Source organism: Leuresthes tenuis, unplaced genomic scaffold, assembly GCF_036924035.1.
Source record: "Leuresthes tenuis unplaced genomic scaffold, fLeuTen1.0.hap1 SCAF_21, whole genome shotgun sequence".
Taxonomy (NCBI): Eukaryota; Metazoa; Chordata; class Actinopteri; order Atheriniformes; family Atherinopsidae; genus Leuresthes; species Leuresthes tenuis.
The window spans coordinates 2,761,489-2,832,535 of record NW_027325375.1 but is presented as its reverse complement, the minus strand read 5'-3'; the positions used below and the strand labels follow the sequence as shown (position 1 = coordinate 2,832,535).

General features: G+C 42.6%; 3 protein-coding genes across 3 annotated transcripts; 1 reads left to right on the top strand and 2 right to left on the bottom strand.

The window, feature by feature from the left end:
- Positions 1-24,907: 24,907 nt before the first annotated feature.
- On the bottom strand, positions 24,908-28,144 carry plac8l1 (PLAC8 like 1). Its single transcript, XM_072375605.1, has 5 exons — positions 28,130-28,144; positions 27,209-27,441; positions 26,606-26,838; positions 25,504-25,640; positions 24,908-25,165 (listed from the first exon to the last, which is right to left on the bottom strand). Exons 1-5 carry the CDS (start codon positions 28,142-28,144, stop codon positions 25,034-25,036), a joined length of 750 nt encoding a protein of 249 aa, XP_072231706.1. The 3' UTR covers positions 24,908-25,033.
- An 889-nt stretch (positions 28,145-29,033) lies between these two features.
- LOC140280054 (leucine--tRNA ligase, cytoplasmic-like) lies at positions 29,034-47,807 on the bottom strand. Its single transcript, XM_072375310.1, has 32 exons — positions 47,661-47,807; positions 47,281-47,402; positions 46,886-46,973; positions 46,207-46,287; positions 45,851-45,988; positions 45,406-45,567; positions 45,174-45,286; positions 44,840-44,903; positions 44,515-44,603; positions 44,090-44,315; positions 43,803-43,890; positions 43,143-43,219; positions 42,952-43,005; positions 42,730-42,870; positions 41,224-41,301; positions 41,037-41,122; positions 40,751-40,816; positions 40,334-40,416; positions 39,109-39,247; positions 38,505-38,717; positions 38,087-38,144; positions 37,793-37,856; positions 37,061-37,244; positions 36,602-36,692; positions 35,523-35,663; positions 34,746-34,886; positions 33,548-33,658; positions 33,259-33,369; positions 32,553-32,657; positions 31,634-31,729; positions 31,409-31,541; positions 29,034-29,987 (listed from the first exon to the last, which is right to left on the bottom strand). The coding sequence occupies exons 1-32, from the start codon at positions 47,664-47,666 to the stop codon at positions 29,782-29,784; spliced, it is 3,555 nt and encodes a 1,184-aa protein (XP_072231411.1). The 5' UTR covers positions 47,667-47,807; the 3' UTR covers positions 29,034-29,781.
- Positions 47,808-48,074: 267 nt separating this feature from the next.
- rbm27 (RNA binding motif protein 27) lies at positions 48,075-65,265 on the top strand. The gene is made up of 22 exons (XM_072375311.1): positions 48,075-48,227; positions 50,415-50,533; positions 51,118-51,245; positions 51,413-51,492; positions 52,028-52,233; positions 52,642-52,950; positions 53,512-53,736; positions 55,422-55,607; positions 56,202-56,348; positions 56,457-56,610; positions 57,037-57,190; positions 57,331-57,540; positions 57,646-57,669; positions 57,796-57,927; positions 58,293-58,418; positions 58,579-58,653; positions 58,737-58,913; positions 59,033-59,137; positions 61,468-61,686; positions 61,772-61,859; positions 61,949-62,064; positions 63,016-65,265. Exons 1-22 carry the CDS (start codon positions 48,169-48,171, stop codon positions 63,121-63,123), a joined length of 3,147 nt encoding a protein of 1,048 aa, XP_072231412.1. The 5' UTR covers positions 48,075-48,168; the 3' UTR covers positions 63,124-65,265.
- Positions 65,266-71,047: the final 5,782 nt, after the last annotated feature.

Here is a 71,047-nt window from a genome sequence, read left to right as displayed (position 1 = left end):
GACCAATCATGGAAAATCAAGGCAAGTGGGACGACTGACAGAGATTTAGAAACGGCACAGAAACAGTGAGAATGAATGAATGTTAAAAAGGCCAGTCCTGGCAGCGGTACTCTAAAGCCAACAACAGAAACACTTAAAATGATGTGAGCTCTTAATCTCATGTTTGCATTTAATGCATATAAATAACCTAGCAGGACCTCAGAAAAATGCCAATGCAAAGTGAAATACACCAACTTTGCTGTGCCAGACTCATGAATACCCTGGTTGAGGTGAGACTGTATGGAATATACCACAAACACTTTTTTAAAAAATTAATAAATTTGCCTATTTGCCCAAATAGTATTGTTCATTTGAGCTGATCTGAGATCTGTCTGACTCACACCTGCAGCATCTCAGAGCAAAAAGCCCGTCTAAATTTTCTAATGACACTGACGCCCATTTTTATTTTCTTGTTTTTTTATAATTCATATGTGGCTGAATGGTTAATGGTTAATTTGTCTGTGATGTAACTACTTAGAATATAGATTTCTGCTTGACTCAAACTTTAACCACATCTTCCACATGTCTTTGCAAATCATTTTAAAAAACAATTGCCTTTTTTTCATCTGAAGCAAAAAATTGTTTTGCAAATTAGCAAATTGTATGCAAAGTTATGTTCCCAAGACAACTTTTCTGCGGCTAACTTTATTGTTGAAAAATGCTTTACATTCTAATCTTGTATATATATATATATATATATATATATATATGTGTGTGTGTTAAAAAGAAATAGTGACACAGAAAGTGAGAGTGAAGCTGATGGTTTATGGCATTACACTGACACTAACTGTACCATCACCTTGTTTTTTCCTTGTCTTGTCCAGCATCATGGCAGCAGAATTGTAATCTGAATCTGAATACCGTGTTATGAGAAGCACATTTGCTTTGCCAAGGGAAGCTTTATGGATCTAAAGCTTCCATTAATTCCCAAGATTTGCTTATTTTTGTTACAATACTTTATTTAAAATAGTGCTGAACCTGACAGAGGGACGGGGAAGGAGGGAGAGCAAAGAAAAAGAAAGAGAAATGAGACAGAGATAGAAAGAAATCACCGGAGAAGACACAAAAAAACAGACGACTAGCTGCCACATCTGTAGAAACCAAAAAGAAAACATCCTACAGCCTCTGTGGGGAGGCCAGGCACCCCAGACAGCCAAACAAAGTGGCCAGCGTGTGCCCCAGTGCCCCCGGCCAAGTGCAGCAGCGAGCAGCGGGGAGGGGCAAGGTGGAAGAAGACCTTGTTATGCCATTAAAAGTTAAACATTTTCTGCTCTCTTCTGTGATACAGACAAAGAAAATAAATATGAGCAATAAATCCTGTAGTGTAAGATGTGAACGTCAGTTGAATCAAACATTGTCAGCACTGGATGCAGACAAGTCCTCAGAAGCCTGATAGGATGAAGACAAAGGAATTCTTACTGAACAGAAGAAAACATTTGCAGCAATCACTCCTCTGAGCTATTTTGGGGCTTGGGGTAGATTTACTAAGCTGGGAAATTAGCTTGTAGTTGCATACTAGAAACCGCAATGAAGGAGTTGTCTGTTGCTGTTGGAGACTTGTGCTGATTTATCAGGATCTTTGCATCATCATGCTCTCTGAGCTACAAGTCCGTTGACTGTGATCAAAGTGTCTGGTACCAACAATGAGTAGAAGTAAAAGTTCCCTAATGCGCCAGTCAGGTGAGTTTTATGATTTAAAGTCTCAAGTGGTTTAATTAGCAGCTATTTAGCTACTTTACTAATCCAAATGTCTGAAACGAGAAAACTAATATCCACGATCTACAATTAACTTTCTCAGCTGTGACTATCCTGCTAATACATTTCTACCATTACATCGTGCACGTCATGATGTAACTGTATCAGGAAATGATTTCACTGCTGTGACTGATGGAGGTGGAGCTCAGCATGTCAGGCTGAAACTTTTGATTATTGTAAAATAATTGACCTATTACTGATCGATTCAGCTTCTCAAACAATAATCTCTCACCCCAAAGACACCCCTTTAGATGGTCTGCTTTGTCCAAACCTGTATATGTAAATAGGTAAAGACAGAAATGGCAGCAAATTCAATCACTGGAAAAGGTGGAACTGTCCATAAAAGATGATTATCGAACGATTGTCAAAGACAGTTTCTGATTAGGTTTCATAAAACTAACCATTTAAACAATCATTTAAAAAAAGTTTCAAAATCATTCATATATTTTGTAGGTGAAAATCTTGTTGAGAAACGAAGGTGTCAAATAAATCAAGAAACAATCTGAAAAACTGGAGGTGGGAAGCTAGTAAATCATTTTAGCATGGTGCCTATGGAAAATAATTTCCCTCCATTCTGCTGCTGAAACTGTTTGTTTCCCCATATTTCACCAGTGGAGGCATCATTCCTGACACCGTTATCAGTATCACTGAGTTTGGTGTGAAATGACTCGAGTGTGCATAAATACGCAGATACTACATAGTCCACATACACCTTGCTTTTTATCTCTTCTTCATTCAGTTCCTTGACCTCTGACAGCCTCCATTTATTCCTCTTTACCTATCTTCTGTGGATATCTCTGTCTGCGAGTTGTTACTGTGGCATATTAAGGGGGAAAGGTGCTTATGCTGTAATAAATGACACCATGATAAAAGCAGAAGTTAATGGAAACATTAGTCTGAACTGCCTTGCTGTCGCAGGATAAAAATCCATATTTCTGACATGTCTGTCTCCAGTGGAACATAGACCTGAAGCTCCATGGTGCCACACTCACCGTTCAGCCACATATGTCAGGGAGAGACGTTTACATTTGTTTCAGCACTCAGTCACAATGTTAAAGCCATTAATAGACTAGGTGTAGAATGCTGATCAGGATATTATAATGCTGGGTAATCACTTGATCCCAATCCAGTCCAAAATATGTTTGATGTGTCGGGACAAGCCTGATCCATAGAGACCCTAACTCGCACCTACCAGGACCCAAAGGATTCGCTGACAGTCTCTTTGAGCCAGGCACTGCAGGACATCCCCATGGGCACCGTTTCCATGCCCCAACAGGTCAGAGCTGTTTTGGTCTTGACATTGATGCTTATTGGAGGACAAACTTGTTGTTTATCTCCATTTATTTGAAGGCATTAGATGCATCTACCACTTACTGCTGTGTTAACACGTAAAATGTGCGTCATTTATTTCTGTGACACCAGCCTGCCGGAGGCTTCAGTATGGTGTCTGACTGATGTACATCTTAACTGTTTTTTTACTAAATATGGCTTGAAATAAATGTACTAATGAATAAACATCAGACCCATACAACAGTTGACCCCAATTTCAAAATATTTGCAACACTGTGTGAAATGTAAATGGAAACAGAATCTTATTATCTTATTAACAGGCATTTTTATTCACAATGGGACATAGAAGAGATCAAATGTGGTACTATTTCATGAAAAATGCTTGCTCATCTTGAATTTCACAGCAGCAACACATCTCAGGACCATGTTTCTTTCTGTGTAGCATTCCCCCTTCTTCTAAAAACATCTGTAAACACCTAGAAGCTGAGGAGACAAATCACTGGAAAATTTCCCCCATTCTTGTAGGCGAAAGGTCCAGATTGGAGACAGGTCAGTCTGTATAGGCGCATATGGTGCTCTAAAACCTCTGTATACCTTTCAACACTGCTTGTGCCTTTCCAGATGTGTACGCTGCCAGTTGCATAGACACTGATTCCAGTGCAATCAGAGATATGGGCTTTTGAACTGAGCCAGATGGAGAATTTCAATGTTCAATGAGCACAGAGCAGTTTTCCACTTTGCCTCAGTCTATTTCAAATTAGCTTTGGTCCGGAGAAGATGGCAGCGTGTTTGGATCATGTTCTCGTGCGGCGTCTTCTTCGTATGGTAGAGCTTTAACCTGCATTTATGGATGACACGGTGGCAATTATTTCTGGAAGTGTTTCTGAGCCCATGCAGTGATTTCCATGACAAAATAATTCTTGTTTTTGATGTAGAGCTGCTTGAGGTCCCTAAAAACTGTTTTCACACAAATTGCTGTCATTAAAGCCAATAAAAGTAAATATTTTTCATGAAATATTAAAAAGTCTAATTTTTAACACTGAACACTGTGAATTAAAAGAAATACTGGGAGGAGAAAAGATGCCCAGCTGAGGAAACCAACAGACTGCTTTGAAACGTCTGTTTTGTGACACTTTCTTCTTTTTTCTTTGTTTTATTGCATCTTTTTTAATCTTTGTGCCTGGTGGAATATACCAGATATTTTCCAGTGAAGAAGTTAAAGTCTGCGATAGGTCTTGAGTCACTGATATTAAAGTTGAAGTTGAGTTAGTCTTACAATTTTGTTGAGTCACAAGTCTTAAGGGAACATCAGCATTCAAAACACAGTCTATCCACTTGACCTCTCATTTTGATTAGAAATAACTCCCAGTTGAGATGTAACTGTGAGTTGGAAGAGCCTTATGTAATGAGCCTTATCATTGTGTGGAATTTTAAATGCAGGAAAGAGAGCATAGTCTCGCTACCGGGTGCACTTAGTGCAGTTATGTGTTTACTGGGAGCCAAACGCGTTGAGCACAAGATGAACGTGTTGCATTGCAATATGTTGTGTGTGATTGAGGAGCTCCTTCCACTTTGTTAGTCATTTGCTTTTCGAGCATTTGATTTCACGCTGTCTGCTCACTCGTTTTGGAACTTTGAAACATTTCACCTGTTTTTATTTTTCTCAGTCAATTAAAAAACGAGAGTTTGGCGCTTCAGCATTATGGAGACATCATTCTTCTCCCACCTCTAGTCTCTGTTTGACACAAATAATTGCCTCTGTCTTCGTTTTTCTATTCTTTTTCCTGTATCTATTTCTGTGGTCTCTCCTGTCAGTTCTCTGTCTTTCACATATTCCTCTCTCAATATTTGCACATCTCTCTGTTGTACAAATGAAAGCATGACTGGTGTAGCTGGGTTTTTTGGGTGCCTGCGGGGCTTGCCTGAGGCCAGGCTCACCTCGACCATAAAGTTACCACGAGAGATTTTACTCCACACTGTGACAGCACACACACCTACAGCACTCCCTCCATACATATGCACCAAATTGCCAACGCACATACACTCATCCCACCCTGCTGTTGCCACTGACAGACTGATGTTTGACGAAATCCTGCGATGTAGAAGTCAGAACAATAGCCTGTAATTGAGTCCCTGTTGTTACTGTGCATCATACTCCCTCATTTTCACTGTGGCAACAATCTTTTACCGTTTCCTTCTTTGCTGTTTGCAAGCGTTTGGCTTTGATCATCTGTCCAAATCTCTATAACTTGCTCAGTGCCTTTCGTACCTATACCGTCATGCACCCTCTGTCGATCTAGGTTTTTTACTTATCATGGTATCAGGATAATTATAATGTCCTGACTAGGTCTCTACATCAGGTAAATTCAACCAACACATGACTTATTACTCTGTCCTCGTTCATGAAACAAAACCAAGTCAAAATGGGGTAAATTTTTGATTCAGTACTTTGTAGAACCACCTTTTACCTCAAGGTAATCATTTTCTGCATGATGTTATCACAATTTTGGCCCATTATTCTTTACAATGTTGCTTTAGCTTATTGAGGTTTGTGGGCATTTACTTTTGCACAGCTCTCTGACATTTCCAACACAACATTTCAGATTTTCAGGTTTAGATCTGGACGTTCACAGTCTGCCACGACTGCCATGACAAACCAACACAAAAAGTTAAAGCTGTGAGGAATAGATTTATCTAGAAATGAAATCAACCAGCTGAACTTTTGAAGAGGGGCAAACATGAGATGTGCCACTCAGGTAATCAGTGGTGCCTGCATCTATGCATGAATGACACATGGTGAATGAGATGTCGTGTCAAGCAGAAAACCAAAATGATTTTGAAGTGCTCGGAGTAAAGGGGAACAGAGTCGGGTCAACACCGGGTCCAGCTGTTCTCAACATACAACGATGCGACCACGCCTACTGGGACCCGCAACACAAAACATAAAAGACGAGGACAAAGAGCAACCAATACAGACAGTCGCCACAAGTCACTCTGTGGAAGTTTTGCTGATGATCATTGTCCTGTTGCATGACCAAATTTCAGCCTAGCTTTAGCTGTCAGACAGATGATCTCACATTTGACTCTAACAAAGCGTAGTTGCAGTTCATGGTTGACTCGATGGCTACAAAGTGCCCAGGTGTTGTGGCTGCAAAACAAGCCCAAATCATCACCCTTCCACCATCATGCTTGACAACTGCTATGATGTGCGCCTCATCATTCAATCCAAACATCTGTACTTTGGTTCCATTTGTGTAAAAAAAATCATTGTTCCAGAAATCTAGTGGTGTGTTCAGAAGCAACATTGCAAACCTAAACTGTGCTGCCATGTTCTTCTTTTAAATATAGAAATAGGCTTTCTCCTGACAACCCGTCCAAATAGGCCATACCAGTCTATTTCTAACTGTACTGAACATTAATATTTAGGACGCTAATGGAGACTGAGATGTCTGAGATGCAGTTCTTGTGTTTTAAGTTTCTCTGAACAATGGACAGTCTGATCTTGGGAGGAGCTCACTTGTGAATAATCGTTCTCACTGTAGAATGATGGACTCCAATTTGTATGGAAATGACCGTATAACCCTTTGCAGACTGATGGGCAGCAACAACTTCTTCTCTGAAAAAAATCAATGATTTCTTTCCTCCTCTGCATTGTGCAAACAGACACCTGAATCTTCAAGACCAGGAAACCAATGAAACAGTTTATAACGGTTGCTCATACTTCCAGATGATCAACTAATTGAGTGCATTTGATTAGCAGCACATGGCTGAGACTTACTTTCACAGTTCCTTTGAAATTCTGAAGGTGTCCTTACTTTATCCCATAATCTAAATCATTTTGACAATGCTCAGTTCTGCTGTGTGCTGTAAGTGTATTTATATGTACAAATTTACACATTACAACATTACAACGTGACCGCTCAGCTCCACTTGTGCTGTGTTTGAAGAAAGACAGGCGGTTTTATTCTGGTTTATTTATAAAACCCTTTATTTGTTCATGATCTGCAGACTATGTCGTGATTAGACATCTCACAAAGAGAGGTCAGGGACCTCAGAAGCCTAACATTATCTTTTAATTTTGTTTATGTGTCTGGAGACCTTTTCATCAAATCAGGACAATTCAGAGCAGGTCTTTGAAGTGTGTTACTGTCCATAAAACATTCATAATACACACGTGCACAGTGCACCACGTTGCAAGAGAATAGAACATAAAGAATGACATCTGTCTTTTGCAATTGAGCAATTTCCAACAAAAGCAAAGACAGTCTGGCTAGAATCCCACTTTATTTCAACATTTAACATTCAATTTGATAACTACTATTTCTTCATGATTTTATCATAGATCTAGAATGTCTAATTTAAGTAAAGCCCCAGGAAATGTCACCATTTCACCTCTCAGGTCCAGGCTCCTGCAAAATTATTGGTAAGCACTCTGTGGGCTGTTTTTTCTCCATTACCAAAAAGTGCAAATAATGCCAAAAGCTGTAGTCTAAGCTCATACACTTTCTGAACCAAATATTTCCTTCTGCCTCTTTTTTTCCTCTGAACTTCATCCCAATAAGAAGCTCATACTCTGCAGCATCTGCAACAGTAACAATGCTTCTTATATACTAATGATTCAGAATAGATTATAGAATTGTGTTATACATAATAATATATGAGTCAGAGGCCACAGTTGTAATATTTTTTTCTCCTAAGGCTAAAATGCATGTATTTCAAATCAATTCTGTTTATTCATACAGTGCCAATTTACAATAAAACTATCCTTTGCTCAGAGCAATTTACAGAGAAAGTAAGCATGTTGAATTTTTAAACAGGACTTAAAGCTGCAGTGCAGTACTTTAGCATATCGTTAGCACTTTGAAATGAATATTTAGCTGAAAGCACTGCTCATACATTTTTTAAAAGTAACCATATTACTTTAAATTGCATGGTTTGATCAACCTCAGCACGTCACACATTCGACCAGTAAACAATGAATGCCACAAAACAACCGCACACACACCTCAGTGAAGAGGTATAACATCATGGAACAAAGCATTATAGATCATGATGCACGAAAGCAGCCACCCTAATAAAATCTGCATGAATAGTTAACTGTGCAGTTTACTCAAAGACTTAATCATTTTCATAATACGGTGATTCCAGGCTAAAATCATAAGTTTTACATAATATTATCAATTTGATTGTAAATTGGAGCTGCACAGTGGTGTTATGGTTAGCATTGTTACCTCACATCAAGAGGGTTCCTGTCTCAGATCTCAACTGGAGCCTTTCTGTGAGGAGTTTCTGTGTCACGTGTTCTTCCTGGGAATTCATGGCTTCTGCCTGGGTACTCCGGCTTCCTCCCACCATCCATAAGCGTGCATGTTAGTTTAAATGTGGATTTTAGACTGACTCTTGTGAATATGAACGAATATGAGCGTGCATGGCTGTATGTCTCGTTTGTCTCTGTGTGGCCCTGAGATGAACTGGCGACCCGTCCAGGATGTGAGGATTTCCAAATTTAATCTCCGGTTATGCCAGTTTTTTTTTAAGTAAATGTACAAATCAACCCTTTTACATTTTTTCCCTCCATCATATCACACGTTTAAAACCATGTAGATCATTTTGTGACTTTGTCATGACTACAGCTTTCGATTTATTGTGCAAAGCTTTCCGATATTCATATGACATTTCTGTCTCTGCACTGATGGAAAAAAGGTGGAATGGGAATTTATTTTTGGCCTTCAAAGTATTCAAAAATTCTTCTTCTAACAGCTACATCTATCCAGAGTCTGTCTATGATCCATAGGCCTCACTGTGAAGCTTCCATCATGTTTACCCTCTACAAATGATCTCCATGGAAACAGCTGAAATCAGTCTTTGAAAACTAAAAAAAGGCACTGTGATTACTTTTTTTAAAGAACACACTTTTAAGTTTATAGACATTTGCGGGGCTGAATGATTCTCCACAAAGCAAACAGACACTCTTCCTCCAGAGGTCTGCGTAAAGGTGATCCATTTACTAGCCATCATTCAGTGTCCTGCCATCACACAGAACGATGGAAAGTAACTTTAATCATTCAACTCTCTCCCTCTGTCCCTCTCTCATCTTTTCATGGAATGATCAGCCAGAAGAATTTGTGGGTGGTGGTACAAGAAAAATGTTAGTCTGTACACACAAGCTGCCGAATGGTTTTGTTTGAGCTATAAGTCAGGTGTAAAGTCATTTTCTAACATAAATCTAATTCTCTCATGTTGTTTGACTTGTCTCTGAGAGCTCATTTTCTTGTTAAAACATTGAACAATGATGTTCTACAAAAGCATCAGGCAGCTCACAAGGTCCAAATATTATAAAGAGTTTCACATTTCAAAAGTGTTTTTAAGGTAGAGCCGATAAATACCAGTGCAGGAAGACAGTTTATGGTACTTCTGATGAAGAGCAACTTTAAATGGTGAGCAGCTGATATTTCTGTGTCTGTGGTCGTGTTTTAATGAGCTCCACTGAGCAAGTAGTTGTTTTGATGTTTGATTCTGTTATTTTGCTGGAATCTAGTGCATTTGGCAGCAGCATGCACCATGTTCCCTTTTATGCTTTGTGGATGTATGAACATGAACATGCATTGGCACTTTATTTGTTGTTTTTATTATTCTATATTTAGACAAGAAGATTGACTAATGTGCATCAGGCACAGTTCAAATTGTATTATAGTCTCAGAGGAATTTCTAATCAACAAACAAGGACCACAGAAAGAGAAAGATGCAGCTTCATCACACTGATAAAAACCCTCTGGATAAAAAGTAAGTCTGGAGTTGACACTTTGTCTGAATCCCCGATGGAAAAAATCCAAATCAGAAAATAACACAAACTTTGAGGAGTGGCTAAATAATGGCTGATTGAAAGCTAAGTGTCAACACTGGATATGAGCAGAACATATTAAGTACTTGAATTAGTTAATAATTAATGGGTACTTTTGGCTTTGATCAGTTATGGCATCATTAAAATTGTCACCGCATTTTGTGAAATGTGTTCTGAAAGATCTTCATTTTGCTGGGACAAAATTCTGTCCTCTGAATTGCTTCATCATTAATTAACACTCACAAGACTGGAAATGAACACCCTGTACTACCTAATGAGCTACATGGTGGTCTTGTCTGTAAAGATATCTTTGTTTAGATGCTGTTTCTCAGTACTGAAGCCGTACAGAACACTTAAATCTTGCATTTTTTGGATGCATTTGATAGAGACTTAGATGAGGTAGGTAATAGCACTCTCACATTTATTCATTTCCTATGAAAAGACAGCTACCGTGATGTTAGTTTAGCTAAGAAAAAGAATAAAAGGGGGACAGCCTACCTGGCTTATATACTTATGTACTATTATCTCAACCATAGAACATTCATGTTGCAATATTTCATTCCTACCCAACGCATGCATCTACTCATCTTATCTGAGATGATTCGTGACATGAGCTTTATGTTGTTTAAAGGCAGGTATTGGTCAGTAGCAGGATATAATTGTCCCCTTTTGGGATCTTTCATGATCAGGACTGCCAGACCTTGGGTAAACCAGTGTGGGTGGGTTCAATTCATTACCAGCTGGTCCATTTGTGCTGCAAGACATTCACAGAGTGTAGTTAGCTTCTGTAGCCATGTGAGGACCTGGAGAAGTCCAACTCTTCATACTAGAGCTTCTTTCTTGGATGTCTGGCACTGTGATGCTCATTGGTTTTTGTTCTGGTAAGCTCTCAGTTCCATTAGCTGGGGCGCATTTAAGTAATCTGATGTTTCTTTCTGCCACATGCTCTTCAGCCCTTGGTGAGCCTATTCTCATTTTTTTTACCCCACCTCTGAGAGTAAGCTTTGGACGGCTTGGTAAAACATGTCCTATCCATTCTCGTGACTTCTGTTTCTCTGGTGGACGTTCTCAGTTAGCTGGAGCTGTTTTCAGTGCCTCAGCTATGGAAAGTTTATTTTATTTTATCAAGAAAGTCTCTCTTCATTGCACCTTTCTGCTGCTCTGATAGCTTGTCAACCTCTCTCTGTGTTGCTTTGATTTTGGCCTCCATCCTACTCCATTGGAGATATTGATATTATTGTATCCAAGCATCTCTGGGATCACTGCTGCTGTGGCGTACATCAACTTATTGAACTCTGTGATGGTCCCAGTATGTATAGTATGTAGTGCTTCACATCTTCAAGCAGACTTTTAGAAGATACTTTGTCTCTTTGCCATCTCAGGTCAGCGGCTCATGGGTTTGGTACCCATCTGTGCATGGAATGATGATGTATCCCTCTTGACCTTCAGTCCAGCTCTTCTTTGCCTTAGTGTTTATGTTGTACTCTATCTCCACTTATGATAGCAGATCCAGGTTCTGCACATAAGAACATTGGGCTATAAGTTTCCCTGTGAGTCTAGGTGTTGGGTTTTGAAGTGTCCATCAGTTCCACATCCTCTTTCATATGTTCATATGTAATCATTTGGATCCAGATGTGTTTTGCAGGCTGTTAGTGTGGGTTTGTTATTACTCTCATAGAATGTCAGAAGTTGGCGATACTATATGAATCAGAGGCTTTTCAAACAGCGCCATGCCACTGTTTGTAGTTATGATAATAACTATATCTGAACACCCACATGGGTCGAACGGTGGAGGGAAAGACGAAAGGAAATAGAAGTGATGAGAAGAATGGCGAGGATAAAATGCAAAGAGCTTAGTTCATTCACACACTTTTCTTTTCTCTCCAAGATTGCAACTGCCTTCACAGTGCACTCCCACACGGTTTCCTGCACTGAAACCTTCTGACATGTTGTACACACAGACACACAATTGAGGTGGCAGATGAAAGAACACATACATTAATGGCAGAACCATGAAAGCAGGCGTGCTATAGCGATAAAACTCTTAAACACATGCAAGCGTGTAACATCGCTCCATATTTATCCATGTCAGTAATGACACATACATACAGGTCACAAGATAATAGATCCATTGCAGAGCATACAGAAAATGGCCTGCAGGAATTTTTGCTGCCCAAAAGATGCTGATGACATTATAAGATGCGACTATGATGATTAGTCTTTATCAGGTAAAAAAAAGAAGGGAAAAAAGTGATTAAAGTTAACTGCACAGCCCATAAGACAAAGAGTTCCTCTTAAATTCTTTGTGTCACGTAAAAACTTTGGACATCCATTCACATCAGCACTCTCTGATTTATTTGCAGTAAGTACAGTAAGATGAAAACTTTTCTCAGCTCAACTCCTTTCCTCCAAGTAAAAACTTTCTCAAAGCCTTTATCTCAGTCAGTGCAGGATGCGTGACTTTTTCCAGCTTGCAGCAAGAAAGAGCCAGACCTGAGCAACGAGAGGTGAACAATATCTGTAAAGTTTTGACTTCAACAACCTCCCCAGTTTTGGTGCTACATGACTGGGATGCTGCCTGTCAAACTGAGGATTTTGTGTAAATATAGTATACTATACTGACCACATATACTCAGTTTATTATCATCCTTATCATTTATTTGTTCTATTTTGTTTTGTCCACAATTTAGATTTTTTTTCAATGAAAACCAATTTAATGACAAATTCCTCCTCCACTCAATATATGAGAGATGTAGTTGTGACTTGTAACCTAATGGAGAATGAAATGAAAACAAAGCTATTGAGCTAAATAGCCCCAGTCGGATGCTCAGCCATCAACACTCAGAGCATGCTTACACAACACAGAAACAAAAAGCTTGATTGTGTTAGTGACACCAAACCTGGAATTTTAACAAGGAACAGACACAAGTTTGTTCGACCAAAATTGTATGAAACTGAGACTCTCAAAGACAGACTAACACACCCAGATGATGTGACTGAGGATTGAATCACTCATTACTGTGTATACACTCAACTAGTTGCTCCACACGTTCTTAACTTCCATTTTTGCATCTTTTAATACAGCCTAAATCCCAATAAAACTACTTAATTCATGCTTTTTTCGGTTAATGATGTCATCTGACAAAAATCCCCATTCAAGTACCTTAAAAGCAACTTCTGTGCACAAAGTTTCACAGAGATAGTTCAGTGCTGCAAGTTGTCTTGACTCTTTTTTGTAGTGGAACAAAGAAAGTGGTCCTAATAAGTGGCCAAGACTGTAAACGTGGTTTGACTCAACTATACATTTACCTGTACTGACTGAAATTACTTCTCGTGCAGAGCATGGTTAGGATCCACCAAATTCTAAATGAATCAACAATGAAACAACATAGATCAACAATACTAAAGCTAGGTTGATGTTTTCACATTGAAACCAAACTGAAAGTGTTTCTTATGACTGGTGTTGAGCAAACGTGGATTTTCCAGCTACAAGTGACACTCAATATTCAATCAACTATCAATACCATCTAAAACGTCTCTCTTAGAAGCTACATTTTGGCTGATTTATTAATGAAACAATGTTTTTCTGAACAAATATCAGTCAATTATCATCCTAAAGGCATTTCATATCTATGTTTTCCCAAAGGCAAAATTCAAACACAGTATATTCTTCTCAACATTTAAGCCTCTGTTATACAAGTTTCTTTCTAAAGAGAAAGAGCACTCTTGACCCGAGCCCTTTCTTCCTGTTTCTCTGAAGTCCAGAGGGGACAGATCTCATTCAAATGCTGGGCTGCAGCTGGAAGTGACGAGATATAACAGGCAAAAACTGAGGGGACACTAGTCATTTATTGAACAACTAACTCTGCTTTCTTACCTGTGTGGTGGTAAATGGCAAGTTTTTGTCACCCTTTTTATTCTTTTAGGGATTTAAGATAATAAATAAAAATACTACCACAAAGTCGTCACACGTGTAATTACAGAAGATAGAAACAACTTCACAAGTTTGCTATCATGGTCATGGTTTTGTTTACCTCTTGATTTGAGGTTCAGAAAAGTGGCAGAGATAGTTGGTTAGACTATAAGCATGTCTCAAAGACACGAAGACCTGGATGATTCTGAATTTCAGGAGCTAAATTCAGACAAGTTGTTGTTTTTGGACCTGTGCACCTCAGGAGGAAACCGTTAGCTGTTTACTTAGATTAACTTTTCCTTGGCTTCTACGGCGAGGAATCTGTTATCTTTGACCAGAATTAATCCTTTGACTCGCATATAAAACAGGTTTCAAGGACTGCCTTCTTTCACTTTCATAAAATTGCCAAAATTAAGAACATCCTGTCTCAGAGTGATGCAGAAAAACTAGTGCCTACATCTGTTATTTTAATATTAGAATACTGCAGTTTTTGATCATTGGGCTGTCAAGAATTCTCTGAGAAGCCCCCACTTCTGGGGGACCTCCCATGATTCACCTCTCCTCACTCTACTGTCTATACTCTCCATGTACATTTGGCATTATTGTCATTAACTTGTTTCTCTTTCTCAGCTGGCCTGGCGTTATGGTGTTTGCTGTCGCCTCTTTTAATTTAATCAATTTAATTCAAATGAATACTTAAATAGAAATTTTGACCTTTGACCATCAATCAACATTAAATTTAACTTTTGTTAGCTGCTCTCTCTGGTTCTTTTAAACTGTGTCTTCTCTACAATTCTAAATGGCTTCATTTCCTTTGCTGTCAAACAGGCCAATGATTTAGTAATGGCCTCATCCTGATGTGCACCAATCTTCTTTTCTGATTCATTTGTTCTAAACGGCATTAAGTGACTCAAATCTCTGGCCCTCATATTGTTGCTTCGATGCTGCCTAAAGCAAGACAAGTAGGACTGTTCTGCAACATTCGTTGCTTGAATGATAAACTGACTAACTTATTCTCTCATCCATAGAGACATCTGCAGGATAATGGCTGCAAAGGTGGGTGACGAGGTTATTGGTATAGCCCCCCAGTTAGCTATTTCTCCTCTTGTTACCTCACACTGTATGCCAGATGGCAACTGAGAATGCAATATTTATATTTACATATTTATATTGCAATATCTGCCAACATCTTCCCATCTAGACCTCTGGGTCACATAAACCAGCAGTAAATAGAGTAAACGAAAGCACACTTTTTTTTCTACCACTAAACAACAAGAGTAAGAAAGAAAATGTCTTTGTTCAAGCATGGTGAATTTCAAAGATATATTTTTTTTTTATCTTTGGCATTAGCATCAACTTGTAAAGTTAGCAGCTATGTCTTAAACCCTGAAAATCGTTTAATCACCATAAAGTGTTGATGAATTGAGAAGATAAATAAGTAGTTAACAATCAGTGAAAGCTGGAGCTAGCAGGCTATTAGCTTAGCATAAAGATCGAAAGCAAGTTTAAAAAGAAGACGGACAGAACTTCCTTTGTTCACAAAGACGTTGTTACCGAGCCTAAACCATCACATATGAAAATAAGCATTTTTTACAAAATGTGGAGGGAAATTGTGCCGATATCTGTGAGGCTACTCATATTAGCTAATAGCTTATAATAGCTTATCATTATACAGAGCAATCAGATGTCTGATAGCTATACACGCAGTTCTGTTTTCTTTTTTTATTTGAATTTATCAGCAGCTCTGTTTTTCATTGCTCATGAATTCAGTTTGACACCCACTAATTAGATGCTGCAGCAGTTCAGCACACCAACCTACGCACTTTATTCAAAACGAACCGGCAGGTATGTCCAGACTTTTCACCGGTAGCTTATTGTACATTTATGAACAAACCCAGCAAGCACAGATGTCTTGGAGGTGAAGGGATCCCTGTAAGGGGGAGACTCCATGGGAAGTGACTGTTTGAATTCTCATTGCACTCTGAAATGGCAAGAAGTCCTTCTGGCAAACTGAAGGAACGACCTAAACATTCACTTTGAAGTTGTCACAAGAAAGAAGCCATGGTGGCACCTTCAAAGGGAGTGTTTACCCCCTCAGGTTTTCTGCTGGATGTTAAAGACTTGTGCTCTGCACAGACATCACACAGTGTGGGTCTGCAGGGAGAAGTCCCAAAAGGTGACCACACAGCTGCAGCAAAAGGAGGCCTCTGAGGCATTGATTGCCCATCATCACATAACCTGTACTCACCTTAAAATATGCACGTTTTTACAAGTGGAGCACAAAATATAACTTCCAAGGTGGTGGTTTAGTGAAAGTGGTATTTTTCAAATCCGACATGGGGGTGACATCTTATTCAGGAGAATAAAAATGAGGCCTTGAAGTAACTATAAATTGTCCTATTGGTTCTCTGTTCTGTTGATTTTGTGAAATAACTGGGTTTCTGTGTGCTGACTGTATATCCTGATCTTGTCCTAACCGCTTCCCCCTGACTTTTTAACTTTTAAAGCTCATAATCTACAGTTCTCTCGCCATGTGTTTGATCAGTTCCCGCATACACTGTCATCACATCACAACTAATCTGAGGTTGACCCTTTTCTATTAAAGTTATTCATAAATCATCTTGTTGCTTAAAACAACATGAACAAATGACAAAAAAAGGTAAGAAATACATTTAGATGGGAGGAATATATTAATTTATATTAATTTTTTAATATTTCCTAACAACGTTAGGTTCAAAAGTATTCATGTGTCACAAACAGTTGTGTGCAGCAGTTGGGGAGATCATCCAAATCTAGACTCCATGCTGGAGGCAGACAAGAGAGGACACAAATGAACAGTTGCTTTAATACAAAACTTAAAGCGCTGCAGAGGCAGGGTGTCCCAGACACTGTGACAAGTGGGACAAGTGGGACAGGAAAAATATGCATGGAACCACAACAAAGAACAAAGACAAAGCAAGAAATTAAGGACAATCTGGTGAATATATCCTGAGGGGAAATAATCACTAAAGCAGGGCAGGTGTGGCAATCAGTAATCTGGGAGCTGGTGTGAAAGCTGACGTGAGGCTAAACTGAAGGGTAACACAAGGGGGCAATTTCTTTAAAATAAAACTGGAAGTAAGGTTACCTTTGATGCAGAATGTATGACAAAATAAAACCCACAAACCATGTTACAGAAATCCACAGACCAAGATCACTATGCCTTCTTAAGCCTCTAAAAAATAATAATAAATTACAAACTAATCAACAATAAATTGTTGCTACTCAGCTGCAAGTCATGATTAAAAGCTAGGAGCCTATTGAAGACCTCCACAGGCATATTGTGGCTGCCCACAAAAGAAAGAAACACTTGAAGGCCATTTAAAATGTGTTCTCATGTCTCAGAAGCTACCGAGCAAAGCAAGATAAAAGAAAAAGTGGTCCAAGCTCATCACCAGGAGAAAGAAAACAAAAGAAAAAAAGGGAGCTTTTGGTTGTCAGTCTTGAGGTCAGATGATATGAAAATATAATTGTTTACACAGGAAAGTGTCTTTCATTTGGTGAAAGAACCATCTAAACCATGTACTCGAGCACATGAATCAGCCATTGTATACCCACATTCAGTGTGAAAGCGAGAGGCCTCGAGTTGTTGCTGATGCACAGAAATTAGCCTGTGTCCAGGATCCAGGAAAGGGAAGAAGCCTGCTACTCCAAAAGAAAGAAACTTTTCTTGACACAAAAAAGTTTAGATTCTTAAGGGCCAAAAGATCTTTGTGGTCCCTCTGAAATTTGCATCTTACGAGCTCTTTGGTCCCATCAAGCAGCAGAATGCAATCGTGTCACAACGGTTAAAGCACTAAGACTAATTTATTCCAAAGGCAAGTATCCAGATTTCTTTCCACATCCTGCATAGTCCCGGATTTTCAACAGCTGCAGCACTGCACAACTAACCACAAGCGCCAGAAGCTACTGTACAGCCTCCTGTCTGCGCTGAGGGGAGGAGAACGAGAAGATGAGACTCTGAATACTGAACAGTCTGATCTAAAATTTATTTTACAACTGAAAGTTATGGTTCACTGGCACAGGACACAAATACATTCGGGTTTAGAATTCTGTGATCAATTGGCTCCATAAATAACATTCGCTATGAAAGGAAAATGTCTTTGAGGCTCATGTTCAACATTTGTTGTAACATTATCACACGTGTCCCCCGGTCTCCTGAGTTTCCACACAACTTTTCTGTGGGGAAAAAGTATTTGCTCTATTCAGCCCCATTGTGTCTGTTAACAATGGTCATAAAATCCTGAGAGGTGTTGGGAAATTGTTGCAAGAGCGCAGTGGTCCAAAATCCCAGTGCAGACATTGAAAAAGCTCATTAGTGAACTCTGGTACAAGCGTTTGACTGTTGTGATGGCAGTCAAAGGCTCTGGTTAATGAGCGTGTACGAATGAATGAATCAAACTGAGTTAGAAATGGTAGCATTTCTGCATTTATAGTCACAGCACTGAGTTCATTATACCTTTCATGGCAGGTTTATGTCCTTTTGTGCAAAAAAATGACACTGCTTGAATAGAAATTAATTATGAATTGAATTTTGAATGAACACATAAGTGTACATGTAGAGTTAAATCTTTATTTTTCTGATAGGTTATAGGTTACATGGACTGATTTAGGACAAATCTTTAGGTGACATATTCTATGCCTCCAGTACTGAGATGAAAATATAGATATTCTATAATTAATTCACTGTCATCACTGAATTTATCGTTGACAGGTTGAATGCTTGCAGAAATATAGATTGTTCACACACATAATTCATTATGATCCATGACAAAATGGTAAAGGTGGCCTGTATTTGTTTGTCCTAATTAATGCTGGAGGAAGTTCTTAATGACCTCAAAGAATGCACAGCATATTTAATTATCTTAAAAAATACAAAAATAAAACCCTCCTTCTTTTCTTGTCATGCAAGAAACATAAGGACGAATTAATCAGCAAACAATCGAGACCTGCTGCAGCACGAGCGCTGCAAAAACAGGCAAATCTCTGCAATCATAAGCCCCAGGCATGACAGAGGTTAGATAATCAACCATCAGAACAAAAACAAGAAGCAAAATTCCTACAACTGCTTGATTTGAGTGTCCATCAACCCGTACAAAGACACCTGAAACAAGTCCAGTCCACCAAACCTTCAAGGTGTCCAGCTGCCAGACTTAAACAACAAACCAGCCACAATGATGGGAGGAATGCTCACTGAAAAACAGAGGTATACAGAGTTAAAGACAAGGATGAAACAAAAGGGTATCAGAGAGACAGTGATGTGATGAAAGAGGGTAAGGTTGTGTGTGTGTGGGGGGGGTTTGTGTGTTATGTAAACCCCAGGTGGTGCTTGTTGTCCTGGATAGAAGTATCACCAGGGGGAACGACTGCTCCAGCTTAGCAGGTCTCTACACACCTTTCTTTCTCTCCTTCCCTCTCTCATTTTCTGCCTAAAATGCACCTTAAGGAGGCAGCAACAGAGGGAGAGGAAGAAGAGGCGGAAATAAAAGATGGAGAGGTTATAGATTTGATGGGGGATGGAGGGAAAGAATCATTTATCACACGTGCAAGAGGGGGAGATAAATCTGCTGATTTGAGAGATAAAGAAGACAAAAATGATACCGTAAAAAAGCTCAAAGGCTCCAACATTGGCTCCTTGTATATTTAGAAAATAATTTGTTGGTCTTGGCTGCCTCTCTTTGCGAGTAACAGTTTGTGATGAGGAGCACCGTGATGGGAAGGGCACTTCTTGATACATCTGCATGCATCACCCACACACACCCACCTCCCTGAGGGGCTTTTATCGATAGCAACTCATACTCTACACCTGATGCCTCTGTGGGGATAGTCGCCTGCTTGCTGAAACAGCAAGAAAGGGGATCTGATATTTTATGATGCCTGTCTGACTGCTGACTTTGGAAGGGCTTGACTGTTCAAGATGCTGACCTCTGGCGCTGCTGTGGAAATCCCAACTCTGACCCCACATCAGCACTTAAAACTGAGCTGAGCAGTTTCAGTTTTGGACGAAGGAGAGTCACCCAGATCTGGGCCAACACTGCCCCCTAATGGTTCAGACATGGGAGTGCATCTGGCAGAGGTGACGTCAGGCTCAGGCTCTGTTAAAATGAGTGTTTTGGATAATTGATTTGGTTAAAAAAAAGCGAATAAAGCAAGGTTTGTATCTTTTGATGTTTTTTTTTATTTCTTCCTTAAAACATTGGTTAATTATATAAGACTTGAGAGCACATTACAATGAGATGAAAAGTCCAAGATAACAGTCATGCATAGGACTCTCTTCATGAAGATTACGTTTATCCGTTTTTCTTGTTGACTGTAGTTTGTGGTGACGAGTCTCTGTTATTTAGCCTGTCCTAACTGATGTGAATGGGCCGGACAGAATCATGATTACGTCTTCTATCTGTGGAAAACATGTTGCTGTTCCTCTCCACCTGGCTACAGGAGATAGCATCTCAGGTAAAGTTCTGAAATGTGTTTTTGCAAAGAACGAGTCTACAGAATAACTGCTTTAAGGATAAGTTGAATGTCCATCAGAACGACTGTCACCACTTTGGATGGAGAAGTCAGAGCCAGAGAGACAACATATAACAAACATTTTTATAAAATTAAAAATGTGCTTATTTTGAACAATATGCTGGCAACATATTTCAGCTGATAAAACTTCACCATGCAAAGAAAAACTGTGTGTAGCATGGTCTAGGACTACCGCCCAGGCCAAACTACTTTCAAATTATTGACACAGAGGGTCCATTCAGCTGGTTATCAGAGCAATATTCAAACAGCCCAGTCGCCCGGGAATGTTTGGAAACTAAAGTTATGTATCATATGTACATTCCCACTTGCCTTGTGTCTCTGCCCTTATATGACATAGTGATAGTTTGTGAAGGAGGGGTCGTTTTTAATGCTAAACTTTTCTTTTCTTTTTCCACTAAACTCAACCAGCTACTTATTTTTCTGAATCAAACCACGTGACTTTGCTTTTTACATAAAAACTAAACTGAGGTGTCCTAATTGCAGTGACTCTGGGTTGTGACTTTCACTATTAAGAAAACATCATCGATACTGGATATCTACAGGTTTTAGAGGATCATGTACTGCAGACCAGATTAAATCTTAATGAGTAAAGCCTTGCTTTTTTCAACAAGACAGTGAATTCTGCACATACTGCCACAGCAGGGCTCCGTAATGAAAGAATGGTAAACCGGCCTGCCTGCAGTACAGTCCTCTGAAAACATTTGGCAGTTAAAAAAAGTTAAAACTACAGCTCAGGAGACCCTGAACTCTTAAGCAGCCGAAGTCCCTGATCAAGTGAGAAAGGGAAAACATCTCACTTTGCAGTACAGCAGCTGGTCTCCTCAGTTCCTAAACACTACTCTGTACAAAGATCGAATGATCTGGTAGGACACTCGGAGAGCTTTTGATTTGCTTCCTATTTACCAACTAATTTGAGAGCTACTGATGCTTAATCACTTGCATTAGCATCATGGTCATTGCTCAGCGAGGAAAAAATGCTCCCACAGCAGTTGAATGTAATCCTGCTCGAGGCAGATCCTGCTTGCTAACAACCCCCAGATGGCTCAGAGCAGAAGCTGCACACATATATCTCCTCATCCGGGGCTGCCTGAGAAGCAAAGGAGCCTGCGCAGACACTTTGTGGATGACATTATCACTTTGGTGACAATACTGTCACAACTGTTATGGACCTTATAATACACAAGCACAAAAATCAGACAGCAGCTGAGATTTGGTGTATATTTACTGTAGTTGCCCTGCAGTAAGAGGCAGCACTCTGAGTTAACAGTGAGTGCACTTGGATAGAAATAGCATGCGCACCACATGTGACACAAGGGCCACACTCCGAAGTCATTTGTCCATTTTAACAAATGTGGAACAGTTTACACACACTGTACAAGACGTGTTATTGGCCTCATCTTGTTCCATTAGCTGTCAGATGGCATCCATCTCTGCTCCAAAACACTTTTTCTTCAGCATTGTTGGAGAGCTGGTAGGAGAAGTGTGAGTAGAGTAGTGAGACTAAAACTGTTCAAAAGGTATTCCACAAAAAGTGCTTTAGACACTATTGGGTCTATTGTGATATTATTGCTTTCTTTCAACGAGGCGATGTCAAATATCAGAATTGTATGACACGATATGTCATGAAATATTACTTTATCAAAGGGAAAAAATGTTCTGGTGACCTGATGCTCAGAAACCCATCCTGTCCTCATAATTATCTACATCAGTCCAAGCTATTACAGTTGTACTGAGAAAAAAACGAGGGTCTCTTTGTAGATTGCTGCTGCTCTTATTGTTTGAATTTAAATTAAAGGATGATAGAAGCATCGAAGCTCCCTCCCTTTGCTCTTAGATCATTTGAACTGGTCTTATCATGGCTGCGATCTACAATTCTTTTGGATCATTTCACTTAGTGAAGAACCTTCTTAAGCAAACAGAAAGTGATGGAACATGGATGAACCGTCCTACAACCAGGTGTATAATCAGAGTTCCACCATAGTGAGCACTGACGCCTTCATTGTGCCTTCCCTGTTATCCATTATGGTGCTTCTGGCCAAGTTTTGATCTCAATTGACGCATTCTGCATTGTTGCCGACTCCCCTCTACTCTTTTTGTCTTCCATCACTTTACTGCAGTCCTGCCTGGTGGGACTCTGCTCCCAAAGCTCTCAAACTCTGCTCCTTACACTGGCCCTGCTCAGCAAAAGGCCCGGCCCCTACTCACTGTCGCTCTCCAGACACCAACCTGCTCTTTTCCCCTCACCATATCATCACCTTGTATTAATTTTTTCTATGATTCCCTAAACAAGGGTTTTTGACGTACTAAAATCCATCATCGAATCAGTCCGATAGGTCATTAAACATATGACGACTGCAGTGATTTCCAACCATTCGTCAGATTAGCTCAGTGAACAGGGACCAGATTTAGTTATTCACATCTTTCTCAGGTTTTGACTCCAAACCAGTTTTCTTCCTTATTTCATTTGAAGCAGCTTCCAGTTTGGGGACCACATCTGTAAGAATTAAATAATTACATATTTGCCCTTTCAAGATCCATCTGCTTTTGTGAAGCAATAATATTTTCATATCCGGTCAGTCTGGTTGGCATTTCAGGTTCAGGGAAGCACAACAAGATTGGATTAATAATATGATCGAATGCCTCAGGTTGAAATACGGGGTTAAAAAGAACAACTGAAAGATGGAAATAGGCTTCATTATCCTCAAAGTCCAGTTGAAATTGTAGCTTCACTGTGGTCTGTATGCTGGCTAATCAGGAAAAGGATTCTGCAATTACACTCTCTGAAGAAACCAAATGACTTATTCAGTCAGGCCCAAGTGGCGTGGAGCTTCTCTACATTGACTCCTTCGACTTTTCAATGTGACAATCAAGTTTTATTTGAAATATTGCCTCCGACCTCTTCTGAACTGTCATGTTTTAAAAAGCACCGTGTACCCCAATCAAACTGGAGCGGTCACAGAAGATGACTTTTATATACAAATTATACAAATAAGATAGAAAAAAGCAGACAATAATCTGATGGTTTGGTAATGCAACATTTTGCTAATTAGGTTTGCTGACTTTGAACATGACAGTCTCAGCAAATGTTGCATCTCTTCGTCTGGATTAAGGAAAAATTAACTGCATGCTTATAAATATAGTTAAATATATCTAATATTCTTTAGAAAGACTTTTTTAAAGTCCTGTGAATAAGAGGGTACACTCTCTTTCAGTTCTATAGTTTCACGAGCCAGCACATAACTAGAAAAAAATACTGATCCGAAGAAGTAATAAGTCCTTATTAGGCCTAATAAGGTTAATGCAAATAAGTACATCTTATCTTATAAGATACGATTATTAAAACCCATTACATGACATATTACATTATGGCATTGTTCATTTAACAAAACAAAGACAAAATGCAGAGGTACTGAGTGAAAAACTAAATGCATCATCATGGCTTCCATAATATTGAAGAGAATAAGTAGCAGCCTGGTGCTGCTGATCATCAGCAAGTGTGAGCACCTCGATAAAATGAGAAGCTTTGGCAGTTCGCTGCTCTGGAGCATTGAGATGTGTGATAACACAATGCAAAGGAGGAAAGACATCAGCAGTAACCTTAGAGACGCAGCTGTTGCTGCCCATCAGTCTGGGAGGGGTAATCAGCCCATCTCCAAACTATTTGGAGCCCATCATCCTACAGAGAGACAGATTTTCCCAGCAAATTCACCCCAAGGTCAGGCCATGCAATGTTCAGAAAAAGACACAAGATCTATATCTCAGACGCTATAGACCTCTGTTAGCATTTTGAATGTTTAAGCTCGTGACAGTGCAAAATTAGAAAGAGACTGAACAAGCATGGCTTGTTTAGAAGGGTTGTCAGGGGTAAAAAAAAGCCTTTTCTCTCTAAAAAGAACATGGCAACACAGCTAATAACTGAAGAAAGCACCAGATTTCTGGAACAAAGTCATTTGGAAAGATGAGATCGAATTGCACAGCAGCATGATTGGTTAAAAACAGAACAAAATTCCTCCTCAGTGATGTGGAAGACTAACAAGCTCATCCTGAAAATGGATACGCGAAGCTACTGCAGCTAAGGGCGGTTGTACAAGCGACTGAATCAGATGGAGGGATTCATTTTTTACACTCCACTTTTGCATTTTGGCTCGGTTTTGGTTTAAAAAAATAATGCCACGGTGTAAATGGCTGTAATTAACCAAAGTTTAAGACCTGATAAGGACCAAATTGCTTTTTTTTCATCATGTCCTGATGTGTAAAACCTGATAAGTTAAAGTTTCAGCAAGAAAACAGAATATAATGGAGGTTTATCATAATATTCAACAGTTTATAGGTTGTTTAATATGAAAATCTAACAACATCCAAGGGCGTTTTCAGACCTATGTGTTGGTTCAGAGCTTACAGTTGTGATTCTTCTTCTTGTTCAAGCTATAAATGAAAGTTCGTCCTTTCAGGTCATTTCTGAATGTAAAACAATTGTCTTGAATCATTTTCCAAAGGACTCTCAGGGGCATTTAAGAGCAAATTCACACCTAACAGTATTGATTTCTCTTGCTGGTCTCTGTTGGCCCCCACCAATCTCTGTGGCAATGTAAAAGCAAAGGCCCTGGTTTCTGTCCACAGTCTCTTCAAGAGGATTCGAGTGCAGTAGACACATGATACGTCTGAGTCTTCATCCGCCGCTTCATCTCTCTTATCATCTGACATACAGCCAGAGGGTAACAGCAATACACTGTGGTCCAGTCCTCACATGCACTTCCCTGTGGATGAGCATGCAGCACAGCAGGTGCACACGTACATGCAAACACAGAGACAAAGCATGCATGCACGCACAGCAAGGCAGCAGGAGTACATTCAGAATATTATCCACATGAAAACAGAAAAACAGCTCATGTGCATCGAGTGAAGCTATCATCATTTGGAGACAAAAAGACTGTGATTGCCTTCTGATAAATCCCTCCACTGCACTCTGATTGCTTGGATTTACTTTTTCAAAACTATATCAAAACTCCCATTTTTGGTGCGTTCAAGGACAAGAAACACAAATCGTCAATTTTTGCTTAGAAATATCTATTTGCATGCAAATATACACACTCACCCGTATCTTGTAGCGCTCCCTGATCCCGACCCGGATGGCAAAAGTGGACCCTGGTAGAAGAGGCATGCACAGACACTCTCCATATTGGTGAGCTAAACTCAGGTCTAAGCAGCATGGCACCAGACCCCCAAGAATACCTTCAAGCACAGGCGCAAAGGAGCACAGCACGTGAGCGGGTAACAGTGATTGTTTACTTGAGACGAGCAAACCTAATTAAAATGTTCGTCAGGTTAAAAAGGGAACCAGAATGGATCAGTGATGATTTATTGGCTTTTACACTGAGTTCCTTTCATAGAAACTTCACATTAAAAACATCCCCATGTTCCAAATTACTACACAAATTAATTCCGACAGATTTCTTCCAAACCGACTTTTAATATTAGACTTCTTAGTGAAACTTTACTTGTTTTAGTTCTTCTTTATCCCCAGACAACTGTGAAAGTGTCAGACATAGTTGTTATTCAGCCAGTTCGTTGGATGGAAGGGAAACCCTCTGATAGAGGCTTTATCCAGTAAGTTCACATGGAATAAAGTGACTAAAATAAAGATTTTTCTGAAACCAAAGTTCATTACAGAGGTTTTGAATCAACCACTGAACTCAAGTCAAACTGAAACGCGACTGCTGACTCAATGAAGAAATGGTTTAGAGAATGGATGCAAGAAGGTAGAAGTTTCAACAAGACATTTACACTGTATCAAAAGCACAGATTTAATAAAGTTATCGCTCTGCGGTGATCCGATGCTCCATCGGTCTCTGGACCCCGGCAGTTCACGATGAACCAGTTTGCAGCAGGTTCGCAAACGCACGTTTTCACACTGATTCATCTATCATCAGTGTAATTCACTGATAGATGCCATGTTGCGGTGAATGGTCCAGATGGACCGAGGTCTGGGTGGCTGGTGAATGGACACCATATTCTAACCAAGACTGTGACATCAGCAAGGAGGCAGCTATAAGTGATGAGCTGGGATGCACCGAGTAAACGTTTCCAAACTGCATTCCGTATGATAGTTTGAAAGAGTGCATTTTGTGTGTAATAATCACACAGTTTGTGCTCTTTTTGCATGCCCGTGCGCGTGTGTGTCTGAGCGTTCATATTACATGTGGTCTTGTCTGCGCAGACATCAAACAGGCCGGTGCTCCAGTCCCCTCCGGTCTGTGTGATGGTGGTTATGGTCGTCGTGGTGACGCCGAGGCCGGGCTGTGTGAGCACCGGGTCCGTCATCGCAGGGACTTCGTTTGACCTCCAGTTATCTTCACATCCTGTGGTGGAGCCCCCCTCGTCCTCGCCTTCACACGCCGCCTCTGAAGCCTTAATGGCTGACGGTTCTGGTCTGAGATAACAGTTTCAACAAAGCTATCTTCAGACAGGTGGTAGATGAATTAACCTGCAACTGGTTGGAGGCAACCTTAAATCAACCTTGAATTAATTATCTGTCCTACTTTCCCATTAATAGAGGTTTAATTAATTCTTCACGGAAAACTACAGTGAAGACAAAATCGTAACTTTGACATTTTATCCCAAGAAGAGCAAGTAGATTAAGTGCTCCTGTTATTTTTTCCTATTATCATACATCATAGAGACCTAAAAGGATAAACACGGTGAGATGGAAAAGCAGGGTAAGATAAAAGACCTGTTGGCTGCACTTGTGTTGTGTTCTGTGCTGACAAGAATGAAAAGGTAAGAACAAAAAAAGCACTTACTGGTGTGTGACTGGTGTCTCCTCCATGATAGGGTCGACTGGCATCCAGACACGGGTGAGACAAGGAGGCGAGAGGAGAGCGAGCGAGGAGTCAGCAGGAACGAGGAGGAGGAGGAGTGACACTTTCCCAGTGAGAGGGTGTGTGTCGGAGCAGATAAACCAGCAGTCAGATGGCTCAGCCAGAAGCTGCGTGACTGAGATAAGTCTTGTGGTTGTCTTCTGCCTGAGACTTTGCTGAGCACCCGGCCAACACAGCAAATACACAAGGAGCAGACACACATCAGGGTGCCTGGGATAGAATAATGCAAATGTGTATTTAAGGCACACTCCAGCAGGTCAGAAGACATCTGATGATGTAGAAAAAACGGAATGAAGCAAGAAGAAAACGTTTTTATTTGTAATAATCTGGATGTAAAGCAGAAGCTCAAGTCAACCGGCTTGTCCAACCCCTGACTTTCATTTTTCATATCCTCTTCTTATTCAGGGTTTGGGGTCACCGATCCATCACAGGTCTAACACACACTCACCTATCAATCCCCAATCAATGTAACACGCATATTTTTGGACTCTGGGGGGAAGCCAGAGAACATGGCCACTCATGCCCTGAGAAAACTCCACAAAGAAAGGCCCCAGACAAGATTTGAACTGGGAACCTTCGTGCTTTAAGGCTACAAGGCCAACCAGCACCCCAGCATGCAGCCCATATGTTGCTCCTGTTCAACAAATGTATCTGAAATTTCAACCTGTTTCGTGCTGGACCCCCGTGTGTGACACGCTGGGAAAGAAGCAGTGAAACATCTGTGGTTTCTATTTAGAGGGGACTCGCTTCCTGTGTTCTGACATTGACCTTTTCATTTAGATAGATGCACTACGTGTGGGGGAGTGGATTACAGAAGAAAAAACAGGCAGTGGGGCTTCATACGTGGTGGAGAGACATGTTGTGAAACCATCTCAGGTTTGGAGGCACAGTTCAAACTGACCTCAAAGCTGTGAATGATGTACACAAGCAGCTGACTCCGTTTCACTTTGTTAAGCACGTCTAAAAAAAGGATAAACTCCACCAAACTCATTTTACTGTTTTATAGAAGGATGCATCAAAATATAGTTTAATGGCTGCAAATTTTTATGTGATTATTGGCTGTTGTTGGACAAAGAATAATTTTTTCTTTTAACAAGTGGAAACTCAGAGCTGTGAGCAGTGCTGGCAGAAGTCTAATGCATGCTATAACAGATGAATACTGTAAAAGCCTCAACTAATACCATCATGCAATTCTCCCGGTTGAGCAGGCCAGTCGATATTTAGATTTATTTACTAAATGCAGAGTTTTAAGATGGAAAATGTGTTTAGTGTCACGCAACACAGGATTCACCCTGTTAAAAACGAATGCTCCATTTTATTGATCTGGAGTCAATACGTGCTACTGCAGAAACTAAAAAAATCTAATGTTCTCTTTAATAAAAGGTGTGCTTCTTTGCCTCTCGATCCTGGGAGGAAACAACCAGGCAAAGGGAATGCACTTATTTGCATAAAGGTACTGTAGGCAACATTTCAAATAATTACACCCAAGTGCTTCCTTTGAAGATTCCCTCTTCCAATGGTCTAAAAGATGCTACGTAGATAAAAGCGTACATAACTTTGAAATGAACAAGCGTATGAAAACTAATCTGGATTCCTAAAGTGGTTTATTAGCTTTTAAATAGCAGCCTGAGAGAGGTGCCGTCACTGGGGCCGCACCATCGAGAGGTAAAAATCCAAACCACAGCAGACATGAGCCTTATTCTTATGGGGCAAAGCTTGGAGGAAACAGAGGCAGAAACCACAAAGCTGAACGTTTCATCTGTTTAATTTCTCTGGAAAAGCCAGACAAGTATGACTGACAGACAACAGAAAGGAAAGACGTCTGACAGGCTGACAAGACACCAAAGAACAAGTCGCCTCCCCTGTTGTAGAAAGCGACACAAAAGACACATTATCATCTATAGGAAAAGATCCGTCGTTCAAGAGGGTGCGGCAGCAGTCTCACAATGTAAAAAGAGAAGATAAGGGGTGGCCCACTTACAAATATGAGATGGTGATAAGTGTTTGTTCAATGCCTCTGAGGTAAGATCTGCTTTAAAGCGTCATTACTCACAGAATTACTTATTCACTGCGCATCATGTCACAGGAAAAAGAGTGGAGCATACAGTAAAACTGCAAGGTTGAGCATTACAGGGAGAGAGACTTTAACACTGCCTACTGGTGTTCAAATCCTGCCTCAGATTAGATTCTGGAGTTGTTCTCATGTTGAATTTTCTGTATTGAGCCCTTAAGTACAGAACTGTATCAGAAAAAAAAAAAGAAAATGTACAACTTCACGACTCGTTTCATAAAAGCTTATTTTCAGGTCCCTCTACATTCAGTCACTTTTAAGAGTCAAAAAAACAGTGACAAGATCTTTGAATGGGCTGCAGGCTTATGTATGGAAATACCAGAAATGCTAAATGTATGTAGAAGTCGGCGTTGAGCTGTTTTGAGTCAAAGTCACCTGATTGAATTGTAACATAATGTGCTTCTGTGTGTCAGCAAATGCGACCCTAATTGAACAGATAAACCAGAGTGTCCCCGATGTCTACAGTGAGGCCATTATCAGCCAGTGTGACCCTCTTCTCCTCCAGATTTATGTTGAACACAGATTTGCTGGAGATTGGCAGTTTGCCTTTTTCCTCCTGTCCCACGACGGGCACACGGCGAGGTCCTAGTACGGGGTCCTCATACCTCATCAGCTTCACTCTGGACAGATCTAGTGGGGTGGAGGTAGAGGAACAGACAAAAAAGTCAGGAGGAAAGTGTGGAGAAGCAGAGGGAAGACTGGCGGGAAACAAAGTGAAGGACTGATGAAGGAGACGGTTAGTGTGGAGGAGAAGGAGGAAAACAGGAAAAAGAGACGGCTGAGAGGGAAGAGATGAAGACTGGTGGGATGAAGGACTGATGAAGGAGACGGTTAGTGTGGAGGAGAAGGAGGAAAACAGGAAAAGAGACGGCAGAGAGGGAAGAGATGAAGACTGGTGGGATGAAGGACTGATGAAGGAGACGGTTAGTGTGGAGGAGAAGGAGGAAAACAGGAAAAGAGACGGCTGAGAGGGAAGAGATGAAGACTGGTGGGATGAAGGACTGATGAAGGAGACGGTTAGTGTGGAGGAGAAGGAGGAAAACAGGAAAAAGAGACGGCTGAGAGGGAAGAGATGAAGACTGGTGGGATGAAGGACTGATGAAGGAGACGGTTAGTGTGGAGGAGAAGGAGGAAAACAGGAAAAAGAGACGGCAGAGAGGGAAGAGATGAAGACTGGTGGGATGAAGGACTGATGAAGGAGACGGTTAGTGTGGAGGAGAAGGAGGAAAACAGGAAAAGAGACGGCAGAGAGGGAAGAGATGAAGACTGGTGGGATGAAGGACTGATGAAGGAGACGGTTAGTGTGGAGGAGAAGGAGGAAAACAGGAAAAGAGACGGCTGAGAGGGAAGAGATGAAGACTGGTGGGATGAAGGACTGATGAAGGAGACGGTTAGTGTGGAGGAGAAGGAGGAAAACAGGAAAAAGAGACGGCTGAGAGGGAAGAGATGAAGACTGGTGGGATGAAGGACTGATGAAGGAGACGGTTAGTGTGGAGGAGAAGGAGGAAAACAGGAAAAGAGACGGCTGAGAGGGAAGAGATGAAGACTGGTGGGATGAAGGACTGATGAAGGAGACGGTTAGTGTGGAGGAGAAGGAGGAAAACAGGAAAAGAGACGGCTGAGAGGGAAGAGATGAAGACTGGTGGGATGAAGGACTGATGAAGGAGACGGTTAGTGTGGAGGAGAAGGAGGAAAACAGGAAAAGAGACGGCTGAGAGGGAAGAGATGAAGACTGGTGGGGAAACAAAGTGAAGGACTGATGAAGGAAACTGTTAGTGTGGAAAAAGAGACGGCAGAGAAGGTGGAAAGAAAACTACAGATAAAACGTCATAGGCAGAAGGTAAAGGAGATGAAGAGCTACAAAGAAAATTGGATAGTATGTTAAATGGCTTTAATATGGGCTTTTTTGTTTCAATATCACTCTGCGTCTCTTTTTAAATTGGTAAGACTGTTAAAGAATAAAATAAAACATCAAAGACATCAGAGGGCAGCTGAAACAACCCTTCACCTGTTTTTATCAGCGACACGCTTTCTTTCTGCATCTTACTCGCCTTTAATGAGTCTGTTGACTTTGGCAAGCCGCCGGATGAGGCTGTCTCTGCTGTCCCCCTGTCTGATGTCTATCTTTGAGGAAAACAGGCCGTTGGCCAGTTGAGGGTTGACCAGGGAGACACTCACTCCGGGCTGGGGAGACAGAAGCATCACAAATCAGACACAGAATAAGAAAGAAAAAAAGTCTAACTCTCAGCAACCACCATAGAGCCAAAATCCTTTACCTCCGATCTGAAAATACTGAATGGTTTCCCAGGGCAACAGTCCTCCTTGACTTTGTCATCAGCCTCGGATGCAAATAAGACATCAATCTGCTCCAGCTGTCGTGAAGAAATGATGACAAAACATCAGAGCTCCGCAGAGAGGTATAATCCACAGGAGTGTGCATGCAGGCGTGCTGCGTGTTTGGTATGCACACTGGCACATGCGGGGGGGTTAACCAAGCTGCGGCAGCAAACTGAGACTTAACATCTGGCGTTTCAACAGTCTGTCACATATCCTACTGGACAGCATCACCGCAGCAGTTCAGACAAAACAACAGGCCCAGAAACTAGCTCCACAGCAGGAAACTGCAGGCATAAACCAGCTCAGCCTCATCTCTGTCGACCTTTCTTTTCTTGGTAAAGCATCACTGGCTTTGAGAGGCAAGTAAAATATCATCTCTTCAGTTCCTGGATAAGCAACTGTGTTTCTCTGCCATGAAACTATGATTTATCACATCCATGCCACATTAGACTGAGGATACTCCTTCGATGGGATGTCAGGTTCCCTGTGTTAAATCTGTCTTGGTTTCTCCACAGTATCTTTGGGTTTTATTTCTTGACAAGGCCAAGCTTTTGTGCAGACAAAAGAAGGGATTTTCTGACTAAGCTCAGGATTGCCTCAACTTACTGCTGCAGAAGTGGTGAAACTCGGCTTTAAAGAGGATTTATTTCCGAACAAACTACATGTTACAGTTGAACAGTTGTAAGGACAAGCAGAACCTAATCAAGTCGAGTTTTCACTTCTGAGGCATTAGATGTGCCGCTTTCGGTTTAAAACAAATAACTGAGCGTAATCTTTCCAGCTTTGTTCAACACTAGCCTCTCAAAGCCCTCAGCTTCTGGTGTGAGCTAAACCCGAGGAGCACTGATCACAACAGACCTCCAGAGAATTAGTCAAGTACACCAGGTTCTCCATGAGAACCGCCCGCTCGTCGAACTCCAGCTCCAGATCCAACACCCGGGGTCCGTTTTTCTCCAGGTTTTCCTAAGAAACAGAAAACAAGTTCAGCAAGTGACTCCCAACTACTTAAAAACGCCAACTCATCTGGTTTAAACTGATACACTTGAGCCAGCTGCTGAAAAAGTAGAGCAACATGTAAAAGTTCTCAGAATCTCATCGTGGCTGTTTGATCGAGGAAGTGAAACTTGAAGGAAGCCCACAACGTGTGACGGATGCGACTTCTGAACATCTAATAAGCAACGTGTCTCTGATCATTTGATACTTTGACCGGATTCATTGGTTCGAGTAACAGAAGCATGATTAAATGTTATATGGCTGCTTTCAGGGAGGACAGGGATGCAAAAAGAAAAGAAGAACCAAAGAAATGTTACAGACCAACAGGTGGCGCTAAAGCAGCCTGTCAAAGGTGCGTTTCACACTTTTTAAAACACTGAACACATGGGACACAGATCGAAAAAGAAGTTTTTCAATCCAAAAATCAGGAAAACTTTGGAACAGTCAGAAGACAAAAGATAAGCCACCTTATGGAGCCACTGAGTATCCTGCAAACTTCAAAATAAAGTCACTGAAACTGGATGAAATAAGAGAAAAGGAAAACAAATGGTCTCCTTCCACCAGGATTTACCTTGATCATGGCCACGAAAGGCATGACTCTCTTCATGTATTTCTTCAGCTCAGGAAGGGATCCCAACTCACTCGCGATCACTTTGTTGTCTGGAAGGGCCCCGTTGTTACTCTGGTCCCACCACGAAAACAAACGAGGAAAAGCGTTAAATTACCGAAGCCTTCAGGAGCGTGGAGAGAAAGACGAGTTTTTTTTCATTTCGGTGCGTCACAACGCCGCAAACCCTTTGAAAACAGAGAGAAACTAACAGAAAGCGGTGTAACGTCAGCATTCTGACGTCGCTTCTCACCTTGTAGTGTTTGCCGAGTAAAGACAAGGCACTGTGCTGCCAGGGGGGGTAGCTCTTGGCCACGTAGATGGCACAGTGGGAGGGCTTGGCGGGGGGCTTTGAGTCACCTTTCTGTGGAGGAGAAACAGGATTTAAAGACATTTCAGAAGCCTTATTTATTCATGTCGTCAGGCAAGAGAAAGTTGTCTCAATGGAAAGTAAACTCTGTTTGGATTATTCAGGACGCCAGCTGTTTCGATGGAACTTCTTTCACACGACAGCTGCATGTATGCCCCCATAAATACACCCTGAAGGGGGAGAACATTACCTCCGTAAAGGGTTTTTTATTATCTAAAGACTAATATCTAAATACTTAGACTAATGTTTAATGAAGCACGTGCAACAGCTTTTGATAAAAACTATGGTTTAAAATGTGGCTTATTACACGCCAACAATAAAAAAAGAAACGCCTGCTTCCGCTCGTATGAAAACAGCAACACAAAGAAAGCCTCTTCAGCCTTTCAGCCTCTTTTTCCAGCATCCTTGCAGTCTCGTCTCCATGGCAACAAAACATTTGTAGTAAATCAATAATGCCAGCCTGAAAGCCTCAGATAGGGTCCGTCTTAGATCTGGTCAATACTTGTTTTGCTTTTCTATCAGCTGCCTTCAGCCACATATTGAACCGCCAAACTGTCAACAAACAATAGACCAACTTTCCTGCTGCGAGCACAACGCAGACGTAAGTCTTCGAGTGCACCTGAAAAGATACGGGCTGCTGCTGCTGGAGCGTCACAAAGGCACAACCTCCATAATCCACAACATGTGGGATTAAAGCCAGAAAAAAACTAAACAAAAGCCCAAAACTCCTTTCTTATTTATGCGTTTATCTTTACCAGACCTGGTAAAATACCGGTTTGCTCATCTCAAAGTAAAATACCGACAGATTATACAAAAAAGTACATTTATCTTCATGGCAAAATGTGTTTCACAAAGCTCAGACTCACTGAAAAGGGGATTCGTGTGATAAATTGCAGCTAATCCCCAACTCTAATCCGTTCAGGCCTCGTCTTCTGCGGTTTTTAATCATTTTCTTGCATTGTTGAGCCTCACATCCATCTATCTGCTGCCTTCAGTGTTTCACTACGCGTAATGAACCGTGCCGGATTCTATATAAACTCATATTCATTTTCACAGTCAAGCAGCTAAAGTCATTTCTTACCTTGTTTTTGGGGGGAAGCATGTAGGTTTTGAGTCTCAAACGGAGGTCGTGTGCAGTTTCCATCAGATACTGAGAGGAACGAATCAGAATCTCATCCACCGGCCCTGCCACAGGCCAGGATGCCTTCATCAGAGAACCCGTCTATCAGTCGGCAACGAGAGGGTAGGGATGGAGGGTTAGTGAGAGTTAAACTCGTAACAAACGAGCTAACACCAAATGAACTGGACACCAGATGTTTTGTGTGCATCTGTGTCAGCTGTGTATCCTTAATTCTTCAGCTGGTGGTGCTTAGCAAAGGATTGGGGGGAAAAAGTAGTTGTGGGGCCTTTTGTTGTTGCTAGGCGACAACTGAAAACCTATCTCCAGCACAGCAGTGCTCCTTTATATTCATAAATTTGAGTGTTAAAAATATTCCTGGCTCTCAGTGCAACACCGTGAGTGTGTGTTCATTTCACGCCGCCGAGAGAAAAAAGGCTCCGTGTGAAGCCCGGCCCCCGGTGGACCCGTGTACCAGCAGTGGAAATGTGTTAGTAGCCATTTCACACAGGTAAATGAGCAGTGGGACCAGCGCTACCGCGAGCCCACAGGAGCCTTTAGCTTTAAACTGCTTGATTCCAGGTGTACTCGTGAATGTAAATGAATGTTTCCTCCATTTCACAGAGAAGTACACAGCAGAGATAAGAATGAAAGACAGAGGGGAGGAGATCAAACTTAGATTTAAACCCCTCCAGAGCAGAAAGGCAACACGGAGCGAGCTTAAATCCAGACGCCTCTTACCTTGCCGAGCAGACCCCACGTGTATTCACAAAGGTGTGGGCAGATTGGGGCCAGCAGCAGCGTTTGTCTCTCTATGAACTGGAAGACGAGGTCCCTATGCATGCCTTCAATGGCGAGCTCACGATACTTATCCTTGGCAGCCTGAAAAGACATTAATGCGGTTGTACGGTTTATTGGCATCGATCATGTGTGCAGTGATTAAGCTGCACTTTCTGCAGGTCCTAAAACTAGATAAAGCCAGTTTACCAGAGTAGACATGAGCCGGTATCAAGGGTTTAAACAGGTTCAAAACCAGTGTTTTTCTTAACTCTGACCCGACCATCTGAGTTCATTAACTTTATCCATTCAACTTTAATGATCACTTGTTTTTCTTATCCATACTAGGGTAGAAGAGGGTCACCATCTTGCTGCATAACCCATTTCCTCTTTAGATTAAAGCCTTGTTCACACTATGGGATTTTAAGGCAGATGTTCGTGGGCCCAGACGCAGAAAAGTAGACGGTGGTAACATCATGGTTTGCATGATTCTTCCACCTCAATGTCTCAGGTATGGAATAAGATTCCCATGCTGGAACTCAGCGTTCATCAGAGCATGAAAACACAAGGCTTATAGAAACCAAGTTAGAATTTGGTCTCATCTGTCCACAAGACACGGTTTCAAGCTGAATTTTAGACAGTAGTTTCCTCTTTATTTCACTCAAACACAGTCATGAGAGTGACCTGGTAGCTGTCTGTTTTAAAGATGGTTCTGAAACCTCACCGACGTGTCGTCTCAGGTTCTTACAGCAATCAGAAACTTCCACAGACAGGACTGACAGGTTGGATCTGGGCCCACTCACACTGGACTGTCATCCACTTCCACTTGTCATCCACACACATGCTCAGATGCATCAAATGGAATAATTTCCTTCTATAAATAAATAACCAAGTGTAATCAATTTGTCTGGTGAAATTGGTCTTCCTCGTCTGCTTTTAGGACAGTATTTCGGGTCATCTCATAAAATGCTTCAGGAACACGCGCTTCTTCAAGCCACAAAGACAATCTGTAAAGACTTTTCATAGAAGGATGTTGCATCTACCTGAAACTCGAAGAAGCCACTCTTCAGGGCCTCCTTGTACATCATCCTCTCATAGTGCTGCTCCGTCTTTAAGATGCCTGAATTAATCTCACTTGACAGAACAGGAGGCAGAGCTGTTATTCTTTCATGAAAAACACTGTTGGTTCAATCCCAAACTTCCCCACCACACATGCTGAAGAGTCCTGTGGGACTCCACATAATCTTCCAACATGTGAGTCCAATAGGACAAAAGCATCTTTTAAATGAATGTTAGGATGAATGTAAGGTAAACTAATGCAGTTTCTGGAAATAACCAACTGCTAAGTGGTAATAAAAGCAACACAAGTTCAGTTTAATAAAAAAAAAAAAACACTGCACCCACAGGCATGGTCTTAGAAATAAGACAATATTCAGTTCTGGGCAACGTGAAAATGTTTCTATAACAGAACCTGCCCAGCACCTCAGAACTCCTTCATTTACCTGGCGAATACTCGATCGTTGAAGGTGTCTGCGGGTCCCGTCCGCAGGTTGTTCTGATTGGCGATCATCTCCTTCACCCACTCCACCCACGTGTAGAGGCGTAGGATCCCGGCGTCGGCCATGGTCTCCACAAAGTTGGCGTCCTCCACCGTGTCCCCAGCATCAGCCAGAGCCAGCCGCATACCTGAGATAGGAAGCTGGGCGTGTTACAACAGCAGCACCTGCACGAGTCCCTTCATAACGTGTGAAAAAGAAACCTTGCCTGATTTTATAATATTCTGCAGGACATCGAGGCTTATTCTGGGTGTCACCCTGAAAATTTCATCTCTTCTTTCACATTTTTTTTTATAAATAGTTTGGAGTCAACAATCAGTTTCTTTGTAACACTTTTGCAACAGCAAAGTTATCGGAAACTGATCAGTTTCTTCTGGTAGAGAGAACATAATGACTACACCCTGGCTTTCTCCTAACAGAAACCTTTAATTTGCTTTAACAATGATCTGACATCAGTCGCTTGCACCATTCAAAAATCAAAACTACCTCCTTAAAATGATCATTTTCTAGGCATCAGCTTCATCAAGATGTTAACAGCATGATCAGGTATAATGGCCTGAGTCTAGAAGCGATGCCTTTTCGCTCCACGTTTCAATAAAACAACATAATTATAGAAAAAAGACCAAAAGGAGGCGAGTAAAAGGTGAACAGAAGGAGGTGGATGCATGGAAAACAAACCGTCAGCTGAAAACTTGTCAATGGCTTGGCTGAGAGTGAGGAAGTTTCCTGTTGATTTGGACATCTGGCGAGTTGAAAAGATAATCGAATGAGTAAAAACAGACGTCAGCAGCTGGAATCTTTCAGCTAACAATAGCTTATTACAGAGCAAAGCACAATGAAACTACAGAGTTAAAAGGCTTTAAAAATGTGACAATTTGCAATTATACTTCCTTAAATATGAAAAGATGAGTGCATTCTGTTGTTATCGTGTTTTTCTTTCAGAGACACATTGTAAAGTAATACTTAACGTACCTTTTCGGAGTTGAGGAGCAGATGTCCATTGGCTCGCACTGCCTGTGGCCACTTCCCACTGCAGACAAAAGAACACTGTCCCATCACTGTTACTGCCATCATGTTGCCACAGATGGACACAGACAGTCAGGTCATTATTCAGTCCGCTAATTCAACATGTTCAAGCAGCCTGACCGAAAGAAAGACGTTCACAGATACCCTGGACGTGTCTGACAGCCGATTATCGGCACGGCGTCTCAGGGCCGGAAGACGGAATGCAGACAAGTTCGAGTGTGAATAAACCAAAAAAAATGGCACATTTTAAAGGAACCAGCTGATCCAAACGGCTGAGTGAATGACAAATTAATTCAGTGCATACACACGTTTTCCCAGAAACAACAGCCCCTGACTTCAGCCAGTCACACTGGTGGAAGCTCACCTGTCTTTGGGCCACATAGCCACATGGTTGTACAGGTAGTAGGATAAGTGGTTGGGCACCAAGTCTTTGCCAGACACACGAACATCCACGGGGTACCAATACTCAAACTCCCTCCTCAGCTTTTGTAGGTGCTCTTTAGGAATGGCCGTCTTGGGAAAAGGAGATGTCTTAAAGAAGATAAAGTCCCACACCTCTCTGGTCATCTGCTCTGGCCTGTGGAAGAGGGGGAATAAAACGGAGGAAGGGTCAAGGTCACCCTGGGTTCAAGTGAGGTGACAGTGAGTTTCACTGTTCACGAGTCAGCATCTGACCGACATCCAAGAGCTAAACATGAGATCCGAGGACCACGACACACACGTAGTGCCTTAAAGATTTCCTTTCAACATTTTTGTTTCCTTTATGGTGGAATTAAACTTGTTATGGCAGAGAATCTGTTCTCTCTCTCTGTGAAATCTCATCTCGAGCAGTTTGGAGACAGAAAAGACAACAGATGGAGAAACATGAAAAAAGATGCATGAGTTTGTCAGCGTTTGTCATCCGTTTATTCTTACATGTGTGTGTGTGTGTGTGCGTGTGTGTGTGTGTGCGTGCGCTGCATCCGTACTTTATGCCCAGTGGTGAGTCTCCCTGTCCGGAGAGCACACCTCCCTGGAGGAGGTGAGCTACAGTGTAGTACGCCATGTAGATTGTGGAGTCCGATAGCGACTCAATCAGCCACTGCTCGTCCCACGGCAGCCGTGTTCCTATGGTAACCAGGGGAAGGGCGCACACACACACAACCATGAAAGAGAAAGAAAAAAAATACATCAAGACAGACAATTATCTCCTCTGTATCGTCACAGTGTTTTTGTGGAATTGGCCATGTTGTCAGATTAGTTGAAGCCCTGAGGAAGAGCTTCAAACTAACCTGTGCTCACCGGGAACCGATGTTTGCCACCATTTCACACATTTACATTCTTAACAACTTCCAGCAACAACAAATCATGACAGAAACTACTCAGTTGGCCCCACATTCTCTGAGTTCATGTTCGTCTCTTCCCAGAAAGTCTTTTATCCCCCAAACTTTCAATGGAAAATAAAAAAATGCTGCCAGCTTGAACAGTAATTAACATTCACCAGCAGTGAATACTTTAACCATTTAATTCAGAGTCCTTGTATATTAACTTTTGATCAGATAACATGAGAACTAAATAACGCTTCTCTTATATTTCTGCATAAAAATGACTTCAGAAGATTAATTTAAGCGTCACAAAGAAGATCACAACTGAGTGACTTCATAATTGATCAAATCCAAGTCTTTAGTCACGATAGATTTTTCCGTCTTGAGAAAAACAACAACCGTCTGTGAGGTATTTGTACCCGAACATCCAGAATATGGATGTTTGTTGAGGAAATCATTAGAAATACACAATTATACTACATCAGCACCAAAAGTGCGGCGTGGACACGCTGAGCAGCACGTCCCACTGCTTTTACTGCGACTCTGTTTGGTCAGACCTTATATTCTGAAAGAATGTGGACAGATTTCTGCAGTATGAACCTACAAGTTGGGCCTTTACAGCACCGGGCTGTCATGTATGCCAACTGAGCTCCGTTCTCAATCTATTCTTGTATGAACAGAGGCGGCCTGTTGCTAGGTCCTTTATCATCAGTCCTCTGTCTCCATCTATAGACAGAAAAGAAATCTGTGGTCCTAAACCTCCTTCAGACGGTACTTAATTAGAGGATGATGAAAGAGAATTAAAACTAGAAATAAAACTAAAGTTTTATGGGTTAGTTAGCAGTCGTATTATCCGCAAACTGCAGTCGCTGTGGAGGAAAACGCTTACCGAGACCGTAGGTACGAGAGCAGGCGTGTTCCTGCAGCCAGGCCAGCGTTGCCTCAAAGTTTCTCCTCGTCTCTTCACAAAATCTAGAATGAAATGGAACAAGTCAAAGAAGATAAAGAAAAGGCAGTTTTCCAATGTGCCGTGCAATAAAGAAACTATTTATTTATTTATTCAGACTTCACTGAGATGCACTGAAGAGAGTTTGGTCATCTCTGGAGATTTTTACCACCCCGGTTTGTCAAATGATTTTTTATTTTCAGCAGCTTATGTATTTAGTTATTTTTCTTTCCCCTCAGTAATTCAGACTGAAAGAACATCCTTTTTTCTTCTGAGATGAATAAAGCGACTAGCAGTCGCTGCAAAAAGCGGAACTCTAAACCAAAAGGGATGAAGGCGGTTTCCATGCTGAGGTCTTACGTCTCCAAAGACTTCAGGACTTCATTGGCCTGCTGCTTCCACTCAGCATCTCCATAGTCCAAATACCTGTCAGATGCACAAGTGGCATTTCTTATAATACTTATCATAAAACAACACATACACATCATCATTTCCTTAAACATTTTGCAATCAAGATAAATGGAACCTAATTAAACAAATGCCTTAGTGGGAATCAGTGCTTTTCCTTTTTTATAACATATATAATAAATGTAACAGCTTCAGATCCACACAGGAGAAACAAATGATTTTTTACTGTTTCACTCACCACTGGTCACAGAGAGCAACGACACACTCATCAGCTGAGCGGGACATGACTTGTTTTTCTGGCTCCATGTACATCATGGCCTCCCCCTGTTCCAGATTAACATGAAAGGAGAGAAGAAACAGAATCAGCCACAGTTATTCTCAGCATGTTAACTCTCTCTGACAAAGACCAAAGATGGTCATCTCACCCGCTCAACCATCATCCTCTGGATGGGCTTCTTCACATCCTGGACCTTCTGCCCCTTGTAGCCATCAACCAGCATGATCTGAGACAGAAATTCAATAAGTGAGCCATGTTTCTGCAGCATTTCCGTCAATCACAGACGGAACCAACAAACCAAAGAGTTGGTGTAAACTATCGTCCGCTGACAGCTGCTTCAGTGGATCTCTGAGGAGATGATATCATGACGGTGTGAGAGGACACAACAGGGGCCTGATCTCTGCACAGTGAGTCATTAGTTACACTCACAAATTACTGCGTTAGTGACCTGTAGGAGTAATGAGTTACTCAGCGTTATTTTTCATGTTCTATAACATCTTTAACATCAAAGATGTTTATATCAACTGATTGAAGAATAAAAACACTATTCTTTGAGTATTTTAGAACATTTGGTATTTATTTGAGCTCAGTAGACTGCAGCCTGCCATGTGACATGCAAAGAAATAAAAATATATAGAAAATAAATTAAGAAACACGTGGAAACTAAGGAAAATCTGCCCATTAAGTAGAGCAAATCTCTGCAACTATTTCAGGCCTGCTGCACAATAAACTGAACACTATATTTATATATCTGGGCTCGGGGCTGGGTTAGCAGCAGCAGCAGCAGCAAGAGTCATGTCAGCATGTGTTGCTGCTTCATAAGAGTCGAGTTGCTTGAGGCAGACGTGGATAAAGTCTTTTTTTCCTGCACATAGCTGCATGTTACAGAAACATTCCTGCCTTTAATTAAAATGAGCGAGACGTCGTGCCGGTGCTTCCAGTTTGAGGACGCTACCGTTAAATTTCTCTGACTCGTCGCCATCGTCGCTGTCTTGTCGTGTTTTTGGCAGTCAGAGCAGCAGCGAGACAGCGAGAGCAGGGAATGATCCGCCCGCCCAGCCAATCAGCATCACATATGCAACAGCATCATCATGCCCAACGCTGCTCTCTGCAGGCAGCTGATGTGCGGCCAAAGCCTGACACTTTGGCTTCACTCGACCAAACTGTAGTAATGGCAACGGCGTTGCAGCGATGGGAAAAGTAATTAATTAGATTACTCGTTACTAAAAAAATAATGCCGTTATTACCGACACTGGTGAGCAGTTTACAAATTCAGGCCTTCGTGTTTGGGTTTGTTTTTTCAAGCAAAAGACAGAATAAAACTACCTGACAAAAACAGAGCCATTTGCCAGTTAAAGCAACACCAGAGAAGAACATTTTTGTGGGCTTGAATGACTCATATGTATGGCTGCTTATTTTCAGGAGTCACACGCAAATGTGGCGTTACAACGGTACAGCGGTAGGGGGCGCCAAAGAGCAAAATAAATCTAAATTCTCTCCGGTTACTTTAATAAATGATCTATTTTCGCCTCAAGCTGTGAATTATGTGATTTAGAGGCTTCATAAGTAAAGTCCACAGGAGGTTTACAGAGACAATTGATTTTTGCTGACAGCTTGTAGATATCTGCACTCACCAGGCAATAAAGGCACTCACCCCTTCGTAAAATCCCTTCAGGTAAACCTTTTCTTTGGCCTCAGCCAGTTTCTCTTTGTCATTCTGACTCTGGATCTTCAGCTCATCACACACCAGAGGGGCAGACAGGTTTCCATAGCCTGGGATCTCGATGATGGGGACCTGACACATGCACGCATACGTCAGACACACAACGATGATGCACTGATCAGCTGCGGCTGAACTCATGTGTTTGCTGCTTACCGGCTCAAAGGGCAACACCATCTTGTCCTCAATTCCATACTTTTCTCGTAGAGCCTTTTGGAAATAAAATAATTCATTAGAATGAAAGGAATTTGAATGAACTGCAACTGAAATCTTATGTGGAGTCTGTTGTCTCCACCTCTACACAGCTGATGCATCACTGAACCCCAACAGCAAAGACATCCAGTTACCTGTTTTTTCTTGATGTCCCTGAGAGCAGCGATATCATCGGGAGCGTCAGACGGCACGCTGGTAACCACACCCGTACCTGCGGTAAGCACAGATATAGATGCAGTTATTTGCTGCTGTGCACCTGCACTGGAGCAACAAAAAGGAGCATGATCTGATTTACTGCTGCTTTACTGAGCATCCTGGCCATTTTTCTTTAATTCTGACATTTTGAACAACGCGGACCAGGCAAAATGATGCTCCTTCGAACAGAATAGCTCCGTTTTGTTCTAATCCAGAGGAGAAACACACCCATTACTTCCATCCTTTGACATCACTGTTAAATACTTTTGATTTCTATCTTGTTATTTTTTACAAATGTCTTTCAATCCACCAGATAAGAGCTGGCAGATAAAGCTCAGCGCAGATTGTCTGCAGAAACAATAGAACTACAATAAATAATCGATGCTATAAAGATGACACGAAGCTTTTGTGGACTCCTCAGCTGAGCACGTGCGACACAAAGGTGCCACACTAAGATTCCTGCCGCTGTGAGAAATAGTGACAAAGGACAGCTGTATCAACTTAAAGTGACAGCTTCACGCTTTTAACAAGAATAAAAGTCAAATACTACAACTTTTCACGGTGATCGATGCGCCCCATTTAGATTTCTGGACTCATACCTTTGTCCTCCTTGATGGTGAGCATGGGCAGAGCGTAGATCACCTTGTAGGAGGTCAGAGGAGCACTCAGAGCACAGCCAAGTATATCCTAGATAAGACACAGAAAAGCTGAAAGCCTCAATTCGTTCATGCTGCAGAGACAGAGGTTGCCTTCCTCGTCCTGCTCCTTGTTCAAAGAAAGACGAAGAACACGAACGATGCCAATCACTTTAAACAGGTTTTTAAACATAGACTGGTTGCATTTTAAGATCAAAACTAAGAACTATTCAGGCAAGAAACCAAAGTACCTGTCCCAGTATTTCTAAGACCACCGGCACCACTCCGTTCTCCTTGGTGAAGCCCTGGAAAGACATGTTCCTGGCAGACCTGCTGGTGGAGATGAAGACGTCTCCATTGGCCGTTTCGAAGGCGATGTACTTCATGTCGGGTCTCACCCAGCAGTTGGTCTGGCCGAACATGGTTTCCGGTCTCAGAGTGGCCGCCACAAGGAAGATGTTTTTGCCTTTCATACCGCTGTGGGCAGAACAGCAAGCATGGCAGCTTTAATTCTGCTTCACTGAGAGGTGCTGTCCAACAAGATTCAATGCGTTTCTAATCATGTGGTGTCAGGGCTCCACAAAAAAATAAATAAATCAGCCCGGGGCACTTTACACAGATGGAACCGTCAACTGTGGCAACAGCAGGTGAGCGCTCAGCGTTTTTCACTCCTTACCTGCTATAAAAGACTTTGGATTTGAATTTTGCTGTGTAGGGTTCGACTATCTTCATCTTGATGAGCGTGTACTCCTGAGGTCCAACTCCCTGCAAAAGTGGTACAACGGCTGTAGAAGAACATCTCCAAAACACAGCTTTTTAATCAAAGTTTGACTTAAGGAACGCTTGTTCAACATATTGAAAAAAATCAAAGAGAATTAAAAGTCGCGACTGAATCAAATCTCATTCGATCACTAGAACACGTGAAAGCATTAAGTGAGTAGTCTAAAGTGTAAAGAATAAGCTGCTGCTTTATCATACATAATAATCCTGTTGAAGCCTACCTCTCCAGTTTGCCTGTCGTGGTCCATGCATGGCTGTCCGTCTTTGGGAGAGTAGATGGTGTACCTGCAGAGGCGTCCAGCAGTCATATTACATCACTGACATCACTGAAGACTCAATCAGGCAACCAATTAAACTGCCTGAGCCTCAGGTCAGTTGCAAAAGTTGTTTCTCATCTTCTAATAACATCTATTCTGATCTTATGACAGCACAGGACAACAATAAAGCTCAGCTAATGGTGAAAACAGCAAGTATCAAGTAGTCCAACATTCATCAGTGCAATCAAAGAAACAAGCGTTTCACAGACTGTGTTCAAAATAAAATAAAAGAAGTCACCTTTTGCCAAACTTGATCTTTTTTCTCTCTTTCAGGGTGACAAACTGCCACCTGACGAAGGAGTCGTAGAAGGGGTTCACGTCAGTGGTGATGAAAGAACGCCTCCAGTCAACCTAAGAGGTGAAGATATAACACAAGCAATCAAACACGAGGCGACAGAACACACAACAGTCGAATGTGAACTACAGTCAGAGCACCTCTCAGGAAGAATTTCATCATCAGAATGCATCACCTTGACTCCCATCGATTTGAGGTCTTTGACTGCCAGCGGAGGGAAGTACTCCAGCCAGTGTTCAGCATTGGCAAACTTGGCGATCTCATGGTCGTGGAGGCCCAAAGACCTCATGATGTCCCACTGGAAAGAGGAGGTTCCAGATTTGGCCACTGCTTTGCTCTGACAGAAACAAAAAGGGTTCAAATGTTAGACAGACACATCTGGTGATGGCTGGTTTGTATTTCTATCTGAACTATAAAGTTTCAGGTTAAGCATTTTATACAGAACAACTTCAGCTTCATATACGAATAACAACAAATTCCAATTCGGTTTGTGCGAGTACTATTTATCCAATTCATGGCCCAGATTGTAAAAAAAACATCCTGTTGAGAGCATGTGTGTGAAGAAAAGAGTTAACAAACACTGCATTTAGGTTAGAAGACTTTGTTACTCAGATCCAAACCTTTTTGCCCTTCGCTTTATCCTTGATGATGATTTCATCGGATGTCTTTGGCTTCTCCTTCTCTTCTTCCTCCTCCTCCGGAAACTGTGGAGGGTTTCCGTACAGCTCCATCTCTCTCTTCAGTTTGTCTGCACAGGCCTAGTGGAGCCAATATGGATTTGTGAATATCAGAAGGACAGACGAGGCTTTGTGTGAGTGGGGTCTAAAGACGGTGAATTAGCAGCAGTGGTACATGACTGAATGGTGACTCTTGGCAGCAGTTATCACACAAACAGTGCATGTCAGACTCCAAAAGTTGAAGCATATTGCACAAACGTAAATAGGAAAAAAACCAGGACAAACTAAAGAACACGAACCTTGATTGGCATCCCTGTGCAGTGAAGCCCAAACGGAAAGAGGCATTTCTTCCCTTTCAAAGACTGGTAACCAACCCCAAACTTCATGAACGGAGCAGAACAGGAGAAGCTTAGAGGAGATCTGCATTTCAGTACATTTCTGAAGTCATTAGAGTCGTTTATCGCTGTTCCAGTCAGGCATCTTCTGTGCTTTTCTACTGCAGAACACTTTTTAACCACTTTTGTTCATGAACAGCATTCTTAAAAGTAGTCAAATACTTTTGGAAATAATGACAAACTCGGGCCTCTCGTTCTAACACTTCAGTTACAGTTTGGTTTGCTTCGCTGAGCAGCTGTCATATGCTCCGATTTCACCAAAATGTTACCCGCTTTTGTCCTGTTTGGGAATTCTCCATCTAGAACTGCGCTTTTTAATCTTATTCTATTAAATTGTGTATACATGGACTTATTTTAGTAATCAAAACTTTATATTTATGCTTCGGTGTTTTGTTTGGCGTCATTTTATCTTGAACAAACTAACCTATGCGTTAGAGAGCGCCACAAACAAACCATTTAACAAACATTTAAGTATTTAAGTAACATTATGATTATTGTCATCATATGTGTGGGAAAAATAACTAAATCAATGCAGTTTCTTTTCTTTGCGTTCATTTCTGTCTACCTCTACTTGGACACTTACCTCACACTTTGACAGGCTGAATGTATGGCCAAGATGCAATCGACCATTCATGTAAGGGTAAGGGAAGGTGACAAAGTACTTGTTTTTGCTGGGAGGAAAAAATGTAAACAGATTTATATATTAGAACTTAATCCTGCAGGCCAGAAGGATTCAATACCTGCAAAAATCTTAAAAGTATGAATGGTGAAGTGACACAGGATAAGTCCTTCATACATCAGTTTAAAAGGCTCTGAGTTTTACCCTAATTTGCAGGGTTACAGCAACAATACAACGTTATTAACACAGGAAACTTCTCTGATTCATCACCAAGTGCAGCCCTTCGTGTGAATTTCTTCACAGCTGGCGAAGGTAAGTGTAGTGAATTCATCAGTATGGAAAGTAAGACAGCTACTCACTTTGTGCTTTCTCCCACTGTTGTCGGCGCGTCATTCTCAAAGACTTTCTGTTTCTCCCATTTCTCCTGGATTTCCAATTCAATCTTTCTCAAGTAGTCCAACTTCGCAGTTCCTTTCCGCTCCTGGAAAACAAAAATAAAACAAGATATAAGAGTTTTCGACAGAAAGCCTTGTAAGTCCAGGTTGTTTATGGCAAACAAAAGAAAACAGCTGTAATTTCCGTTATCACGGTCAGACTTTTTGCAGCTGGTTTGACTGCTCGTGTTAGCTAACTTAGCTAGCAGCTGCACTAAATTAATGCATCAGGACTGAACGGGTCTTCCCACCCCAAACAAACCTTTACATCTCAGAACTGGGGATGACTAAAACTCTTGACCTACCGTCATTATGGCCAAAATAACCAGCTATTTGCTTTCCTGTGGGTTAAAGAGAGAGAAAGCCAGAAACAGTTTCCAATTTGACAAGGGAGCCCCACGCCACCGGTTTCTAGATGATGACACCCTCAAGAAGCTTTTCGCGGGGCTTCATGGGAAATGCTGTCTATTAGGACCTTTGAGGCATCATATACCTTAAAATATGTTGTAAATTAGGACCCTGGTCCGCGTAGGAAATATTTTATCAGTCTTCCACATTTTATACGCAGACGTGGATCCACTGGTGTGACTTGAATTTGTCGTTTTTTCCAAAAGAGCCCCATTGGACTATAACATCTGTCATCAGGCCTGCTTTACGACAGCTTCACTTGTGTTGCTATGCCGTAAAGTAATTCGTCCGACCTGCCAGAGAAGAGAGACAGAAGGCCTTAAAGCTTATAAATATATAGACGATGAAAGTAGAGTCGTCAAAACGCACTTTCCTTTTATAGACAGTATTATAGTCTTTCCCACGATGATCATAGAAAATGTGGAAGCCTTGAAGTCTTGGCTGGCAAAACTCCTGGAGCCGATGTGAGTGTTGAATTGAAATGACATTTAGCTTGCATGCTACGCTAGCTCGCTAGCTTGTGGTTTAGCCAGGCATCAATGGAGACGCGCTTAAATCAGATGGCAGATTCCTGCACGAGTTAGCAAACCACCGTTGCCGCTAGCTGGCCTTTCGCACAAGAGGGACTGTTGTACTTTGTGTTATGCTGAAATGATAGACGACAGAACAGCTGTCTCCGTTTGTTTCTCTGTTGTTTTAGGGTAGATGGACGGGCCGTTGGCGCACGATAGTTGAACTTTACCACAGCTCTGCTGCAAATCGTTAAGCTTCAACACACAGCTTAGTTTGTTTCTGTTTGTGGGTACAATGGGAATTTAATTGCACGGGCTGCACCCAGCGCCACGTTAGAATTTGCTCTTTAAGTTACCATAGTTACGCATTCTTTATAGGCTCGTGTGGTTGTATTAATATCTGTCCGCGCGCAGCCCCAGGTTGCACCTAGCCGAATGTATTAATGCAGCTGAACATTTGACTGTGTGATTGCAGAGAAGTTGGTGTGTTGAACACAGTTGCTGATTAACGTCCGTTCACCATTAACATGGTTTTATGACGTGCTGTTAAGAGTAAAGTCTTCACTTCTCTTTATAAAATCATTCTCACCGAGACTCTCTTGTTTGAATTATTACTTGTTTAGTTTGAGACACGTCTACCATAAGTTTTATCTTTTTTCAGGTGTATTTTTCCCTCTTTTATGTAGTCTTATCAGCTTCTGGTCGTTGTGAAAGCCATAAATGAAACCTGCCATAAATCATCATACTCTCATAGGGTTTGGTTGCTTGTAGGGCAAATGCAAGCGAAGGTAGTCTTTCAAGTTTGTAGATTTATTCTTCAAGCCAGTTGTTATTTAGAGGCTGGATCTTCAGGTTAAGTGTATCATTTACTGTATTAGATTTCCAATGCACGCTTGCTATAAGCAGCATATGGGCTGCATGGAGGTGTGGGGGTTCGTGCTGCCGCCTCACGCTCCAATCTCAGCCGGGGTCTTTCTGTGTGGGTTCTGTCTGGGAACACCGGGTCCTCCCACAGTCCAAAAACATGCTTGTTAGAGTGAATGTGAGTGTGTGTGGTTGTTTGTCTCTGTATCAGCCTTATGATGGACTGTTGACCTGTCCAGGGTGTACTGTGTGTCTTGCCAGTGGGAGTTGGGACAGGTTCAAAAACACCCCTGCCCCCCCCCCATCCTCTCGCCCTCCTCCCTCGACCCTTTATGGAATGAAGTGGGGATAATAGTTATTTAGTTACCGAGGCTTTGTGCTTGCTCAGGTTATTTCCCCATCATATTTATCTGAGCTTTTAACTGTCTGTAACCCTGGCAGAGCTCTGAGGTCAACAAATCAACTTTTGCTGGAAGTGTCCAGGTTAAAATACAAGCCTTGGGGTGACCGAGCCTTTTTTGCTGCTGCCCCCAGGCTCTGGAATAAGCCCCCCCCCCCCCCGAGATGCGTCTTATTTCTGACCTGGGCCTCTTTAAATCTAGGCTAAAAACATATTTATTTCAGATGGCTTTTAATACCCAGTAGTATGGTGACTCTTTTATATTATCTTATTCAATTTTGCTGTATTTTATTGTTTTGTACTTATTCTTTTCTTTATTTATTATCTGATGTAAAGCACTTTGGTACCGAAATGGATTGTTGTAAAGGGCTGTATAAATAAATTACATTTACATTATCTTTCTGATTATTAATTTTTAGCTGTTCTATCCCCTTGACTTGCTTGCTGAGAGGACTGTTAGTTTGATTTTTATTGTTTTCTATTTGCTAGAAAGGGGAGAATGTGACTAGCTTTTTCTTTCATTTGATCTAGCGTTTGGAAGCTTATTTCTGAAGGTTTTTTGTGGCAGTGGTCTGGAGTACAAGTGACGTTCATGTCGGTTGTGGCTCACCTCAAACACATGGCCAGTACAAACACAGCAGTAGTGTTGAAGCCATATAACACTAAAATCTTACATTTAATCAGTGAATTTGCATGTCAGGATGTACATCACCCTGCAGGTGATCGCTCATGGTATTTATCCCCTGTTGACTCATCAGCCTCTCAGATAGATCTTTAACACTGGCACATGGTGTGGCCTCTTTTCCCCCATTGTTCCCTGTATGTTGATGGGATTTATTTGGGTAAGCTGAGGATACATTTCTTTTAACCTGCAGATGTGACGCTGACCCCTCTGCATTAGCCAACTACGTGGTGGCTCTTGTGAAGAAGGACAAGCCAGAGAAGGAGCTGAAAGCGCTGTGTGCTGATCAGCTTGATGTCTTCCTACAAAAAGGTAAGACGTTCACATGAATAAGGCCGGCTTTCACCTTTTCTTCATCGAGACTGAACCATACTTTACCTGAGAACTGTAGAAGCTGTGGCTTGACAGAGTTCAGCTAACCTCGAAGGATTCAGTGGTTCCAATCTATCGAAGCAGACGGTGTTTTTGCAGCATGAACCACCAATGTGCCCCCCAGACATATTGTGTGTTCCCAAAAGATTGTCCCTCTCAGTCGTTCTGACATTTACACACAAAGCACAAAGTTCAGAGTGGCAAGGCTGCTAAAATATGTAGAAACTGACTCTCTGGAGAACTTAAAGTGTAAAAAATACTAATCAGCTGTATATTATCACCAGTTAGCTCATGGGATCCTTACTGTGACCAGCAGAGGGAGGGTTGAAGGAACTGAAAGGAGCCATCTTGGAGCATGTTTGGCTTAAGCTGAGCTCTGCTCTCTGTCCTGAGCAAGGTTTCACTTTATTGTTGATTAGCTACTACAGTCATGGCAGGCCAGTAATGACAAACAGGCGTTTTATCGATTCTTTGCTCTTCAGAGAAAATGACATTCGTTTACACGCTTCGTTTTGCCCTTGCAGAGACGGTCGGGTTTGTGGATAAACTCTTTGAATGTCTGACGACCAAGAACTACCTGGGAAATCCTGCAGCCAAAGAAACTCCTAAAGAGGAGGTTAAACCGCCTGCAGTCAAAACTGATGTTGTTGAGGTGAGAGTGGTGGCTGAGAAATGTCCTGGATTATCTCAACATGTCTGCTAACGCATATTAAAGCACCTCTAAAGGCCTTCAGCAGAGAAGCTCTGCTTTGACACTGTTGATTTCCCTGTTTATCCTTCAGCCTCTTTTTATGTAGCATAATTGTTGTTTCCCCCAAGGCTGAAACCCCGGAGGAGGAGAGGGAAAACAGACGCAGGAGAAGCCCCCTGAGAAACCGCTCTGAATTCAACGAATCCAGGTACGGCTGCGGCCAACTTCATCTTAATGACTGAGTTTCTGTTGCACAGAGCCGCTCTTTATTGTTGCTTTAGAGGAGAATGTTTTGCATGGTGTGGTTGTGCAGAGATCTCAACATGTGACTATATTTGCATGGGTGGTTTAGAAGCCCAGGAGGCCTGTTTTTAGCTTGATGAAGGCCCTGGTGTCTACGACCTGCTCCCTTGGCTGTGATGCATCAAGTTACAGAACATAGGACAATATTACTGTTATACAATGAATCAGCACAACAGTTGAGTGTTAAATGTGTCTTAAGATTTACGGTCTGTACTATTACCTCATTTAGATGTTATGTTCAAGCTATACTCATCGATAGTTTCTTGAGACGTTATTTAAAGGTGCATATTGACACATATCCACATGTAGGATGCTTGTATTTGTTAATTCAGTGATTCGCTGTTAGAAATCCACTGAATATGTCTGCCTCACTTTTGCATTCAAAGCAGGCCCGGGGAGAGTAATTCAGATGCGTTCCCTCTCACTCGCCAACCTCACAGGAGCCGCGATGACAGGAGACGAGATGAGCGCAAGCGCCGCGACTTCGAACGCTACGGGAAAAGCGGCAGCGACTCCCACCGCGAGCGGGAGCGCCACGAGCGTCGCAGGGCCAGCCCCCGAGGGAGGAGCTACAGCAGGAGCCGCAGCAGGAGCAGGAGTGGCAGCCGAGGAAAGAGCAGGGACAAGGAGCACAGAGGAGGCAGAGGTGAGAAAGTTTCCCCTCAGCCAATAACAACAGCACTGGGGACCGGGCCCGGGTGTGTCGGAGCTGCTGAGGCTCTCCACGGCGCCACTGAACTGCGTTACAGCAGGAGAGCTGCCGGAGACGGGCTGCATGTGGGCTGCTTCGGATGGTTTAAGGGAAGCTCCGACTGTAGCGAACTGTATTTTTGGATTGTTGAGTTTTTAGGAAAGAATAATGTGGACGGCTTTGCAGTCGCATCATTGGGGATTTAACAACATGGGTTGGAACTGGCCTCGTTACCCACAAGGTTAATCTGCGTCTGTTTGTCTGGGATTATGAGAGAAGTCGCTGCTTAAAAGAACTGCTTTTGGTTTGCTTCTGTCATGCTACTCGGTTCATTTTAAAGATGTCAACACTTCTTTCAAACAGAGTTCAAGTCCAAGTTTGAGGTGGAGCGAAAGGACAGCGACGGCTACAACTCCTCGTGCACGTCCGGCGCCCAGCAGCAGCACCCTCCACCTCTCCTGCCGCTTCCCACGCCTCCACATCCCTTTCCCCCCTCTTCCTCGGCAGGAGTCTCGGGAGGTGGAGCGGTTTCTATTGCAACACCGGCTCACCTGCCTGACAGCACTACGGACAGCTGGTCTGGCTACTACAGTGCTCAGAGGCAGGAGGGCGTCAACAAGCCATTCAGCAACAAGAGCGTCTCGCTCAAGCAGCGCTGCAGAGATTACGATGGTAGGGGCCTTTTCTTTCCTTCCTGCTCTGCCTCAGAGCCTCGTGTCTCTTATGTCTCTACAGCGAGATGTTTGTGTTGACCAGGATTTTCTCATATGTAACACGGTCAGTGGAAAGTTTGCTCTGGCTATTGTCCCGCTTCCCATGAGGGTTTTGGTGCCTTGTTGAGTCTCTTCGCTAATGACCACTGTTTAGCACTCAGTCCCACGTCTCCAGTGACAGGCGGTAAAGTAAGTAGGCCGCCACTGCAGAGACCCGGGAGAATTTAAACTTAACCCTCTGTCCCTGAAGCGCTCTGCTGTCACTGCGCTCAAACACAGCCCCGAGGGACACGCTGTCTTAATGAGACTGTGGGGTAAATACACCAACCGCTCTGTGGCGTGGCTGCTTTGAACATGGGCGTTTGTTTCGTTCTCTTTTACTTTTCCTCTTAGTTTTGTACTAGTTTAGATTTTAGTTGCTTAGTAACAGATTTAGCTGTGATGATCAACAGATTTCTTTGATAACAGCTGTGTTCTGTGTGTATAAATGATGCTGATTTTTGTTTCTGTCCCTCAACAGAAAAAGGATTTTGTGTCCGTGGCGACCTTTGTCCGTTTGACCACGGCAACGACCCTCTCATTGTTGATGATGTCAGTCTACCCAACATAATTCCTTTCCCACCCCCACCGGTCATGCCCCCGGCCGGTCTGCCCATGCCCCCGATCACCGAGCCACCCCCTCCCCTCAGGATGCCGTCGATGCCCCCGTATGGCCAGCCGCCGCCCCCGGGCGTGTTCCCAATGAGTGAGTATCGCTGTCAGTGTTCATGTCAGCTTTTAGAGAACGTAGGGACAGATGATGATGTGGCGTTTCTGCAGGACGCTGCGGCCAAAAACAAACCGTTTTTCTCCTCTTCTGCACTTTGTTCTGCCGCTTTTTTGTTTCCTTTCACACCGTGGTCACATTTTGTCGTTTAAGGGCGCTCACTCGAGGCTTCCGTCCAGTTGGGCCTGTTTCCCCGCTGGCCTGCACCCGCAGAGCGCTGAAAGGGGAGGTTTGGGTGCTTAAGAGTCGTTAGAACCGAACCTGCTCTGGTAGGAGAGGAAGGAGGAATTCTCACGGGGGACTAACGTAACGCAGCGTTCACCAAACTACTTTAAGACTAGATTCTTTTGTCCCTGCTCTCATTAGCTGTTAGTGTAGCTCCCCCATGAGAATTCCCCCCCGCTTCTCCAAGCTGCTGCCCTCTGCAGGTTGGGCGCTAACCGCTCAGAAGGGCGCCACGCAGCCCAACAATCCCTTTAACGTTGCCATCGCCATGCTGGGTTAAAGAAAGTAACACAACAGTCAACTTCCTGTTTCCATGGTGATGATTCAGACGGTTTGTTTTGAGATGAATTCCACGCTTTGGCCATTCTTAGTAAGCACATGTTATGCAAACTGTGTCCTGGCTCACCTCCAGTTCACAGAGCAGAGTTCACAGCAGCCACCCTGGTCAAATAAGTTGGACTTTTGGGTCATAAGCGCTCGGAGGTGGTACAAACAGCTAATGGGAGCAAGTCCCGAGTGATTACCTTTTCAGAGGAAAAAAAAAACTCACATTCAGGCAAACTCCTTCATTTTCCCTGAGAGTCGACTCGTGTCGTAGCTGTGGTGATTTTTAGATGTCAGCCAACAGAAATACACAAGATAAAACTATCCATCCATCTTCTACACCCGCTTAATCTGTGGGTCGGGTCGGGGGGTCCCGGCGGTCATCGGGAGGCGGGGTTCACCCTGGACAGGTCGCCGGTCCATCACAGGGCCACACAGAGACAAACGAGACACACAACCACACCCGCTCACACCAGTTAACCTAACATGCATGTTTTTGGACGGGGGAGGAAGCCGGAGAACCCGGAGAGAACCAAGATGAAGCTAAATGGTGAATTTAGATATGATTTTAGCAGGATAACATGAAAAGAATATAGCTCGTAAGGTGCAAATAGGTAACCGTGGAGCTGAATTGTTGTAAAGCAGACTGGTCAAGTTGTCGTTTGGGCCCGTTCACATTTGGTGCTGATGTTTAAAATCACTGAAACAGTCAGAAACTGAAGCGTATCATTGTTCAGACACCAGTTTGTTTCAGGCTGAGCCACATTCAGATGTGATGTCAGAGGAGTGAAGGGGCGTCGTCTGAATGATACGCCATGCTGCAGAGCTCAGTTTTATTGGACGAGGCCCCCCCGATGATCCAGAGGACACAGACGATGGGTTAAACCTCGTAAACTGATTGCTCTGATTGCACTCGTTGCTTCTGTAATTAGTCGTTTAATTTCCTGCTGAATACTTTCTTATGTTGAACTTTTTTGTTCCAGCTTCTCTCCTTCTGCGCTGTTACACTCGAGCAGTCTGTGTTGAATGGATAAAGTTTAAAGTTTAGCCAAAGCCTCACTCTGTTGTACATGTGATCTACCTGAGACATTCGCTTGGGCTTGTGTCTCCCTCAGGACCCCCAATGATAGCAAACAGTCGGATCGATACCCCCAACCACCAACCTGCAATCCCTTCTACTCCTTCTCTGGGACCGCCTGGCGTGGGGATGCCACCTACTCTTCCTCCTCCTCATCCTCCTCCTCAGCCTCCCTCTTCGCCCGCATCTGTTTCTCTGCGCCCCCAATATGTCCAATCTGAATGTAAGCAGAGCTGGTCTTTGTCTCTTTTTTTCTTGACTCATTCAGCAGCAGAGTTACTGTTGTCAGACGCTCTCTGTGGTGTGTGTGTGTGAGCTGAAGTGTGCACAGTGGGGTGTGTATGCATGGTGGAATGAAACTTTCTGGAGGGTGCAGTAGCCATTGTTGGCCACAGGGTGGTGCTATTAATTAACTAAAAGGAAAGTGTCTTTGAGGAGAAAATGTGAACTCTGTGGCATTTATTTCTTTCTTTTTTTAGACTGCTTTCCCCATATTTTAGCTTATCAGTAGTTCCAGTTATGCAGGATAATTCTGGCTCAGCTCAAATAGAAAGTTTATGCCTCGTCTTTGAGTCAGGAAGCTGTAGCTCAGGATAACTTTCATGGCTTTTTGTTAACGTTTAATTTCAGTTTAGTGTCTTTCTAAATTTGTGTATGTATTTATGTCAGATATTTCTTTGAATATTTAAGGTGCTTTTAAAATGTAACTTGTTGCGTTCACTCTAACAGATGCATACATATATGTGTACATTTCAGAATAATTTCTTATTCCTTCTAACAACAGCATCTTTTCCTGTATTTTTGTTTTACACATTAGACAACTATGATCCAGAAGGCTACAACCCAGAATCTCCAGGCCTGACGGCAGCGGGTCATAATTCATATCGTCAGTTCATTCCCCGGGTTCAGACCCAACGCTCAAATCTCATCGGCCTCACCTCCAGTGAAGGACAAGGCTCCAGAGGTAACGCCTGTTTTCCTGTTAGTTCTCCTTTCTTCCCCCCCCAGCTCGATCCTGGGTATTATCAGACCGAAAGATCTGACTGCAGGAGTCTTGTTTTGCGTTTATTAGCTGCCAACATAGTGATCCAGACGGAGCCCAGCACTGCAACCAGCACTCCTGGGAGCAACGCGTCCCGCTTCAACCCGGAGCAGGACAGCAGAAAGAGAAGCATGGGGCCCAGCACCGCTGAGGGACCTGCGGTTAAAAAGCCCTGGATGGAGAAGTAAGGATGCACACAAAAAATACTGTTGGGAATGAAGAAAAACCTGCACCTGCATTCAGAATAGCAGCTTTTATTTTGAGAAGGCACTGAATAAACTAGTTAGCTGAAATCTGTTTCCCAGTACTGATAAAGGATGCTTGTTTCAGGCTGGGGGGGCTCAGCTTGGCAGCTTATCTTTTCTCACAGAAATCCAGTGACTAAGATCAACACAATGCTGTCCTGTTGACGTCTGACTTTCTTCTGCATGTTTAACAGTTCTAAGAAAGAAGAAACTTCAGTATCAAGACAGACATTTTAATCATGCATCTTGGTCCCAACTCACTCCCTGATATTTGCTGTTGGTCTTCTCTGCTTTTCCCGTAATCTTTCCTAAGAATAAGCATCAAAAGGAAGATCTCATCGCCAAACTCTTGCTTTTTGTTTCAGGCCGAGCTTCAACAATCAACATAAGAGCATGTTTCCCAAGAGGAATCATTACGTGAACACAAAGCTGGAGGTGCGCAAGATCCCACGCGACCTCAACAACATCACCAAGCTCAACGAGCACTTCAGCAAGTTTGGAACCATCGTCAACATACAGGTGAAGGGCACCTTCGCTGTGGAAGTAGCTTTGGAACTGTGCTTACAGCATCACTGAAAACATTTTGGATGGATTTCCTGCACTAAGTTCAGTCTCATCACACACAGAGAGCTCACCTGTGCACTCTGCTTTCATTCCAGGTTGTGTTCGGCGGAGACCCAGAGGCGGCGTTAATCCAGTACACAAAGAACGAAGAAGCCAGGCGGGCCATATCCAGCACGGAGGCGGTCCTCAACAACCGCTTTATCCGCGTCTACTGGCACCGCGAGCTCGGCGCCAACACTGCGGGTCCCCAGCAGCAGGAGCAGAGCCCAGGGAGCCAGGCGGCCGGGTCGGCGCCCAGCCAGGGGCTGCAGCACGGCAACATGCAGCACGGCAACATGCAGCACGGCAACATGCAGCACGGCAACATGCAGCACGGCAACATGCAGCACGGCAACATGCAGCACGGCAACATGCAGCACGGCAACATGCATAAGGTTGGCATCAAGAAGCTGAAAACGCACAGAAATCATTGCATCGTCTTCCACTGAGAACTCGGTGTCTCCACGATCCACTCAGAGTTGACTACCATTTTCCTGTGCTTTTCCTTTTTCCATCTTCAGGGGATCAAGCAGCACAATCCAGCTGCTTATGTGTTGAACAACACTCTACCCAAGCATCACCTGAATGCAGCAGCTGGGACCACAAACACGACGAAGACGGAGAGCCCGAATCCAAACTCTGACGCCATCCCTGTATGTCTGAGCCTTTTTTTCTTCTTCTGTCTTACCAGAATAAAGAAATTATTATTAAGTTTGATTCAAATTGACAAAATGACACATTTCCACGAGGTTGCTCTGTATTTGAATTTCAGGGAGCCTTGGTGCTCTTGGTAACTCAGGACGTTTAGTAGAAAATGTCCAGCTGGCAAAGGAAAGTCAGCCAAGGTAGTGGGAAAAAAATGGCACTGTTTAGGTAGGAGGACGTGTCAGATGAACAGGACATCTTTGGTTTAAACTTTGATCCAAATGCACCCATCGTGGCTGACATGTTGTTCGTGTGGTCGACGGTTTGCTGCCGTCTGCAGTCTCTCTCTGATCCGTATTTCTGGGATTCTTAGGCGACGCCTGCGCTGGCAAACACCCAGAAGAGCTCCTACACTTCCACATCTCACAAGTCCTCCTCAAAGAGCCTTGGGAAGACGGGGAAAGCACTGGAGGCGCAGGAAGCTCTCAAGAAAAAACAGGCATGTATTTAAATGTGCTGCTGTAGGAAAAGCAGAGCTGTAATTAGTGATTTGTATCTCTTACGGGCTTCGAGTGAGAGGCAGGATTTATTAGAAAAGGAAAATGGCCACCAATGGCAGTATGTGCATGTTTGATTGAAATTCCTTTCCCCCCATTTAGGAGGCATTGAAACTCCAGCAGGACATGACGAAGAAGAAGCAAGAGATGTTAAAGACGCAGATTGAGTGTCAGAAAGTAAGACCCTCGCCTTTGAGACATTTCCTTTCCTCCTCTGGCTTCTGTCTCACCTCACGGTCGTGTACCCGCTTGTCCTTCAGGTGCTGATAAACCGTCTGGAGAAGAACCGAGGCATGAAGCGCGAGGAGAGGGACAACATTATGAAAACCCTAAAGGAGCTGACGGAGAAGATTAGCCAGCTGCAGAATGAAATGAACCCTGCCTCTCAGGTCACAAGTGGCAAAACCAACCACAGCCAGGCCAAGACCAAGACTGACGTACGTTCAAAGCGATCTGAATGTCTGTTTTCTGCTCCAAATGTGCTGCGACTGCAGGTCGCCTCGGAAACTCTTCTCTGGATTTAATTAACAAATCTTTGCATGTATTGTGTCATCAGGCCCAGAAGGAACTGCTGGATGCTGAGTTGGACTTTCACAAGAAGATGAGTTCTGGAGAGGACACGACAGACCTCAAGAGAAAACTCGGGCTGCTGCAAGTTGAGGTAGAATAAACCCTCTCACAAACCAAGCATCAACCGCCATCTTCAGTCTGAGTTTTAACCCTCAAATAGATCTTATTCTCATCATTTTCAAGCCAAATGTGTCCCCAGAAAGATGGAAAGACAACGGCGCCCACAAAATTCTTTTAAACGTGTTCAGTAATCTGAGCTTAATCTGAATATCTTGCACTGCCACAGCCATGTCTGTAAAGATGCACCACATGGACGTTCACAGGGGCAGACTGACAGCATCGTGCATCTTCAGCACTTTTCTCGAGCTGAATCGAGGGTGTGATACTGAGAAATGCCTTAGCGGAAGTTTAAAGATAAGATTGTCATCACAGTCTATTCTGCAAAGGGAGGAAAAACAAGTGACTGCGTACGTGAGGCTCGTCACCAGTAAAACGAGTGAAACAATGTCTTTTTTTCCAGAGAAAAGTAAGTAGCAAGAACACAGTTTAGCTGTTTTCAGTCGCTCAGTCATAACCTGACTCGCGTTGGTTAGCTTTATCAGAAAATCAGCTTCTTCTTCTTTGTCTTTTCTGATAAAGCTGCCAATCCAGTTCTTTTCTTTGTGTGTGGAAGTAAAGACGAAGTCGCAAAGCTTTTTTTATTCATACATTTTGTAGTTTTATTTATGAAACTAATAATTTGTTGCGCTTTGCGACCGTTTGCCACTTTGACTCCGGTCCCACCTCCTTAACGTCACATTTTGTGGCTGCTACTCTTGACATGGCTCCCAAGTGGGGAAAACTCATTTGATGTTTACACTTTTAAGCATCTGTGGGACAGATGCACCGATGGCCTTTCTGCATGTCTGCTCTGTGCCACCCACACATCAGTACCAGCCCAACAATGAGGCCCGGCTTTCTTCTTTTTTAGGTATTTTTTGCCATCAAAGCCGTTTAAAATGTTCCTGACGCGTCCTGCACTGGGGAGCATATACAAATGTAGCATCCAGGAATGGTGGCTGGTTACTGGTTAGGCTAATGGAGCTGACCAAAGAGTTTTTGGACAGTTAACTTGTATGTTTCTATCGTTCCAGATGTGTAGTTGTTACAGATGGTTGAACTGCAGCAGAGAGGGAGGTGTGGTTGAAATCTTCGGGGTGATGTTTTGTTGCTTGGTAACAACTTGACTGATGATGTCGCACACGGTGTCAGCAGGTGACGCCCAATTAGTTAAGATCCTAAACACCCAGCTGCTAAACATCTGTCTGCAGGCGGAGAGTCACTCCTGCAGCCGTGTCTCAGTGAAACGAATATTGTTGCCTTTTCCGATATTCCCGTCCTCTTTCCCGTCCATTTTCCATGACCCGTTGATGGAAAGAAATGGTTAAATCTCACTCTACATCCTGACATCTCCTCCTCAACTCACTTTGATTTGAAGTTCCAGGCATTAGTTGGGCAAACATGGCATGGCTACACATCATAACAGGTGCAAGATGGGGGAGAAAAAGGATTTCAGCAGATTATTCCAGCAGCACCACATCCAAAGCAGTGTAAAACAAGGAAAAAAATCAGTGTTTTCACAGAAAAAGCTCATTAGATAATCCCAAGGAAGTAGAAAGAAAGACACTTTATATCCGGAGCTACTGCAGCAGGCTGCCACCGATGCCCTGCCGTGACAATCTGAGTTTTCCACTTATTACCAAAGCTTTCCATCTGTCAGATTGTTTTATTTTGTCTATTTTCTATACCGTCAAACAAAAGTGAAGACACCCAAAGTGAAATAAAACATGTATTATCCTGATGTTAAGTTCTGGATAACAACAACATGGCCTTGGTTAGCAACACCCTTTTTTTTCTTTAACCCCAGGGTCCTTAATTAGCTTGTTGATTAAAAATGCATATCCCTCCTACCCCCCCGTCCACCCAAAGCCAGCCCTCCTTCTGCACATTAAACTGCAGCCACTTAAGCAAGCCCAGAGGAGCAGCCGCTAACGAAGCCAAATCAGACACGAGTCCTTACGCTGATGGAGCCCGTCTCATTAAAGTTTGAGTCGCTGGTCTGTGGAAGAAAATCCTGGAATGACAATTAAAAGCAGAAGTTGGGGAGGGACAAATGGAGGCGAGAGTGGCTGGAAGGTTGGGGAGTGGTTAAAAGTGAGATGTCGCTTTAAAAATGGAGGAGTGCCAACTAATGGCAAAGGAGGGTGAGTGGCGGCACAGAGAGTTGAACTCGTGGAGAAGGTTTCATCTCTTAGGATGGGATGTTTTTCTTGTTTGAGCATCGCTCCGACACATGGCGACGTGTTCTGATCATAAAGGTCTTCTGCAACGCCCCGCCCAAATATTCCTGTCTTTGTGTAACGCTAAACTTTCCCGCTGCAGGCGACGCGCTTGGGTCTGATCCGGCCTCCGGCGGGTCGAGGTCGGGGCCGAGGGAAGATGGCGCAGGAGCCCGGCTCGATGCGCGGCAGGAGCCGGAGCCGGGAGATGGCGGCCCGCGGCGGAGTTGTGAACCGCATGGTGGTCGACCACAGACCCCGAGCCCTCGCCATTTTAGGAGTCACGCAGGAGGAGAAGGAAGAACTAATGCCGCACTTTGTGGTAAGGACATAACGGGCTTTTCATTTCTGGGAAAGTGATACTGATTTGTCATTTTCCTTTAATATACTTTTCTTTTTTTTTGTAGAAATTTGGCGAGATCGAAGACATCCGTGACCAAGACGCCAACACTGTCATCATGACCTTTAAGACACGAAGTGAAGCCGAGAATGCAAGTTCTTTTCTTTCTGCTTCCTTTCGTCATTTCTGTCAGATTTAATCAGCGAAAGCTGTAATCACCACTGGTTTCTCCTCTGGCAGGCAGCCAATCAGGGAGCTAAATTCAAAGGTCGCGTTCTGCAGATTTCCTGGTACAAACCCAAGACGCCCTCTGTTGCGACAGAACCAGAGGAGGAAGAGGCCAAAGATGAAGACAATGCGGTATGCACGACGTTTGGGGGGGGCGCCGTTAAGTAGCATCACGGTTGGGAAGTCGGTGCAGTTGAATTTTTAACTTTCGGAGGTTTTAGTTGAATTCACAGATTTTTTTTTTCAATGCTTTTAAGATTTTCACTGCAGCTCCCAGTGGAAACCAGGGCAGGACTCTCAGTACTAAGAGCATCTCAGTCCCATGAGTAAAACTGCCCTGCAGTCAGGTGAAATCCCCGTATTCATGTTCAGAGTCTGCTCTTCATGACATTAAGCAGGGACTTGAGGGCCCACCCCATCTGTTTGACTTCTTCTTAAAGAGGGTTGTGATGTCTTTGCACAGCGTTGGTTTTTTGGTGCTTTGAACACTCGCTCAGACACAGCTGCAGAACATCTCGAGCAGCCTGTGGCACCATCAGTTACTTCTTTGTATACGTTTGTCAGGTGGACTTATGCAGTTTAATTCGCTCAGTGCAGCGCACAAGGCTTTGGTTTCCAAGTGATGATGGAACGAAATCAAACGGTTTGATTTCGTTCCAAATCCCAAATCCTGAGCATGCACAAAAAGAAGAAAGAAGAACAGAGAAAACTCCCTTTTAACAGGAGGAAACCTCTGGCAGAACCAGATTTAGGCAGGGCAGCCATCTGCCTCGGCTCGCTGGGGGTTGAGATGACAGGAAAGAGTGGACAACCAGGTCATGGACACCTTCTGAGTCAGAGAGCTGAGTGCTCTGTTTGGAAAATATTGCATTTCTTGGGCTTGTGTAAAATCTCAGGATGTTTAAGATCATATCGATGCAGAAACTTAAAAAACCTTCAAGCCCCAGTGGGTGTTTTGCAGCAGCAAGGGTGTAGGAATGAGTTGAGACGCAAATCGGAAACCTAACAGATGTAAAATCCTTTTTGGGTGGGACAAATGCACCTGTCTCCTAATACTAAATGCTTGTTCTCCCTGTTAAACAGAAGGAAGCCAGCTCTTATTTGCCGGGAGAGGAGGAGGGAGAGGAGGAGGAAGAGGAGGAAGATGACGATGAAGACGACGAGTATGAGAGCCGGTCTTGGAGGCGATGAAGACGCTGACTCGTCCCCTCCAGCAGAACTTTCTCTCCCCGATTTATTTTTTTATTTTTATTCCCCCCCCCTCCCCTCACACGGAAAGGAACTCACTTTTTTTTTCTAGACTCTAATCAAAGGAAAAATGTCTTTACTTTATTCTACATCAAACAAAAAAGATTCGGAGGGTCAAACGTTTTGTGTCCCTCAAACTAAACAATTGTTTAAAACATCTCACTTTTGCTGAGAAAGAAATGTTAGGTTGTTCTTATAGATAGAGAAATCTATGTAAGTTTTAGTGTGCTTACCAGATGATTAATATCAGTAATGCACAACATTTGTGTCTACTGTGAATAGGTATTTTTTAAACATACTGTATTTAAGCTCTTTTCTCACCAGTTTTTTGTAAAGTCTCGTCCTCCGTTCAGGGACAGCCATTCCATCACCAGTACAACGTTCTCTGTTGCTTCCAGAGAGATTTATTTATTTTTCCACCGCATCATCGAGCTGCATACAGGCAGAGTTTGGCATGGTTTGGTTGGTTTTTTGGGGTAAACCCTCACAAGTTAAAAGAATCCACATATTTTCAGCGGTGGCTCTGTGTTCTGGTGTGGATACATGCTGGTTCCCCCAAAAACAACCTCCCCACTCCATCCCCGGCGCTCGGAGGCACCGCTTATCGCACCTTGACCACATTGGAGCCAGTAAAGGTGCCGGTGCGGCAGATTAAGCCAATGTTTACAAATGTCCATCCATCGGATACAGTTGAGATTTTTCCCGCTCCCATTTCGTTGCGCGCTCGGTGTCCAGTGCCACTCTATGTGAAAACACGCCCCGACGGGTGCTCTGCGTCTATTCTGTCACGCCAAGAGCCTGACAGGAAGGAGTTCAGATCACCCATTTCAGAAATGTGACATCCATAGACAGGTGTTTGAATGTAATACTGAACAGTTGATTTTAATATAAATAGAAATATATATATATATAATTTTCTTTGCCTTACAGTCAGCAGATTGCTGAGTTTTTACAGGATTTGTGATTTACTTTTGTAAATTTTGTAAATGCTCAAAAGAGAAATTACTGTTTTTCTTTTCTTCTTTTTCGGGGAGAGGGGTTTGTTTTCTGAGTTTCTGCTTTTCTTTTCTTTTTCCCGTCATTTCACGTGAATGACGAGGTTTTATCAGGTAGAAGAGGTCGAGCATGAGCGCCGAACTGCTTGCTTATTTGCAAGAATTTAGCTTTTGTGTTGAACCTTGTAATTTCACTAAAAGTCTCATCTGCGTTGCACGTTTCTCTCAAAGAAACGTTTAGAGCTGCTCAGAATTGTGGAAAAAACACTTGTCGATTGATTTGGCGCTGATCCGCTTCGGTCTGAATACCGTCGGGGTTTAAAACCCACTCGGTGCGTTTTGCCCCCTTTTTTTTGTAACTGTATTTCTGAGTCCTCGGACTGGGAGGAGCTAAACCCATTTAAGGTGAAGGTGGAAATGTACTGCATGAAAGCTGAGCGTGTGCACGGCGCGTGGTCCCCTTCAACAAGTAACCGTTTGTTATCAGAGTTAATTTCAGCTGGTCATATCCGGTCGAGTTGGAGCGAAGGAGAGATAAATGAATTTGTTCGCCACGTCGCACCATTCTTTGAGTAATGTGAATTTAGCAGAACATTTACACGCGCGCCTCTGCCGGCGCGTGAAGGCAGTCGGGAGCAGAACTGCGCGCTCAACGCACGGCGTCACCAAACGTAGAAAGTTCTTCTGTCCCTTCAATCACTGTCAGTGAAAATTAAGTGTGTGATGGGAGGCTGGCTCTTTTCCCTCTTGGACATTTTTTTTCTTTTTTCACTTTTTTTTTTAAGATGAGGTCACGCACTGGTTAAAAAACACGCCCGTACCGGCGTGCGTTTTGCTCGTGTAGGCAAGGACTAAGAGTGTCTCCCTCCCACTTTTTGTACTATCCTCTGTATGCTACTATCACACAGTACCAGTGTAAAAAAAAAATGTTTATTGGATAATAGTTTTGGATTTGTTACTGTTTATATTTGCAGGATGTGGATGTATTTTCTTCATGTATTTTGTTTGTAAAAATGGATTTCTAATTTACTAGCATGTTTGCTTTTGCCAATAAAGACAGAGGAATGGGGTGCTTGTAAGATGAGAAAAAGAGAAAAAGAAAAGAAAATTCAAATTTGATCTTGGAGAGAGGAAGAGGAAAAAAAAAGAAAAGAAAAAAAAGACATCTAATTGATAAAAATTTTGAGAATATTGGCAAGGAGAGAGAGGAAAAAAAAAAGAAAAAGAAAGCAAAAGCATTCCAGAAAATATTAACTTTAAATCTTGTGTGGTCTCTGTTCTTTTGCATTTCACAGGTGGATGGTTCGCTGTACATTAATCCGTTTATAGTCTTAAGAATTAATAGCAACATGCTTCAGATATCAGCAGCTTAGCATTAAATATGTAAAACCATATGATTCACAGTGCAGCTCAAAGACTACTTTCAATCTAAAAAGACAGTAGATCCCGCACTGTGCTTTCATCATTTATTCAAGCTTCATACTGATGATAAGTGAAAACGCTACCTCGTTCTTTATTTTCCCATATCGTGATGTGCAGTTCAGTCCATTTTGTGTTTGTAGCACTTTTCAAACACAAAGTTTTACATTTAGACCTAAAAGCAGGGAGAGGGCGCCTCTGCTGTGTTTCCAGGTCAGCTGCTGGTTCCACTGGAGCTCTGGAGCCTGGAAACCCTGGGAGCCAAATGTCTTGGAGTGAATCGCTCCAGTAGGACGGTGGGGATCAGCCAGGTGCCGTAGTTCAGGGTTTTGAATGTGATTTTAAAATCTATTCAAAGTTCCACAGGGAGCCAATGTAAATAGGCTCAGATGGGAGAAGCGTGATCTCTCTTAGTGATACTTTTTTCTTTAGCCAAAGCATTTTGGATCCATGGAGGGAGATTTTGATATAATATGACACTGCAATATTCCAGCCTAGACGTGAGGAAAAGATATTATTAATATTCCACAGATGAAAGAAAGGCTGCTTTAGAGACTTGATATGTGAATAAAAAGATGGACCTTGTCCAAAAATAAATTCAAGATTCCTCGTAGTAGTTCTCTGAGCCAAATGAAATGCCATCTAAATCATTTATGAAGTTAGAAAATGAATCTCTGAGGTTTTTTTTGTGCCAAAAACAATTATCTCTGTTTTGCCTGAATTCAGCTGTAGAAAATTATAGGTAATCCAGTCTTTTATGTCTACGAAACGAGCATAAAGTGTCAGTAACTGAATGTTGTCCTCAGCTTTCATAGATAATTGGAGCTAAGTGTGGATATGTCATGTTTTTTATGTATATTTAGACAGACAAGACAGAACAAAATAGCCCCCAGTCCAGAACCCTGTGGAACACCATGTGGATGTATAAACTGGAACCTATTTATGACTTAATCAAGTCTAAAGCAGTACCCTTGATGCAGATATGTTCAAATAAGTCTTTGCATTAAGATGATGTGGTGAGCTCAGATACTGAAATACTGAGGTCTGACAGAAGCAGCACAGAGACAAGACCACTGTCAGAAGCCATAAGGAGGTCATTTGTAACTGTAACTAATGCGGTTTCAGCACAAAGGTGTGCTCTTTGTCCAGACCGAAGCCCTGCACACACACCATTACTCTTAATGAGATTAGAGATGAAACAAAGCTTGTATAAAGGACTTTAGCAAACCATATGAATCACGTCGGGGCTTTTTAAGCATCGGTTTAATCAAAGCTGTCTTGAAGACCTGTGGTACACAGCCAGAGGAAAGTGATGGATTGATCTGATCGAGTACAGAGCTGTTGATTAGGGCTAAAACGTCTTTAAAGATTGGAGTCCAACAGGCATGTTGATTTCAAAGAATAGTACCAAAGAATAGACCTATTCTGGGTTAATACCTTGTTCCTCAGTGGAACAACGGTATCATGAGCAGAATGTAGAAGGGCTCTGGTGCCGATGACCAGCCAGTCCAGATGTGTGGGAGGGAAGTTTGGGAACTGCTCTCAGTGGTGTTTAAACACGGGGTTACAGGAAATGAAGATGATAATAAATCTTTAAATCTCTTTACGGGAAGGTCAGACAGACAATGGCGACAGATAGAGTTCTGATGAGAACTAGCAGCAGAGATCATGTTTCTCCAGTTTTAGCTTCTCTTTATTGGCTCCCTGTTAGATTCAGAACAGAATTTAAGATTCTTCTCCTCACATATAAAGCTCTTAATGACCGAGCTCCATCACATCTTAAAGATCTCATAGTTGGATATTTCCCCAACAGAGCACTTTGCTCTCAGGCTGCAGGTTTCCTTGTGGTTCCCAGAGTTTCTAAAAGCAGAATGGGAGGCAGAGCCTTCAGTTATCAGGCCCCTAAAAGCAGAATGGGAGGCAGAGCCTTCAGTTATCAGGCCCCTAAAAGCAGAATGGGAGGCAGAGCCTTCAGTTATCAGGCCCCTAAAAGCAGAATGGGAGGCAGAGCCTTCAGTTATCAGGCCCCTAAAAGCAGAATGGGAGGCAGAGCCTTCAGTTATCATGCCCCTAAAAGCAGAATGGGAGGCAGAGCCTTCAGTTATCAGGCCCCTAAAAGCAGAATGGGAGGCAGAGCCTTCAGTTATCAGGCCCCTAAAAGCAGAATGGGAGGCAGAGCCTTTAGTTATCAGGCCCCTAAAAGCAGAATGGGAGGCAGAGCCTTCAGTTATCAGGCCCCTCTCTGTGGAACCAGCTGCCAGTTTGGCTTCAGGAAGCAGACACCCTCTCTACCTTTAAGATCAGGCTGAAACTTTCCTTTTTGATAAAGCTTATAGTTAGGGATGGCTCAGGTGAGCCTGAAACATCCCATAGTTCTGCTGCTACAGGCCCAGCCTGCTGGGGGAGCTCCCATGATGCACCTCTCCTCCCTCCATGTCCATATGACATCATTGCTGTCATTAACTTGTGTTTCTCTCTCTCAGCAGGTATCTCTGGCCTGGTGTTACGCTGCTTGTTGTCCCCTCTTTCCTGTCCTCTCAGCCCCCAGCTGGTCCAGGCAGATGGCCGCCCTTCCTGGTTCTGGTTCTGATGGAGGTTTCTTCCTGTTTTTTTTTTTGTTGATTTTGTATGTATGAATTGAACTAATTTGGAATTTAATGAATTGAATTGATGCTTGAACTGATTGGCTGCCATTGCTCCTCCACCAGCACCATCAACGATTTAAGAAATAATGTGAATACGGGGTGTACATCAGTTATTAGTTAATGTTTAGTTCTGAACTTTTTATGACACTGTGGTGGCGTCTGCAGTCTTTGATGGTGGAAAGGGACAGGAGGAAACTCACTAAGCTGATTAAGAGAGCCAGCTCTGTCCTGGACTGACCTCTGGACCCCATCGAGAGCAGGTGGGTGAGGAGAGGATGTTATCTAAGCTAACATCCATCAGGAACAACACCTCCCACCCCCTGCATGTGACGTTTACTCCCACACTTTCTTGCATTTATTCATTTATTTTGTGTATATCCCTTCATCACATAGCAATTTCCTCACTCGTGGGATAATAAAGGTTATTATATTCTATCTTATATGTTTTGTGAGTAAAAAGTTCTGTAACAGTAAGATTTTAGAAGTAATCTTATGTTTTTTGGACCACATTTCGATAGTCACTGGAGTTGGCTGACAGCAACTGTAGGATTGAGTATTTAAACTTATAAGATGTTAAAAACATGGGCCTAATTGTTTAATTGAGTGTTTTGTCGGGTGTATAGTAGAAGATATCAGTGAAGTATTATATCAAGTCATATTACCGCAAACAAAAAGAGAAGCTTGTTCGTTATTTGGTTTGGTGTCCATTAATATTTATATATTAACCCTGATATATCTTACTTATCATCCAATATTATCCAATAAAATTCACTATATGTCTTTGTACATGGTTATAAGATTTTATAAGGTTTATAAGTGCTTCACAGTGCCTAGTTATGGGCTTTTAATGCATTCTTTAAAGTTTTGCCATGTTTTGTTTTTTTTAATCGACCAAAACTTTGAGACTTTATCTTATAGTGAGTCATTTTGCAGATACTTGGTGAAATTTGGTGCTATTGTAACTTTTCTGCACAGAAGACCCGAGAAAGAAATCCATTAAGAATTACTTTAGATAGCATCTTGTGGAGATATTTTGCACATTAAAGTACAGTGTAACATAAATGGTTACGAGGCTTAGTAAATTGATATTATGCAGTTGTGACTACTGCAGGTAGTAGATGTGTGCAGAAAAAAACATGTTGGGTTAATGTTAATGGGACTTGCTCTCTGTTATATTCAGTTATACTCGCCACAGGTAACCAAATGAAAGAGACGTTTTTGCATATAAACACAAACACACATCTACAGATAGACTTCTAAGGAATGTTTTTGAGGCTGTTTATCACTTCAAAACGTTGATAGTTTATATCTTTAATGATTAGATGACAGAAATGTGTATTTGAGCATGTCCAACTCCAAGTAGTTTCCAGTGTATCGTCAAAGTTAGGCTGCTGCTGTCTTGAGTTTCTACTGAAGCAGCTCATCCCAGTGATGAGTGCTGTGACAGACAGAGTGGAGCTGCAGCTGCATGCCGGCCAGATGGGAGGCTGAAAAGAGAGAAGCTGCTGTCACATTTGGCACCAAATATTCCAGCACACTTCATATCACACGTCAGATTCAGTCTTCAGAATAGGAGAAGCGCGGAGATGACAGAGTTATAAACAATGACCACTAAATTATGAATGGACCTGGCCATATAACAGCTACATAAAGGGCTAGATAAAAAGGAAAAGGTGATAAAAGAGACTTCAGCTTCCCCGCTCTGGGACTAATAAAGGTTTACCTTATCTTATCTTATCTTCATGCTCTTTTCAGGGTGGATCCATTTGCTCATAGAACACTATATGGCATATAAGCTAAAACAGATAAACAGAAACAAATAGATAGATCGAAACAAGTAAAGAAAATAGTAATAATCAGAGAGCGGTCATGGCTCAGCTGGCAGAGTTCATAAAGACTGCCCCCAACTTATTCATCGGTGGGTGATTGTGGAGAAAAATACTTATAGAGTGCATAAGAAGCACAATGTGAATGAAAAACACATCAGTGTAAGAGTGCAAGTGTAAAAGGTCAAGTAAAATCTGAGTTTGAGGGATGGGTGGGAACATAACTCATCATAACTAGATCCCAGGCAGCTCACCTGGTGATGTGGACATTTGAGATCTGGCACAGTGAGGGTGTATTTTCAGTGGTGGGAGACAGCTTTTTATGCTTTTTAATCAAAGACAGAGTGAGTGTTTTCATTTGTCTCTGGACATTCCTGCTGTATGTGCTGTTTTGTGCGGATGGGAGATGCACAAATCCGAGAGGAAGCCATGAACTCGTTCCTTCCTCCTTCCTAAGTTTGGCCGCAACAGGTTTGCTGGTGAGAAAAGAGCTCGGCTGTTTTAATCTGTGTAATGAATAAGAACGCATGCCGCCGTGGTAATGGATGCCTGCCACCATGCAGCTAAATTATTCAGAGTCTGGGGAACCAGAGAGGCGACCGGCAGGATCAGATGGACCCGTAGTGTCATCAGCCCTCCTCGGGCTGCATGGCTCCCCTTTCGGCCCGTGAGTTTTAACCAGACAGCCACATGAGAAGTCTGGTAAGGGCAGCACTGACGACCAAGGCCGTCGGGTTAGCTTTTTGTCCAAAGTCGTCAGAAATACAGTTTGCAGAACCAAAATACATTTTTTTCTGCCATCAAGCCATCCATCAGTGACGAAACACAGGGCACTTTGCGCTGTCCATGGTCCTGAAATGCATAACCTCATCTTGCGTGTCGGCTTGAACCTAAGTTGAGGAGAGGAGATGTGAAGAAGTTAAAATTAGGCCCCGTTCTTTAAAACAAAAGTGATACCACTTAAGTTGACCTGGTAGCCTCT

Excerpts from the sequence above, each read along its gene's own strand:
- LOC140280054 (XM_072375310.1), bottom strand. Across the intron at positions 39,248-40,333 it reads CTCTCGTACCTACGGTCTCG|GAACACGGCTGCCGTGGGAC; the intron begins GTAAGCGTTTTC and ends TGGTTACCATAG. Across the intron at positions 31,542-31,633 it reads TCAGTATTTTCAGATCGGAG|CCCGGAGTGAGTGTCTCCCT; the intron begins GTAAAGGATTTT and ends CTGTCTCCCCAG.
- plac8l1 (XM_072375605.1), bottom strand. Across the intron at positions 26,839-27,208 it reads GAGACACCAGTCACACACCA|ACCAGAACCGTCAGCCATTA; the intron begins GTAAGTGCTTTT and ends CTGTTATCTCAG. Across the intron at positions 25,166-25,503 it reads GGGAGCGCTACAAGATACGG|GGAAGTGCATGTGAGGACTG; the intron begins GTGAGTGTGTAT and ends GCTCATCCACAG.
- rbm27 (XM_072375311.1), top strand. The coding sequence starts at position 48,169 with ATGATCATAGAAAATGTGGAAGCCTTGAAGTCTTGGCTGGCAAAACTC. Across the intron at positions 56,611-57,036 it reads AAAAAGCCCTGGATGGAGAA|GCCGAGCTTCAACAATCAAC; the intron begins GTAAGGATGCAC and ends TTTTTGTTTCAG. Across the intron at positions 61,687-61,771 it reads AACTAATGCCGCACTTTGTG|AAATTTGGCGAGATCGAAGA; the intron begins GTAAGGACATAA and ends TTTTTTTTGTAG.